Genomic DNA, 72,089 nt, shown 5'->3' on the forward strand with positions numbered 1-72,089 from the left:
TACTGGACAATCTGCATACCAACAAACCCAAGAGGACGACACTAAAGAGGAAGTCCAAGATGTCTTCCACATCACGATCCAAAAAGGTAAAGAAGACGAGACCTCTGAAGAAGATGTCACTGCTACACCACCACAACTTGAGGATGGGGGGCAAGTCACGGTTGACGATCTTAAGGAGCTCAACTTGGGCACAAAAGAAGAGCAAAAACCTATCTTTGTAAGTGCACTGCTAAGAGCAGACGAGATAGAGGAGTACTACCAACTACTATCAGAGTACAAAGACGTCTTTGCTTGGACTTACAAAGAAATGCCCGTCCTTGACCCTGTCATCACTGTGCATCATCTTGCAGTCAAGCCTAGAACGCGACCGATAAAGCAAACTCAAAGGCGCTATCGATCCGATCTCATTCCACAAATCGAAGCAGAGATTGACAAGCTAATCGAAGCAGGATTCATTAGAGAGGTGTAATATCCCAAGTAGATCTCCAACATCGTCATCGTCCTTAAGAAATCTGGACAAATACATGTTTGCGTAGACTTCCGGGACCTCAACAACGCTTGCCCGAAGGACGACTTCCCCTTGCCAATCATCGAAATTATGGTGGACGCAACCACTGGCCACGAGGCACTATCATTCATGGACGGCTCTTCTGGATACAATCAAATTCGTATGGCTCTCGAAGACGAGGAACTAACAACATTCCGCACTCCAAAAGGTATCTACTGTTACAAGGTGATGCCCTTTGGTCTAAAGAACGCTGGAGCTATATATCAACGCGCAATGCAGAAAATCTTCAATGACATGCTACACAAGAACGTAGAATGTTATGTGGACGATGTGGTGGTCAAAACAAAGAAAAGATCAGATCACTTGAAGGATTTGCAAGTAGTGTTCGAAAGGCTGCGAAAATACAACCTCAAGATGAACCCGTTAAAATGTGCGTTTGGCGTCACCTCCGGAAAGTTCCTCGGCTTCATTGTCAAGCACCGTGGTATTGAAGTAGACCAATAAAAAATCAAGGCCATTCAAAGCATGCCTGAGCCAAGAAACCTGCATGAGCTGAAAAGTCTACAAGGACGGCTAGCCTTCATCAGACGCTTCACCTCTAACCTTGCAGGGCGTTGTCAACCGTTCAGCCGACTCATGAAGAAGGATGTTTTGTTTGTATGGGACGAAGCATGCCACAATGCTTTTGAAAGCATAAAAAAATATTTGTCAAGTCCACCTGTCTTGGGGGCGCCTGTGCCCGGGAAACCACTCATATTGTACAGCGCCGCTCAGGAAAGTTCAGTTGGAGCACTCTTGGCGCAAGAGAATGAATCCCAGAAAGAAGGAGCGCTCTACTACCTCAGCCGAACCCTCACCGGTGCCGAGTTAAACTACTTCCTAATAGAAAAGATGTGCCTTGCCTTGGTGTTCGCCATCTAGAAACTCAGGCATTACATGCATGCTTACACCATCCACTTGGTTGCAAAAGCTGACCTGGTCAAATACGTCATGTCCAAACCAGTCTTGACAGGGCGACTCGCTAAATGGGCGCTGCTTCTTAACCAATATAAGATCATCTACGTCCCAGCTAAAGCCGTAAAGGGACAAGTGCTAACAGACTTTCTTGCCGATTACCCAATCCTAGTTGATTGGAAAATCTCAGACGACTTGCCTGACGAGGAAGTGTTCTACAATGACATCTTCCCGACATGGACGATGTTCTTCGACGGATCTGCACGAGCAGACGGAGCAGGGGTAGGAGTAGTATTCATGTCGCCGTAAAGGCAGATATTACCTTATTCCTTTCAACTAAGCGAATTATGCTCCAACAACGTCGCTGAGTACCAAGCACTGATCATTGGACTCCAAATGGCGATCAACATGGGAATCACAGCCCTTGAGGTATTTGGCAACTCCAAGCTCATAATCAATCAACTCTTAACTGAATATAAGGTGAGGAAAGATGATCTCATCCCATACTTCCGGCTGGTAACTCAACTGCTACAAGAGTTTGAGACTGTGACACTAGAGCATGTGCCAAGAAAAGAAAATCAAATGGCAGACGCTCTTGCCAACCTAGCCTCAAGCATGACATTAGGAGAAGACGAAGCTGCAGACGTGCCAGTCTACCAAAGATGGGTGATCCCCCTCGTCACTGAAATGCTACTGGATGATACAAATGTCATCTCAGTACTTCCAGTCGATGTTGAAGAGTGGAGACAACCGCTGATCGATTACTTAGAGCATGGAAAACTTCCAGATGATCCTAGACACCATTCCGAAATACGTTAACGAGCACCTCGCTTCCTCTATTACAAAGAACCACTCTACCGACGCTCTTTCGAATGAGTACTTCTGAGATGCCTAGGTGAGGAAGAAGTTAATCAAACCATGGAAGAAGCATACTCAGGCATATGCGGAGCGCATCAATCTAGACCAAAGCTACATTTCCAGCTCAAAAGAATGGGTTACTACTGGCCAAGCATAGTGAAGGACTGCCTGGAACATGCCAAATGGTGCCAAGCCTGCCAATTCCACGCCAACTTCATACATCAACCACCTGAGCCATTACACCCTACAGCTGCTTCATGGCCATTCGATGCATGGGGATTGGACGTCGTAGGACCAATTACTCTGAAATCATCTGCAGGAAAAGCTTACATCCTAGCTGCAATAGATTACTTCTCCAAGTGGGCTGAAGCCATACCCTTAAGGGAAGTAAAGAAGGAAACTGTCGTCCGTTTCATCAAGGAGCACATCATCCACCGATATGGGGTGCCTCGCTACATCATCACTGACAATGGAAAGCAATTCTCCAACCGACTCGTGGATGAGCTATGTGAGAAATACAAGTTCAAGCAGCACAAGTCTTCCATGTATCATGCCCCGGCCAACGGTCTTGTAGAAGCATTCAACAAAACATTGTGCAATCTCTTAAAGAAGGTGATCGGCCGAACAAAGAGAGACTGGCATGAAAGAATAAGCGAAGCACTTTGGGCATATCGGACGACACATATGACTCCTACCCAAGCTATGCCTTATTCTCTTGTATATGGCGTGGAAGTTGTTCTACCGCTCGAAAGTCAAATCCCCTCACTGAGAATGGCTATACAAGAAGGCTTGACTGATGAAGAGAATGCAAAGTTGCGCCTTCAAGAGTTGGAAGCACTCGACGAAAGAAGGCTCGAAGCTCAACAACACTTGGAATGCTACCAAGCATGGCTATCCAAGGCATTCAACAAGAAGGTCCGCCCAAGTTCTTTCCAAATTGGAGATCTCGTCCTCGTATTGCGTAGGCCTATCATAACAACTCACAAGACGAAAAGCAAGTTCACATCAAAGTGGGATGGACCATAGTAATACAAGAAGTCTACACCAACGGCGCCTACTTAATCATGGCAGAAGACGGCTTGAAGATTGGCCCTATCAATGGAAGATTCTTGAAGCGCTACTACTCCTAAAATACGACAACCAAAGCTCCTGGCCCGCAAGAGCATAAACCGTGTACGGCAAAATCATCATAAAAAAATGCATTTGAACAACATTATGACTTGATCTCTCCTCAACAGAGGGTACGTAGGCAACTTGAAACGTCAAAACTTCAAGTACAGTCACACCATCTAAAAAAAAAAACAATTTAAAGAATGAAGAGCAAATTCAAGAATGTAAATACTTTATTTCTTTGTAAGAAGGCGTCGTCTCCAAAAGGCATATTACAAAAAAAAAAAAAAAAAAGAAAAAACAGAAGATACTACTTGAAAACTATGTCCCCAAAACTACGAAGACGATCTTCAAGCAAGCTTTCCAAAGTCTTCAAAGTCTCTGCCTCGGTGGGAGACAAGATGGGCAACTCCATAGTCATGCATTTCTCTCGTTCTAGGCGTGAAATCTCCTCATGGTACTGAGAAAGTGTAGTTCTTTGCTCCGCGAGAACACTTTCAAGTTGCGATGCTTCGATTACCAACTGCTCTCTCTCTCTCTCGCCAATGCATCTAGACACACCTGGACATAAGATAAAAAAGTCTCTATAACTTGATAATCTCCCGAAGCAGCTTGCTGAGAAGACTGGACTTGAGCCAGTGACGAGTTTATTGTTGCTAGCTGATGAGCTCTAACATCTAGAATCATCTTCTCCAAGGAAATAGCACGCAAGGAAGAATACTCAGTCGAGGCGGCTATAAGTTCGGCAATCTTGATCTTTAAGGATGAAGAGTCAACGTTAAGGTTGTCAATCACAGAAACAAGCTTCGACAAATCCTCATTGAGCAACGTAAGGTCTTCCAACGGACACTTAGAAATCCTCTTCTCTATATGGCTCTTGATATCCATTGCCGCACTAAGACTGATGCGATGGATGACTTGCTCAGTACCGCTAAGGTTCGGCCCTCTAAAAAAGATCTCAAAGCTAGCTGGCAAAGGTGTTGGACACATGACGGGTTCTTGCATACCTTCTCCTACACATGGCAAACTTGGGAAGTTCGGCAGATTTGGAACAAGCTCTGCACCAGGCGGATCCTCGATCTCCCTGTCTGTAGGTAGTTCACCCGCAAATAGCATCTTCGTATAGGAATAAACATCTGCAGTTGCCAAATCAAAAGAACAAGAAAGCCCAACCTAAAAAAGACAAAGAAAGATGTTAGAAACGAAAGTCAAAATAATGAAAGCATAAGAAATCACGAGAGAGAATGAAGTACATACATCTCTCTCAAATGGCACACGGTCATCGAGTAAAGGAGGTCTAAACACTTCTTTCTTCTTATGACGAAAATTGACATCGCTGTCAACTTGAGCATCCTCAAGTGGTCGCTTGTTTGAAACTTGTTGACGCTGTTGTAAAATAAATCCATCTTCGTGTGAGTCAACTTCATCTTTCGCCTCTTCAGAAGCATCCCGATGTCGAGGAGACAAGCATGGGCGTTGAGGAGCTAAACCTAAAGGTCTATCTTGTAAGGGAGCCGCACTGGTGCAATCAAGAGCTACCGCTTGCATAGGAACCACATAACAGCCCTCTCTCGACATATCACTGCTCGAGTGAGAAGAATTGGTACCACTTGCCATCCCCAAGTTCTTATAATATACCTTTGACCACCAACGAGCATAAACACGGGTCACTGGATTACTCTTGAACTCGTCCTTGGCTGGCAGCGTAATAACAACATTTGTACATGCACGGGTACAAGACTCCCAATGCATATACATGGCTTGCAAGGATGCTGATTGGTTCTTTTCCTTCAGCTTGCCTGGCAAGTTTTGGACAAAACCAAATTGCCTGCTGAAACAGTGGGGACTATATGGCTGAACAATGCATCGGTCTTCTTGCCGCAAAGAAATAAACCCTGAACGAAGACTTATAAGATAAGACAAGTTTGACGAGCGGAGATGCGAATTGTCTACGATGCCTCGCCGCACCGAGCCAACTCTCGCTAAAGGGTCCATCCTCAAATCTTCACAACTTTTAAATAGCGCTCGTGCCTGCAAATCATCAAGGCTTTTCGCGGAGAGCACGCTAGAATACTTCGTCATCAAAGGCCCCATCTTGGCTGCAGTCGATGAAGAAGGCCTTGACTTGTCTAGAGTCGTCAAAGAAAAGTGAGTGCCAAAATATTCACCCAACCAACCATACACATAGTGGTAAGGAAGCACCGCAGCACGATCTTCAGTGCTTGCCGAGTTCGAAACAATGCTCAAGCCATTGTAAATGTTGGCTAAAATCGGAATAACAAGGCTAAAAGACTCACCTGTAGCCATCTTGCTAGCAATTTTGAAAACTCCAGGATGAACTAAGTTGACGTCGCCTGTCAGGAAAACAAACTTACAAAGCCAACAAGCTAAGAAAGCAGCTAGGTAAGACTCATCCACATGCTCTGATACTATGCCAAGATCCTCAAACGCTATCAACTTGTCAGAAGAGCGGCGCCTGGTTGAGCCAATAACACCGGATGGGTCTGAGTCTCCCTTTGGCCTAGTGGTCTTGTTACGACAACTTTTCTTCGAATACCTCTTATACCTCATGGCCTCCCAATACCAAAATTGGATCCATGAGGAAATCCTCACGCCTGATTTACCTTGAGCATCCTGGAAAAGCTTGTGATACGCCCAAAACAAATAGCAGTAACTCGCAGGCAATCCTCGGCTATTGCAAAGAGAAAGTTCCTCCGCGCTGGGAACGACCTCGTCATAAAACTTACCATGGATCGGCAAGCCTCCTATCCTATGAAGATCCCACAGTGAAATTGACATCTCCCCTTGCGCCATGTAAAGTGTGTTGGTCGTTGAACACCAATGCTCAAAGAACGCTCGAAGGACGGAAGGATGACGATCATAACTAAACAAAGATGCGTACACAGCTTGGTAAATCCCACTTTAGTAAGCACATCTTTAGATCGGCTTAAAACATCTTCAAGCCACTCTCAATAAAACTCATCAAAGACGGCTTCTCTAGTAGTCGACAGGGTACCATTCCAAGCCATGGCTCCGCTGCGAATGTGATCACCAAGAAGCTTAAACGAGGCCAGATGATGGTCACGAGCATGGTGCGAATGATTCAAAATAAGAACCCTCAATGTGCACGCATTTTTCTTCGTATTTGGTTGAACAGCGTCTACCACCTCCCAAGATACTTCAAAAGACCACGACTTAATATGCATGGAATTGTCTTTCACGAGAAAAGTAAGCGCCTTAGGACCAGTTAGTGGCGGGTAAAGCTTCAACGTTGTTCCCTCATCTTGTGAATCGCCTTCCTTTGCAAGAATGGTGATGGTGTTGTTCCTAAAACATTTGAAAAATACCATGATCGCAAATCAGCCACAAAACTTGAGCAGCACGACAAAGATGGCAGCTACAGGATGGTCCTTCAAGGCACGTTACAGTGGCAAAAGAAACCAAAATGCTACGCAATCGCACTACGCAAACCCGCAGTGATTACGCAAGCAGTTTCTTACACCGCACGTCGACGTCACCACCAAGAAAGAACTATGACTAAAAGGCATTACGCAGCAAAGCCCCGCTGCAGGCTCTTGCACAGCACCACACGGCAGCGCGCCACCAGCGGAAAAATGTGGTCAAAAGGCACTACGCAGTGAAACCTCGTTGCAGTCTCTTAACAAGCACACCCACAGCCTGCTACCACGACTCTAAAAGCTTCGCGAAGATCCTGGCGTCAAGCTCTGCCTTCTCAAGATTAAAAAAAATTCCTGACATTACAAACTAAGAAATCCATCAGTGGGGACACACACATTGTGCGTAAAAAAAAACATTATATTATGTTATATATATATATATATATAGACATATGTGTGCACGGTTTGGTGATGGGACAAGTGCACAAAATGGAGATGGTGACAAGACGATCAACCTCCACATATATATATAAGGACGCAAATGGTGATGGTGATGGGACAAATATATATATATATACATATATGCATGGCTCAAAAGATGGAAATGGTATGCACGGCTCAAAAGTCATATATATTGAAGGATTATTTTGTGAAAACATGTTCATTTGAATAACATCTATAGCATGCATTTAACAATTAAAAGGCGGAATCATGCTTGCATGCATTCAAAAACAAAACATTACCCATGAAATTCAAAGCCTAGTAGATTGGTGAACCATGAATCAACTCAAAACAAAGTGAGTTGAGATTTATACCTTTGTAGATTCCTCTTTGCATAAGCAAAGGCTAATCACCCAAGGAGAGGGCCTTCATTCCTTGCATCTAAAATCTATGGATTTGGATGGATGAAAAGGTTTCTCCAAGTTCCCAAAATTGAGAACCTCTAAGTCTCCACACCAAGGAGAGATTGGAGAAGGAACGAGTGACCTTGGAGTAGTGGGATTGCTAGATCCACCCTCCAAGGGGGCCGGCCTCCTAGAGAGAAAAGGAGAGACAAGTTCTCACCAATTTTCTCCAAAAGAACCCTTAATGAATTTTAGGCTATAAAGTTCTTTATATAGTCACTTCTATAAATGACCTAAAGAACCAAAAAACCCTAATTCAACACATATGGCCGGCCACATTAGGGATTTGGGCTTTTGGGCCTTTGTGAATCTTTATTCATTAAATTGTCATACAACTTAAGTCAATGGGCTTGACGTTCGAAGCCCATTGGGCCTTAAGGTCCAAAACTATCCCGAGGTCTTTAACGAACTTATTCCTTTGATTAATTAACATATTAATTAATCATTGCCATAAATAATTAAACCTTTTAATTATTCTTACTCATCTCCATTGTTTCTTCAATCTCCACCTTACATGGTGTACGATCCATTAGGTTCCTTTTAGTGAGGCAGTGGGCGATTAAAACTCTTTCAAATCGATTGTGAATTGAAACTTACTTTCAATTCTCCCTTTAGTGATTATACACGTTTAGGGCTTCCACAAACCATGAGTGACACGTAGCAGCATATCATGGTTACCCAAGCTAATCAGAAGAGGTGGAGAACCTATTCAGTTTAGGATTACAAATGCAATACGGTCTTTCTCTAATACAATACTCTTGACCACATTGTTTGGTTTGATAGTTTATTCATGTCTACTATCCAATGTGATTCGTGTGCTTATATGATTACCTTGAATGTGATTTGGAACGCCTTCCTAAATCTCATTCATACTTTGGCCAAAGATTCTTAATCATATCATAGAGTATTCTCCCTCAAACGGTTTGAAGGTTAGAGATCCCTTGTTGCGCATTCACTTGCCTCCATGGCTAAGTAGCTTAACCCCAACGATGCCGTGGACACCCGCGGATGGGGTGACTTTGACATAATCAAAGATCAAGGACTTAACCACAAGACAGCTGTGATGCCTCAGGTCAAAGGACTACTTTGCATTATCCCAACCATGAGTTCTCATGTGACATGAATATGAGAACTCTTCGTTGATCGTGTTCAGTGAACTCATTCTCTATTGAGCACCTACGTACTTGTCTTGATGTCACACACACCAATGACTCGAGACTAGTCACTCTCCCTGAGAGAAGACACATCACGTACTGATCTTAACGGACTGTCAATGCCCAATTGGCAATCCTATGATCAGGAACGTTTAGGATGTGTCTACGAAAGAATGGTCTCATGAATCTAACTTCTTTAGATCGTATTCTCCCAATCACATATTCCTTGGACTTATCATTTAAGCATATAACATTTATATGAGACGGCTTAAAACAATAATCTATGCCCTTGATATTAAAGTAGATTAGTTTAACATGTGAAATGTCCGTAAAGTATCATCATATGATTGGTTTTAGGGCACATTTCCAACAATCTCCCACTTGCACTAGAGCCAATCAGCTTGTTCATCAGTGATGATACCTCTTCTGTAGTCATTTCATAAATGGCTGAGTAGTAGGCCTAGACAATGGATATCTATATGTTATCCATAGAAGCAACCTTGAGAATAACGACGTCACCATTATACATGATTCTCAATCATGTGGTTCAGTCTCTCATTTGAGTTCGGACCTTGATGAGACCTTGATTCCCTGGCTTGAGCTATCGCCCCATTAGTGTCATAGTGTCAGTACACTAGATACACTTTCTGGTTGGAACTGAATAGAGAGTTCATAAATGAACTTTCCCATCCAAACAACATTGTTGTAAGCTTCTATATGGCAATATATTTTGCATTAATAATGGAACACACTAAATTCATTACTTTAATGTTTCCATCCAAATATCTCTTTAGTCATATTAGATTATGAATCTAATCCATCATTGGATGTTTCTTCATTATGAATGAAGAGATAAACAGATATCTCTTTAGTCATAATAAAGAGATATCTGTTTATCTCTTCATTCATAATGAAGAAACATCCAATGATGGATTAGATTCATAATCTAATACATTTACGCTTCCATTACGTTAATCTAATTCTTCCTCATTCTTTGAGGAATCTATCCTTTAGTATTTCTTAAATACTTAAGGACTCACTTGACAGTTGCCATGGTTCTGATCCTGGGCTTGCACTGATATCGTCTTGTACCGTTCTAGGTACAACTCATATCAATGTTTTTCATACAATATGAAATACATAAATCCCCTTTATGCGTATGCATAAAGGATTCTATTTACGCATTATTTCTTTGGGAGTCAAAGAGTACGTTCTCTTTGAGAAGAGCAACTTCTTAGTCTCACTAGAGTTGTCCTTCTAATTGAAGTTTATCATCATATGAGAAACTTCCTAGCATCTATTGTCTATTATTAGGGATTGATATAATCCAATTATATCATGAAATATATCATTATAGATTTCCATCCCATGTATATAGACTATATCTCCCATATACATTTTATCTTCATATAATGTTTTAAAGTCATAACTTTAACGAAGAAGTATTCTTTTCATTTCCAAAATTAATATATTATATATATTAAATTTTTAGGAACATGATTAACTCCCATATACATTCTATCGTTATAGAATGTTTAAAGTCATAACTTTAACGAAGAAGTATTCTTTTCATTTCCAAAATTAATATATCATATATATTTAAATTTTAGGAACATTGATAGACGCATATTTATGCGACTTGGTTAACTAGTTTTCTTGCATTTACGTTATTAGTTCTTAGTTATTTTAGTACTTTAAGCCATTTTCGTGTGTTTGTAGGTCCAAAGGGCTAAGGTAGCAAGAAAGTGCATTTTGGTGCATTTTGGAGCAGTTTTGAGCTTGGAATGGATTGCTTATGATATGAGCAAGATGGATGGACGAATTTGAAGAAAAAAAGAGGCTAGGAACATGCTAAAAATCTGGTGAAACAAATACAAGTTGCAAGAAGGGATAAATTTCTAGAAGGATTGGCCAAAACTTCACTCAAAACCATGCATACCCCATAAAATTCATCAATGTCGTGGCCTTCCCTTTGTTTTACTTCCACCAGATTTTTTAGTGATGATGCAATGCCTATCTCACTATGACATTTGAGTGGATGATGTAATGCTTAACTCACCATGACATTTGAGTGGATGATGCAATGCTTAACTCACCATGACATGTGAGTGGATGACTCAAAACCTACCCTCACCAACAATTCTCCACCTTGCCATGCCTTACCTACTTCATTCCACCAGATTTTTGCATTAAACATGTCCATCCTCTTCCTATAAATACCATGGCAGCAACCTCATTCAAATCATCCAGAAATTAACCATTCTCCAAGCCTTTCCTTGCCTCTCCTACATATCTAAACCCCTTCCCATCCATTCCTCCAAATAACCAACCCTTCAACATCATTCCAACCTTGTTGTGGCGGCAAGGAGAAGGAGAAAAGTCCTTGGACGCGCTTGCTATCCAACATGGATCGTTGGAACGTTTAGGTGCTTTCTTCCCTTTGTTTTTCAATGGTTAAATTTGTTTATCTTTGTTTTGTAATAATGAGGAACTAAACCCCCCTTGGCTAGGGGGGGATTCAAAACCATGTTTATGCTTGCTATATGATTTGATTACTTCCAATTGCGTTTCTTGAATTGTGAATTCAATTTACTTATCCGTTCGTATAAAAACTAATTTGTGTATGTTGGTTGAGAGTGCACGCTTAATTTTCATGCATGAATTTGACGCTAGAATATAAGGGAGTTTCACCTAATCGTTATGAACTTATATTCACAAGTAGTGAAGGTTGCTAGTCACAATCACGTTAAGTAAATTCTTGGCATAAGTTTCATGCAAATCATAGTAACGAGTGCCTCGTCAATGCTTATGTTTTTCATAGAACTTAATGATTCTTGCTTGTATCTCTATTATGCAATTCATGTAGGGAACTTGTAGGGAATGTTTTGGGTTGTCGTATGCAATCATCCAATCTAATAACTTGTTGAAAAACTGAGAGTTAATTAGTGCAATTCACGGTTAATTTGGGGCGTTGAGTATTCATAACTTATCGAAGAGCAATTGGAAATCATTTTGTATGCAAGCAAGACATGTGTGGAGAAGAACCCCTTAGCTAGCCTTCCATTATCCATTCAACCCAAATTTGTTTCAAATCTATTTAAGTTTTTAGTTTATTCGTTTTTACTTTCAACTTCACCAAACTCAAATCCCCCTTTTACTTTCTTGTTTTAAAATCTTTTGTTTACATTTTTAACTTTGTTTCTTTTTGTTTTTGAGTCAGTTTAGAGGTTTTAGCAAGCCCTCCTAATCCCCGGTTTAGAACGATACCCTACTTACATCTATACTACAATTGTCAAAAAGAGGGTTTAATTTGTGTGTCAAGTAATTTTCGCATCAAATTTTGGCGCCGTTGCCGGGGATTAGCAACTTTGCTAAATCCCCATTGTTTCTTTTTATTTCTTTTTTGTGTGTTTTAATTTTAGTTTTAATTTTATTTTGTTTATTTCAGGTACTAGTTTATGACTCGTAGTTCTCAACCAGTTCGTGCACATATATCGAAGTTTGACGACAATTTTGAACGAACTTTGAGAAGGAAAAGGAAAGTACCAGAACCTAATCCACCTAGTTCTAGTTCTGAATCCGAATTTGAAGAAAAGGAGGAGGCAGAAAAAGACATGGAGGTGGACAATCGAACAATCAAAGAACTTTCAGCTTCGGGATTGGACAATGCCGCACCTCTATGCATCCAATACCCCGCAGCAGCCCGAGGAAAGACAGAAGAATTTGAATTGAAGTCAAGCTTGTTACACCACATTCCGAAGTACCATGGGTTGTCCATGGAAGATCCTAACAAACACTTGAAAGAATTCGAGGTGGTGTGTTCGAGCATGACCCCTGTCAATGTCGATGGGAGTATTTTGAAGATGAAAGCCTTCCCTTTCTCTCTCTTGGAAAAGGCGAAGGATTGGTTGTACGAATTGGCGCCCGGAACCGTCACATCATGGGAAAGCATGAAACGGGCCTTCTTGGAGAAGTTTTTCCCAACTTCTCGAGTCATCCTCCTACGGAAAAGGATAAGTGGAATTCAACAAGAGGAAGGTGAATCTTTTCCTACTTATTATGAACGTTTTAAATCTCTTGTTGCTTCTTGTCCACAACATCAGATGAAGGAGGAACTTCTTTTGCAATACTTCTACGAGGGGCTACTACCTATCGAACGTCAAATGCTAGATGCCTCGGCAGGAGGAGCCTTGGTGGACAAGACCCCCACGGCAGCAAAGACTTTAATTTCCAACCGTGCGTTGAATGCTCAACAATACGAAGGCGTTGGACAAAGGAGTAACCCACGACCACATCAAGTCAATAAGGTAAGTGCCATAACCGAACTTCAAAATCAAATGGCTAACCTTACTACTTTGCTTTCTCAGGTAGTGGAAGGTCCAAAAGTGCAAAACGTGGCAGCTTGTGGCGTGTGTTCCATGCAAGGCCACCTTACGGACAAGTGCCCACAGTTGATAGAAAATGGAGGGTGGGAGACCCTCAATGCCGTGGGATTTGACAACCAATACCAACCAAGGAATGACCCCTTTTCCAATACTTACAATCCCGGTTGGCGTGATCATCCAAATTTCAAATGGCGAGAACCCCAACAAGGCCAACAACAAAGCGGATTGAGGCAACAACCCCCAGGTTTCTATAAAAAGCCGTTTGCACCAACTCAACCCCAAGCACAACCTGCCCAAAAATCAGGTTCGTCTATTGATAATGATCAAAATTTTAATTTACTAACTTCTATGGCGCAGGGAATGCAAAATAGGGACAAAAAGGTGGACGAGTTAGAGAAACAAGTAGGGCAAATTGCCGAGTTCATGGGGCAGTTTCGAGAGCAAGGCAAGTTGCCTAGCTCAACCATTGCAAATCCAAAAGGAGGCTTTGAAACCGTCAATGCAATCATGTTGAGAAGTGGTACACAGGTTGGAGCCAAACCAAAATCATCCAAATCAAGTCACGATGAGGATGAAAAGTTGCTACAAGAGGAAGCACAGGGACCAAAACTCACGGCCAAGGATGAACAATCCTTGCCACCACCATCTAGCCCTCCTAAGCCGTCCCAAACCACCAAGGTAAGTCCAAATTCGACTTTTTCTAGTTCCATTCCACTAAATGTGCCCTTTCCTGGCAGGTTTAGGCAATCAAAGAAGGAAGAAGCCGAGAAGGACATTCTAGAGACCTTTCGGAAAGTTCAAGTCAATATTCCGTTCCTTGATGCAATTAAGCAAGTCCCGAGGTATGCTCAGTTTTTAAAAGAACTTTGTACATCAAGGAGAAGGATTTCGAACAAAGAGGTGGTCCAAGTAAGTGAGAATGTTTCTGCCATGTTACAAAGGAAATTACCCCGTAAATGCAAAGATCCGGGTAGTTTTACAATTCCGTGCGTTATTGGCAAGACTAAGTTTGAACAATGCATGTTAGACTTAGGGGCTTCGATTAATATTATGCCATACTCTATTTATGCATCTATGAACTTAGGTGAGCTTAAAAACGATGGTGTGATTATTCAATTAGCCGATCGTTCTAATGCATATCCAAAGGGTGTTTTGGAAGATGTGTTGGTGCAGGTGGGCAATTTGATTTTTCCAGCGGACTTTTACGTGCTTGACATGGAGGATTCACCCTATTCTACCCCATTGCCGATACTATTAGGGCGACCCTTCATGAAGACAGCCCAAACCAAGATTGATGTGGCTAAGGGAGAGTTAACAATGGAGTTTGGTGATGAATTGATTAAATTCAAAGTTCCTGAATATGTTAAGAATCCTCATGATGTTCGTTCTTGTTTTGCAATAGATGTGATTAAACATGTGGGGAAGGAACATTCATGCGCACCAATCAAGAAGGATGTCCCTAGATGCATCATCGATGAGGGTATTGGAGTGGAGCATACAAAGCATGTCATGGAGGATGTACCCCTCCATGCCGTGGCACCTAGTCAAGCTTAAACGGAGGTACCGTCCGGCTGGAAGACGTTAAAGAAAGCGCTTCGTGGGAGGCAACCCATGCATTCGACAAAGGAAGGCCTAGAGAGCACTCCAATTCCAGATTTGCGTTCCTAAACCCTTCTCTTTGTTGTTTAATTAGTTTCTGCCATATTTAGTTTGTTAGTGTTTGTTTGTTTGTTTATGTGTTTTTGTGTTAGTTATGCTTTGAAACATTGAGGACAATGTTTGGTTTAAGTGTGGGGGGGTAACCAAAGTGTTTTGATGCAAATTCGTAGGGTTTTCTCACTCATACTTCCCAATGTTGTTTCTTGCTGTTTTTAGGTGTTTTTAGGCTGTTTTGGTGAGTTTTAGTGTGTGCTGACTCAAATTCGTAGGGTTTTCTCACTCATACTTCCCAATGTTGTTTCTTGCTGTTTTTAGGTGTTTTTAGGCTGTTTTGGTGAGTTTTAGTGTGTGCTGACTTATAACTCCGAAAATCACATAAAAATTTGAAAAATTGCTTTGCAAAACCCAAAAAGAGTTGTTTTTGTGTGTTTGTTTGTGTCTTAGGGTACCTTCCAACACAATGATGAGGATTTGGTTTGTAATTTCATGGCTGTTAAAGAGAGTGATTAACATGGATGAAAGTTTGATTTACTCTTTGTTTATGCTTGGTTGTGGTTATAACTTATGAATTTACATGCAATCTTAAAGGAAAAATCAGTTTTTGTAACATGCTTGAAGGAAAGAACTCAAACTAACGCTACAACCTTGTGAGACTTGAGCCTAAACGTTTATTTGGAGAGTTAATAATCTGTGATTTATTGTTTTCTAAGTCGTTGCATGATCTCATTATTCTTTGCTTGGTTACTACTTAGAAGGCGTTTCATCATTTAGTTCCAAATGCTAGAACTCATACCCATTTCATTCAAAGCATGTCATTGATTTGCATAACACATATTCAAGATAAAGTTGTGTAGTGACCACCACCATAACCAAAAAGCCGTGAATCCCCTATGTCATTATGTTTTGTACGTTTTAATCCCGTTGAGCTTTGTGAGCCTTTTCTTTGTAACCCACATTACTCTCACCTAGCTTAGATTAGGACCATCCATTAACCTTGTTCTTAAAGCGTAGTAAAGCATGATTCAAATTGAATTCCTTTGTGGCAGAAAACAAGTGTGGGGGAAGTGTTTTTCATAAGGAATTATGTGCCATAGGCACGGGTAAAAAGAAAGAAAAAAAAGAAAAGAAAAATGTGAAAAGAATGCGAAAAGAGTTGAAAAGAAGTGAAAAAGAGTTCTAAAGTGTTGTTTGATGAAGAAGGGGTCCAAAACAATGAATTCGACCCTAAGGAGTTGTTTAAATCTTCCCCTTGTGTTTTAAAGCTAATTTCTGCAATCTAAGTAAATTCTAAGTCTCAATTTCATTACTTTGCTTACTATCACTTTAAGAACGTTTGTTTTCCTTATCCTTTCTTTGTTAGCCAATACCCCAAGCCCCGTTACAACCCTTGACTTCTATCTTGAGTGTTATGTGTTTCAATTTGTGGAGATTGAACTTGGTATGAGCATATGGTCACTGGTTCTCGCATCTAAGTAGTAGCATTCCATTCATGAGATCATATCTCAACATGCTTATTAACTCTAGAAATTGTGTTCTTTGTTATACATATATGTGAGCATTCGTTTTTATATCTACATCAATTCTCTCACATATAACTAGTATAGGGTGTGTAGTTAGAAAATCTGAGTGAAAATAGAGTGCGTATCTTGTAAGGATTGAGGGAATTCTCTAAGGCATGTTACTACATTCAAAACATTGTTTTAATTGGTTAATTGTGAATTAGTAAGTAGTGACTATGATTAAGTATGTGCTTAAGTGTTAAATTGACTCAATTATGTGGGAATGATAATCTTTAACATGTCATGTGCATTGGAAATCCCTAAGGCAAATGTTGGAAGGTTAGGTTATGTTTTATTTTTTTTATTTTGCTCGAGGACTAGCAATAGCTAAGTGTGGGGGAATTTGATAGACGCATATTTATGCGACTTAGTTAACTAGTTTTCTTGCATTTACGTTATTAGTTCTTAGTTATTTTAGTACTTTAAGCCATTTTCGTGTGTTTGTAGGTCCAAAGGGCTAAGGTAGCAAGAAAGTGCATTTTGGTGCATTTTGGAGCAGTTTTGAGTTTGGAATGGATTACTTATGATATGAGCAAGATGGATGGACGAATTTGAAGAAAAAAAGAGGCTAGGAACATGCTAAAAATCTGGTGAAACAAATACAAGTTGCAAGAAGGGATAAATTTCTAGAAGGATTGGCCAAAACTTCACTCAAAACCATGCATACCCCATAAAATTCATCAATGTCGTGGCCTTCCCTTTGTTTTACTTCCACCAGATTTTTTAGTGATGATGCAATGCCTATCTCACTATGACATTTGAGTGGATGATGTAATGCTTAACTCACCATGACATTTGAGTGGATGATGCAATGCTTAACTCACCATGACATGTGAGTGGATGACTCAAAACCTACCCTCACCAACAATTCTCCACCTTGCCATGCCTTACCTACTTCATTCCACCAAATTTTTGCATTAAACATGTCCATCCTCTTCCTATAAATACCATGGCAGCAACCTCATTCAAATCATCCAGAAATTAACCATTCTCCAAGCCTTTCCTTGCCTCTCCTACATATCTAAACCCCTTCCCATCCATTCCTCCAAATAACCAACCCTTCAACATCATTCCAACCTTGTTGTGGCGGCAAGGAGAAGGAGAAAAGTCCTTGGACGCGCTTGCTATCCAACATGGATCGTTGGAACGTTTAGGTGCTTTCTTCCCTTTGTTTTTCAATGGTTAAATTTGTTTATCTTTGTTTTGTAATAATGAGGAACTAAACCCCCTTGGCTAGGGGGGGATTCAAAACCATGTTTATGCTTGCTATATGATTTGATTACTTCCAATTGCGTTTCTTGAATTGTGAATTCAATTTACTTATCCGTTCGTATAAAAACTAATTTGTGTATGTTGGTTGAGAGTGCACGCTTAATTTTCATGCATGAATTTGACGCTAGAATATAAGGGAGTTTCACCTAATCGTTATGAACTTATATTCACAAGTAGTGAAGGTTGCTAGTCACAATCACGTTAAGTAAATTCTTGGCATAAGTTTCATGCAAATCATAGTAACGAGTGCCTCGTCAATGCTTATGTTTTTCATAGAACTTAATGATTCTTGCTTGTATCTCTATTATGCAATTCATGTAGGGAACTTGTAGGGAATGTTTTGGGTTGTCGTATGCAATCATCCAATCTAATAACTTGTTGAAAAATTGAGAGTTAATTAGTGCAATTCACGGTTAATTTGGGGCGTTGAGTATTCATAACTTATCGAAGAGCAATTGGAAATCATTTTGTATGCAAGCAAGACATGTGTGGAGAAGAACCCCTTAGCTAGCCTTTCATTATCCATTCAACCCAAATTTGTTTCAAATCTATTTAAGTTTTTAGTTTATTCGTTTTTACTTTCAACTTCACCAAACTCAAATCCCCCTTTTACTTTCTTGTTTTAAAATCTTTTGTTTACATTTTTAACTTTGTTTCTTTTTGTTTTTGAGTCAGTTTAGAGGTTTTAGCAAGCCCTCCTAATCCCCGGTTTAGAACGATACCCTACTTACATCTATACTACAATTGTCAAAAAGAGGGTTTAATTTGTGTGTCAAGTAATTTTCGCATCAAACATGATTAACTCCCACTAATCTTTTGTAAACCTAGTAAACAAAAGATTCATTTACATCTTTATGAGAAATCAAACGATTTGATCCTTTTTCTCATAAGATGCTCATAGCTCCCACTAGCTTGCTAAGATTCATGATGGATGGATCTCTACAACTTACATGTCTTGTGATTTATAGTTTAGACATATATATTATCAAGACTATCTTAATAATGGTTTCGGAAACCCATATAATGTCCAAACATTGAATCACCATTTAGTTGTAGCTAGCTATCTTCGAATTAATTGAAACCAAGCCTACGTCAAAAATGGTTTCTTCAAAGTCAACCATCCTTTTGATTGTAGTTACCTTAAGCTACCAATTAGCTTATGAAGGTTTCTTTATTTCGGGTCAAATGGTACTTTACCATTTCCTTGAGTATATATCATATATATACACTCAATGTAGTCATAAGGATTTTCATTCTTATTTCTTTCGAATTAAGAGGTGCAACTCTATGACATAGTCATAAAGTTCAAACCATTCAACTGAGACGGTTTATAAATCCTTATCGACTACCTTGGAGCTTTTGGTATAGGAACTAGGTTGTTTATATTTGTTGATTACTTTCTTGTCTCTCAAAGAACCCATTCTTTGAGTTCTATCTCTAGTTCATTTGCTTTTAGGCAAATCACATTGTAGGATTACAATGAACTACCCAACAAAACAACATTTGTTAGTTGGTTTATAGAAGCGATATCCAAAAATTAATTTAAGGATATCCCACAAGATTGTTATCAAACAAATATTGCTTATTAGCTCACAACCCCAAATCTTAACATGCTTGAGATTTGTCTTTCTTTCCAACTACATCTTATGGAGTCATGAAAAATTTGAAAGATCTTCTAATTGACAATCATATTGTTTTTAGAAGTATATATCCTATATATGGGTAATAGATAACATCCAACGAACTAAATCTTATTCGAGTTCGTTCTTCTCCTCATGGAGAAATTCATTATCTTATGATGCTTCTTTCCTTGATATCTTTCAAGAAAACTATTCTAAAGTGTTACCATTCCTTGGATCAAATCTAAGGATGTAAATACTTTAGACGTCTTACTCATCAACTTACATTTCTTGAATTCTTTGAAACCTTTTGCAAAGTATTCGGACTTGTGTTTATTTAAAATAAACTATAGTCCAACCGAGGGTGATCTTCGGTGAATGTCATCCAACATGAGTAGTATTATGTTGTGGACAAGTGCCACTAACATCTAAGTGAATTAACCTCAACAACTTTGTGATTCTTTATTCTTTCCAAAAGAATAAAGATTCGAACATTTCGCCTCTTTACAATTTTAACAAGAAGGTATTGGATCCGGATCTAACGATCCAAAGCATCCATCTATGACCAACTCGTAATTTATGTTTTAGAGGTATCACAACTCAGTTGGGATTAGTCACTACCTTGCAACCTTTTGGGTTTTAAGCATCATTGTATTCTAAACAGTTAACACTACCATATCATCTCTACTATAGAGACAATCAATTAGATTACTATAATCTAATCATTGATTAATAAAGAACAATGTTTTGTCAAACAAAGCATTCATCCATCTCTACTATAGTGACGGAATTAAGTTCCTTAAAATTGGAATGTAAAGACTATCTTTGGTTTTTCCAATTTCTTTGGTAGTTCATATAAGGAAGTAAGTACTATCTGCTTTCGCAGAGATCTATATTTTATTCACGTTCCGAATGTGAAGCACCTTTTCTTCTCTCATATATCTTCTACTTCTTATTAGTCACACTTTTACAACGATTGTAAAACATAGTTACTAATACGGAATCAAGCATTCAAGTAGAAGAACCAACTGTTTTGAACTATTCAAGAACAATTTACAACACCTTCGAAAGGTGTGTTCTTGACACTTGCAAGACATTTCTTGCAAATACCCCTTCCAATGTCCATACTTTTATAAAGAAAGTTTGTTCCCTTGGAGTTAATTTTTATCTTCTTCATTTGACTTTCACCTTTGACTACAATAGTCATGGTCCCTAAACTCCCACTATCTCTCTTGAAACTTATTTCAATTGTGTTATACACATCAAACATTTTGGAGAGCATGTGGTTATTGTTCACTACATAGTTTACAATAAACTTAGTGAACCATTAGGATAAGGAAACAAAGGTGAAGTCCTTGCCTAGTTTCCATCTCATTAAGTGGTTTTAACACTTCAACACTCAATGATTCAAAATCATCATAAGTCCATGTTGATGGACTATTTTTGTCAACCAACCATTATGTTCTAAACATAATTACAAACTTTCAAGAGTTGTTCAAGGCAACTCTCATTTCTTCATACAACAATTTGTAAGTGAAGAATCATGGCACATAAAGTGTCCATGCCCTTGTGCTTACTTCTAAAGTTCCTTGTCCATGTAACAAAGAAACAAGCACTAATGTTTGCATTGATTAAGGGTTGTTCAAAGCAACTCTTATTTCTTCATACAACAATTTGTAATTGAAGAATTATGACATTAAAAGTGTTGTCCTCTTTATGATAGACATTTTCTAACATATTCTTCTACTGATACATTATCAATAGGAAGATTGTGAGGATGAGACTACTTAGGTACATTTACAAGCCATTAAAGACAATCTATGGTTTTGTAGTACCAAGTCCGGAAACTAAAACTTTCGGCTTTTATTTGTCAAGTGTTGGATAGCGTTTGCAAATATATTGGTAAACAAATACATAACGAATATAAATTGATTGATTTTAAGCCATTTGATTCGGGTCTTTAAATCAAATAGCACCACCCACTATTTTTGGCAAATTCCATATCCCTCATTGGAATTCGAGAGTTTTGGAGGAAACTCTTAGTAGGGTATGGGAGACTCACTACTACCAAGCCCACCTCAGAAGAAAATCATATTGGCTAGCGTTCATAATAATGAGAGAGTACGCTTACTCATTTGCATCTCTTGCAAGTACCCATCTAGTTTGGCCTCTAGAGAATGATGCCTCAGAAGAATATCATATTGGCACATTGCACTTAGTTAAGTCATTCCCACCATGCTAGTTCAAGTAGGGGTTCAAGAATGGCCTCAGAAGAATATCATATTGACCACACTCGTTGCCTACCTTTCACTTCATCATATGTGTATAGGCTTCTCCTAAATGTAAGCATATACTTTGCAACCCCAGAACTGGACGAATACGGTGTATGAGTCACAAACGATTGAAGCCCACCACGGTGGAAGGCCACGAAAGAGTGTTCAAAGCACTCTCACGCTTATCAACTTAATAATGGTTTGGTTGAGGGTTTTAGGTCTCATCACATATAAATATTCATTTTAATCTTTACTAAAACAATTTTGGTCTTATTACAACTATTGGTCCATATGATTGTTTTAGTTGTATATAATACTCCCAGTATGCTTATAAAACGGTTTTTAAAGCAAGAGTATATGATACTACTAACATAAACTTTGCATTCATTTGATGGACTATATAGTTACCTTAGGGCCTTAGGATGACTATGAACCTTTGTTTAGATTCAACACGAGCCTTGTGTTGAATCTCGGTCTAGGGATGGAGATTGATTTTAGTTACGCGTTTAATCACATTAAGGCGTGTTGTCTTAGGGGCGTTGGACCCAACTACTTCATTTTCATGCATATCAAATAAAGCAAGAAAGAAGAACTTCAAAGTAAAGGTGAGCTTATGCTCATTACAACATTTGCATAAAACAAATTACCTTAAAGTAAAGAAGGGCTTATGCCCTTTTACAACATTTGATCAAATCAAATTACAACCAAAATCTAATCTACACATTCCCATGGTTCAAACAAATTTGAAACGGCCTTTCACATAGCTCAATTATATTAGGCTTGGGTTCATAATCATCCTTTAATTAATTAACACTTTAACTAATTAAATTGAATGCAACATTTTCATTTGGTTTTTGTATCCATAAAAGTGATTTAAATGGAGTTAAATGAAATGAAAATCCAATTCTCATTTAAAGAGACAAAACAATTTTGTTCTCTACCTAATTTGGGCCAAAATGCAATTACCACAACCTTTGGGCAATATTGCAAAAACATAAACTTTTGGGGTCACTCTTTGTAAGAACACAAAAGTCCACTACTTCATGTAATTACACTAGAACCCAAAAATTAAACAATGTAAAAACTTCATTAAAGGAGCAAAACAATTTGTCCTTTAGCGTTTTTGGACCTAAACGTAAAAACATAAACTTTTGGGCCAAAGTGCAAATACACAAAAGTATCAAAACTTTATGTAATTGCATAAAAGGCCCCAAAAGTACCCCCACTAGGGGGTGGCCGGTTTTGGAAGAAGAAATGGAGTGATGTGTGTGTTGATTTGTGAGTTTTGACATAAAGCAATCAAGTGGTGCAAGTGGTGTGTGTGAAAGGAAATTAATCCTTACACACCCACCAATATCTCTTACACCATTTAAACAAATATCTAAAACATTTAAACATTTGAAAATCATAAAACATAAACTTTATGAAATAAATCAAAACTTTGAATCAAAACACAAAACTTTTTGTTCTTGGCTAAAATGTCAAGAACAATGAAGAACATTCATGAAAAACTCAAAAAATTTCCATGAACATTTTTCACCCAAAAACATTCCAAAACCATTCAAACTTTAGGGAAATAACATATAACCAAACTAGGGTACATAGGGGTTCCAAAAGTCACTTTAAAACACTTTTAACAAGTCAAACAAGAACCCAAAAAATCACCCTAGGTATTTGGCCGAATTTTCCCAAAATCATGGCACCAAATTTTAGCTCCAATATTCATGCTCATATGAACTACATCTACAACATTTGAGATGGCAAATTTTCTAACAAAATTTACATTCAAAGAAACAAGAATAAAGCTTGTAACATATTACAACTTTTAAATCAAAACTATGAACTACAAAACCCAAAAAGATTCACCAACTACTAGACCTAGGCTCTGATACCACTTGAAGGATTATTTTGTGAAAACATGTTCATTTGAATAACATCTATAGTATGCATTTAACAATTAAAAGGCGGAATCATGCTTGCATGCATTAAAAAACAAAACATTACCCATGAAATTCAAAGCCTAGTAGATTGGAAAACCATGAATCAACTCAAAACAAAGTGAGTTGAGATTTATACCTTTGTAGATTCCTCTTTGCATAAGCAAAGGCTAATCACCCAAGGAGAGGGCCTTCATTCCTTGCATCTAAAATCTATGGATTTGGATGGATGAAAAGGTTTCTCCAAGTTCCCAAAATTGAGAACCTCTAAGTCTCCACACCAAGGAGAGATTGGAGAAGGAACGAGTGACCTTGGAGTAGTGGGATTGCTAGATCCACCCTCCAAGGGGGCCGGCCTCCTAGAGAGAAAAGGAGAGACAAGTTCTCACCAATTTTCTCCAAAAGAACCCTTAATGAATTTTAGGCTATAAAGTTCTTTATATAGTCACTTCTATAAATGACCTAAAGAACCAAAAAACCCTAATTCAACACATATGGCCGGCCACATTAGGGATTTGGGCTTTTGGGCCTTTGTGAATCTTTATTCATTAAATTGTCATACAACTTAAGTCAATGGGCTTGACGTTCGAAGCCCATTGGGCCTTAAGGTCCAAAACTATCCCGAGGTCTTTAACGAACTTATTCGTTTGATTAATTAACATATTAATTCATCCTTGCCATAAATAATTAAACCTTTTAATTATTCTTACTCATCTCCATTGTTTCTTCAATCTCCACCTTACACGGTGTACGATCCATTAGGTTCCTTTTAGCGAGGCAGTGGGCGATTAAAACTCTTTCAAATCGATTGTGAATTGAAACTTACTTTCAATTCTCCCTTTAGTGATTATACATGTTTAGGGCTTCCACAAACCATGAGTGACACCTAGCAGCATATCATGGTTACCCAAGCTAATCAGAAGAGGTGGAGAACCTATTCAGTTTAGGATTACAAATGCAATACGGTCTTTCTCTAATACAATACTCTTGACAACATTGTTTGGTTTGATAGTTTATTCATGTCTACTATCCAATGTGATTCGTGTGCTTATATGATTACCTTGAATGTGATTTGGAACGCCTTCCTAAATCTCATTCATACTTTGGCCAAAGATTCTTAATCATATCATAGAATATTCTCCCTCAAACGGTTTGAAGGTTAGAGATCCCTTGTTGCGCATTCACTTGCATCCATGGCTAAGTAGCTTAACCCCAACGATGCCGTGGACACCCGCGGATGGGGTGACTTTGACATAATCAAAGATCAAGGACTTAACCACAAGACAGCTGTGATGCCTTAAGTCAAAGGACTACTTTGCATTATCCCAACCATGAGTTCTCATGTGACATGAATATGAGAACTCTTCGTTGATCGTGTTCAGTGAACTCATTCTCTATTGAGCACCTACGTACTTGTCTTAATGTCACACACACCAATGACTCGAGACTAGTCACTCTCCCTGAGAGAAGACACAGCACGTACTGATCTTAACGGACTGTCAATGCCCAATTGGCAATCCTATGATCAGGAACGTTTAGGATGTGTCTACGAAAGAATGGTCTCATGAATCTAACTTCTTTAGATCGTATTCTCCCAATCACATATTCCTTGGACTTATCGTTTAAGCATATAACATTTATATGAGACGGCTTAAAATAATAATCTATGCCCTTGATATTAAACTAGATTAGTTTAACATGTGAAATGTCCGTAAAGTATCATCATATGATTGGTTTTAGGGCACATTTCCAACATATATATATATATATATACACACACATGTGACTCACCAAGTAAAAGCAGCATGAAGGAATTGCAGAGGGCAAAGCACATTATATTACATGTATATATGTATGCACGGTGATAAAGCAAACTACAACAGCGATAAAGCGAACTACAACAACAGCTTTCCATGTATATATATATATATATATATATATATATATATACACACACATATATATACTCAAGTGACTCACCAAGTAAAAGCAGCAGCGCAGGATTGCTGGACAATGGTGCAGTGGCGATGCAAGGTAACAAGCAACGCAGTGGCTGAAGCTGTGTAATGAGTGTACAAGCAAAGGAGCAATCCCATGTATATATATATATATAAAGGCCCTCGGAGAAGCAAATGAAATGCGGTGGCTATTCAAAACGCAGGTCCGTGACTGTGCAAACGACCACCCGTGCCTGGAAAAGAAAAACCAAAATGAGAGGTGATGGGATGGTGCATTGGGAAAATATGATTGTGTACAAAAAGAAAGTGCCAACTAAAAGAAAGTGCTAGCTATTGTTAAGTAAAATGGTGCACTGGGAAAATATGATTATATACAAAAAGAAAGTGCCAACTAAAAGAAAGTGCCAGCTACAGCTACTGTTAAGTAAAATGGTGCATTGGGAAAATATGATTATGCACAAAAAGAAAGTGCCAACTAAAAGAAAGTGCCAGCTACCCTAAATGGTGCACTGGTAAAATATGATTATGTACAAAAAGAAAGTGCCAACTAAAAAAAAGTGCCAGCTACTGTTAAGTAAAAAAAAAAAAAAAAAAAAAAGGTGAAAGAATAGTGCATTAGTCACCATCTAAAAGGAAATGGGTGTGTCAGGCACCATCTAAAAAAAAAAAAAAAAAAAAAAAAAAAGAGAAAAAAAAGAAGGAAGTAACGCATTTTAGTCAGATATACGTTTTATTTGTATTTAGCACAACATACTAAATAAAATAAAGCATGTCCATTGATATCTAAAATGCATTAAGAGAAATAAAGTCCATTTTATTTATTTTTATGGAAATTTACATAAATTTGCATTATACATACCTTAAAAAAAAAGTCAAATCAAATTTACAGGAAGGGATCTTCAAGGATGATCAGGTGGCGCCTCATCACTCGGCGGAGCTCCAGAAAGACGAAGCACCAGAGATTGATTATCCGGAGTTTCAACACTTGGTGAAGCGCCAGAGGACGAAGGCAGAAGTTGCCGCTGGAGTAACGCCACAAACCTCTGATGATCACTCTGAATCTGAACTTCGGACTCCTACAGCTGGTCAAGCTTCCTCTTCATGCTTGTTGAGTAATTAGTTGCGAGCATGTGTAACTCTTTATTCTCGTGCCTAAGCACTCTGACCTTTTGCCGAAGACTGGCCACCTCAGCCATCAATGACTCAACATGACGAGATTGAGCAAGAAGGCGTTGGCCCATGTTTGAAACTGAGCCTGCACATCGGACGTTGTAGGCCAGAGAGTCCTGAACAGCCAGCTCGTCGAACCGTCTGGAAAGTATCCTAGTGTCTCTAGGAGTGAGAAGATTTCTGGCCACCACCGAAGCGGTTGTATCGTTCATCATCATAGAATCCCCAACTGTAAGAGGACCATTGGGAGATACGAATGACGGCTGCCAAATGTTGTTTGAAGAAGATATGTCACTATCTTCCCCGACATTCAAGTTAAGACAACGGTCAGAAAGGCAAGACATTTTTGAAGGTGTGAAGAAAAAGAAGAGGTCGGACAAATCAAGTTCTTAGAAGTGCAAGTAGGGAGCTTCTACAGGCGGAAAATTCAAGTGTGCTTTGGAATGTGATGCGTGCCTCTCTTTAAAAATCAGCACTCGACGGAGCTTCAGAAATTGAAGAGGCGAGTTCAAAAATCGAAGAGGCAAGCTCAGAGATCGAAGAGACGTCTGCTTTCTCAAAAACTGGGCTGCTCAGAAACCACGGGCCGATCTTAGAAATTGAAGAGGCACTTGTTTTTTTATTTTTTCAGACGTGTCATCACCTGTCACATGCACACTCAGCTTTGCGAAAATCACGGATAATTTTTTGAAGCGCCGATCTCAGATATCGAAGAGGCGCCAGTCTTTTTCAACCTCGTCAGCACCTGTCACATGCACACTCAGCTTTGCGAAAATCACGGATAATTTTTCGAAGCGCCAATCTCAGATATCGAAGAGGCCCCAGTCTTTTTCAGCCTCGTCAGCACCTGTCACATGCACACTCAGCTTTGCGGAAATTACGGGTAATTTGTCGAAGATTTCTAATGAAGAAGAAAGCACGTGAAGCCATACTGATCAATCACTCAATGGTTGGCGACACGAGTGAAAGAATAATACCTCTACAGGTATTAAAGAACTTCCTATAACTGTCCACCTTCACCGTCCATAGCAAGGCAGACCTGCAAAAATGCCCAACCCTTCCTCATTTCCGAGAGTACACTCTCAGCAGAGCCTCTCGAAATACCCAGTTTTCTTCCTCTCCTGGAATACCTCTGCAAACAAATGACACCAAAGCAAAAGTATCTCATATCACCAGGGTAGAAAGCAAGAGTATCTCATATCATGCTTTCTCCCTGTCCTTTCCTTTGTCCTTGTTCTTACCTGCAAAGATAAGGATAAAGAAAGCAATATGTCGAAACCTCCATTCAAACTCCGGGTAAGGAACCGACTACCTGGAACCTTTGCCTGGTTGTTTACCTGGCTTTGCTCTTCAGTACTCGTCTTCAGTTGCTGATGTACTTCCGAAGAAGATGCCATATTTGCCCGGAAAACAGATAAGGCAAGTGAAAATGATACCTTGAAGCATGTGGAGACAATGTGCTGATTTCATTCAAGATCAAGTTTCCCCTTCCTTGCACAATCAACCAACCCAGCAGAAGGAGTCTGAGTTGAATCCAAGAGCTCGAGAAGTTTCAACAAACATATTGATGGCACCATCGTCGAAGAGCAAAGCCTCGTTGTGCAACGCTATCAAATCGCCACCACTTCTTCGAAAGCAAGAGTATTTCATATCATGCTTTCTCCCTATTCTTTTCTTTGTCCTTGTTCTTACCTGCGGGACAAGGAGAAAAAAAGCAATCAGACAGCACTTGGTATCAATCTTCCGATCTGGAACCAACTGCTTGGAACCCTTCCCTAATTGCTTACCTAGCACTGCTCTCGAAGTACCCATTGTTTCAACATCTTATGCTTCTAGAGAAAATACCACATCTGCCTAAAGAACAGATAAGGCAAGGGAAAATGATACATTGAAGCATGTAGAAACAAGCACAACAAAGCAAGTGCCGATTCATCCGCTACTTCTTCGAAATCAAAAGTATCTTATATCATTAGGGTTGCAATCACTCTGGGTTTGGTGGACCTGTTTCGACCCTCAAATTCTTGGGTCGGCCCGCTAGGCGTTGTGAGGTGCACGTGCCGATTTACCACCCTTGAATCAAATCCTTAAAGATCAAGTCATCAACTGGAAGAAGCGCCCATCACTCTTGAAGATCATACTGTTGACCAAACTGCTCAGGTGTGAATTAGAAAGATTGAACAAAGAAATAGGCCATCACCTTCACCTTGTGCCTGCTTGCCATGTGTTTGAGTCAACCTTCAAGAATCAAGCCTCAACGACCCTTGAAGAAGCTTCCAGCCAAAGTCAAGATCAAACCTCGACGACCCTTAAAGAAATCACAAGTCCGATTCAAGATCAAGTGTCCACCACCCTTGAATCAAATCCAGTTCAAGATTAAGTTGGTGGAAAGTCCTTTGGAGGAAACCAGAAAATCTTCCAACCCAGTTCAAGAATAAGCCTGTGGAAAGTCAACAATTGGAGGAAACCAGAAAATCCTTCGAACCGGTTCAAGATCAAAACTGTGGAAAGTCAACAAGCGCAACAAAAGACATGCTGATTCACCCACTACCAAAGCAAAAGATCATCTACCACATGAAGCTCCTTGTGGTCCAATTTCAACCCTCAAGATCAAGCCTCAACGGCCTTTGAAGAAATTTCAAACAAAGTTCAAGATCAAGCTTCAACGGCCCTTGAAGAAATCTCCAGCCCAATTCAAGATCAAGCCTCGATGGCCTTTGGATCGACATCTACATTAAAGGACTTCAAAACACATCTCCTACATGTGACAAGCACATGTATACGGCGCGCCTTGAAGTGGGGGCATTTGTAGACATCGAAATTTTGGTGAAATAAATGTTGATCAATAATTAAAATTTCAATGTTCACGTGTCATATAAATTTTACACATAGCATGTGACTAAACGAAAAATCAAAATAAATCGGAAAAGTCATCAAACAGGACACGTGTCAACACCTGGCAGAAATGATTTATTTCATCTAATTATTTAAATCCAAAAAAAATCAAGTTTTGGAATTCTATAAATAGGAGGCCAAGGCATTCATTTTTTGAGACCAATTGATAACCAATTCACCTCACACCACAACCTTGAAGCTTTGAAACTCCAAAGCTCCCAAGCAAATCCCAAAGGATCAAGAAAGCTCCCTTCGTTCTTCAAAAAATCCTCATTCAAAAGCAAGCCCCAACGGTCCTTGAAGAACTTCCACTAATTCAAGATCAAGCCCCCCCCCACGGCCCTTGAAGAAAGTGTTCATCATTCATCATTCGTTCATTCCTAGATCAAGCCCCGACGGCCCTTTGGATCAACGACGTCAACAAATCCGCACAACTGTTTATCCCAAGATCAAGACCCGACGGCCCTTTGGATCAACAACATCAAATCCACCCATTACAAAGATAGAATCAGAGGCTAAATTTGTAGAAGAGATTGTAACCCCTAAATCATCAATACATGCTTTTCTCCAAATGAATTAAACATTAACGCAAGCGGGTCATTTCGTTTCATTTGGATGCTTCTCCTAATTAAATAATTACACTTCGACACATTTCACTAGAAAATTCTATTTGAAAAATTATCAAAATTATATAAAGATAAGAAATATAAAGGGGTTGTCATTTAGTGACATGTAAGAAATCAGAAAACTTATTCATTTAGCGATCCGTGACACTCAAAATTATATCCAGATAACTTTATTTTAATATAGTAGTTTAATTCAATTTACCAATAAAGTTAAAGAATAAATTCAAAAATAATAAATTAATGAGGGGGCTATGTTTGGCCTCTTCGGTTGGAGATGGTATATGACACACCCCGACCCGGAATGTCCACTAGGACTCCAAATCAAGCTGTGCTGGCCGACACTTGGAAGGTGATAAAGCCATAAAATGTGATGGTGTGGAAAATTGTGAATAGATTTAAACTTAAGAGTGCCTAAATACCAGAGTGCACTGGTGAGCGGGAATGAACCCACTTCACACGTGATGTTAGAGCATAAGCAAGTACAGAAAAATGATATAAGAATCGTGCCCTCGAAATAGTCTCCGATACTAAGAATCACCGCAAGTCTTTGGTGATAATAAAACTCAGCTAATAATACCTGGAGGGTGAAGACAAGACAAGAATGAGTGGCCATGTAAGTAAAATACTAATAGAAAATATATAACACATGTAATCCCTCATTACAACACCTGTATAATTTCTAGAGAAATCATAATGTACCACAACACCGCATCTCATCAATAATATCAAATAATCATGCGATTAATAACTCATAATAATACACAAGTCGGAGTCACCGCTAGTGACTTATACGACATATTCATATCTCATTACATATCTCATCAATCATGGCTAGCATATAAGTCGGAGTCACCTCTAGTGACCTATACGACATATTCTTATCTCATCACATATCTCATCAATCATGGCTAGCATATAAGTCGGAGTCACGTCTAGTGACCTATACGACCTACGACATATTCATATCTCATCAATCATGGCTAGCATGTAAGTCGGAGTCACCTCTAGTGACCTATACGACATATTCATATCTCATCAAATATCTCATCAAACATGGCTAGCATATAAGTCGGAGTCACCTCTAATGACCTATACGACATATTCATATCTCATCAATCATGGCTAGCATGTAAGTCGGAGTCACCTCTAGTAACCTATACTACATATTCATATTTCATCACATATCTCATCAATCATGGCTAGCATATAAGTCAGAGTCACCTCTAGTGACCTATACGACATATTCATATCTCATCACATATCTCATCAATCATGGCTAGCATATAAGTCGAAGTCACCTCTAGTGACCTAACATATAAGTCGGAGTCACCTCTAGTGACCTATACGACATATTCATATCTCATCACATATCTCATCAATCATGGCTAGCATATAAGTTGAAGTCACCTCTAGTGACCTAACATATAAGTCGGAGTCACCTCTAGTGACCTATACGACATATTCATATCTCATCAATCATGGCTAATACCGTATACTTACTTGAGTTTACCTAAACTTACCTGAACGTACCTGAACTTATCTGAGTGTCCTGCATTCACCTTTGCACTTCAGAGCATTCATAGCACCACAATTTGAAGGGAAATTGTGAGATTTCATGTGGGATTTCTAGTGACTAGCATGCATATACAATTCAAAATTTATATACGAAAGCAACGGAAGTATGTTATCAAATAATATCAAAGCTATAGTCATGCAAATCCCCTTCAAGATGCATAGGTTTATGTAAGATGCATCAAAAACAATTTATTGAAGAACAATGTGTAGGAGTAGTTTTATACCTCTTGATCTAGACTTTAGACCAAGGATGGACCACCTCCAAGCCCTTTGTTGTTGGAACTCCTTGAGCCTAGCCTTCCTCCTTACCTCCTCCACTTTGTTAGAATGAGTGCTCCTTGGTTCTCCTTAAGTCTCCAAAGTTGAAGACCTCTAAAGATCCTCACCCACAAGAGTAGTGAGAAGGATGAAGGAATAACCAAAAGGGTGAGAAGATGATTAGCTAAACCCCCCTTTGGTGGCCGGGCCTTTGAGTGTTGAGAGAGATATTTTCTTTTTCTCTTTTGTTGTTTTAACACTTCAAAAAACCCTAATAAAACTTTATGCTATAAAGTTCCTTTTATAACCAAAAAGAAACAAGTCAACATTTGACTCTCTCTCTCCCTCCTTTGGCCGGCCCCTTTAGTGTTGTTTGGGCTTTGAGCTTTTATTATTTCAAGTCATCCTATGCTTGAATAAAAGCCAATGGGTTTAGGCCCAATGGGCCCAATTAGACCCGAACTTTTCTTTAAGCCCAAAACGATCTTTTATCGCTTTTATGATTTCTTTAGACATTCTAATTAATCACAACACTTAATTAATCAAATTAATTATTTCCATAATCCATTAGTTACTCACTACAAGAGTGTATTGGTGAACAATCATTTTAGGTTCTAATTAGCAAGGCAGTGAGGTGATTGGCACCAATCCAATTGATTATTTTTAATCCAATCACTTAGTGAATTAAAACTTACTTTTAATTCACCTTCTTCTTTGACGACTACATTTAATCATCTAGAAGAACTCACAAGTCATGAGTGACATCTAACCATATATCATGGCTACCCAAGTTAATGTAGAATTTGTTCGGAGAACCTATTCAGTTGGAATTACAATGTAATTCGATCATTCTCTAAAACAATACTCTTAATCACATTACTAGGGTATGGATATATTATGTCAAACCCCTAATGTGATTATTCCTTCTTATATGATTCATTTGAGTCGTATAGGAACGCTTTTCTTTATTACGCTTGATACTTCGGCCGAAGATTCCCGAATCATATCTTAGAGTATTCATCCTCTCTTAACGAGGATTAGAGATTCCTTGTTGTGTATTCACTTGCCTCCATGACTAAGTGGCTTAACCCCAACTATGCCGTGGACACCCGCGGATGGAGTGACTTTGACATAATCAAAGATCAAGTACCTAACCACAAGACAACTATGATGCCTCAGGTCAAAGGACTACTTACATTATTCCAACCATTAGAGTTACTTGCTTGACATGTGAGTAGACCTCCATGCAAGTACTCTCGTTCGATTGTGTTCAGTGAACTCATTCCCTTAATGAACACCTACATACCTGTCTTAGTGTCACTACACGAATGGGACGAGACTTTCCATCCTTCCAATTGAAGCGGACATAGTATGTACCGGTCTATGCATTGTCAGTATCCCTCCGACAATCCTATGACCATGAACCTTTTGGACATAATGGTTATGTGAAGAAGGTCTCTATAGTCTAACATCATTAGATTACTTCTTCCATCAATCCATTGTCCATGGATTCACTAGTTAGGACATATATCGTGTGTTGAGATAGTCCTAATTAGTATATTTGCCATTTGATGTACAAGAATCATATATACATCCATTCATTGTCCTGAAAAGTTTCTTCCAAAGATTGACTTTCAGGGCATATTTCCAATACAATTATATATAATGCATCATATACCAATTCATATATGAATTATAGACTCATATGCATTGCATTCAAGGCATAATCTCATTTAAACATATTTCTGGGAAAAATATCAAGTTTATAAATATATACTGAAAACCAAAAGCCCACACACATTGCCCAATTCCTTAAACAAGGCTATGGTCTTGATTATTTAATCTCATTTCTTATATGGCTGCATTTAACGTCTCGTTAGACTGCCTACATACCCTCAACAGGGATCAAACCATTCGTAGTTCGCAATAATCATTTATAGTGATACGCATATGGATAGATCATTATGAAATCTAACTCAACCATCTCATAGTATTTTATAACATATAAATATATATATGTCATGACATAAATTTCTCAGTTTTATTTAAAAGCATTTATAGAATTATCAATCATGAAACATATGATGAGTAAGGAAAGATCCACTCACCTAGAGTCCGTGCTATAACTTCCTAGCACGAACATCAAGGTGTCACAAACGATCGGCGCCTGTGACCAAGGCCAATTTGGCATGGAAAGATTCCAATTTCATCAAAACACGTCGGAACCCTAGAAATGGGTGTTCTTGATTCGTCTTCAATTCAACTCCGATGTCCCAACTAATGAATGGGCTTTGTTCCAGACGTCAAGGAGATTCTAATGGTGGTATTAATTGGGTGGAATCGTTTCAGAATTGGGGAAATCGAAGGCACGGTTTCATCACACCCACCGGTGCATTTCTTGCGAATCCAAGGCCAAATTGCATGAATTTTGGGATGGAATTAGTAGAGGGAAGGCTAGGAAGTTGTTTCCAGGTGGTTATTTGGCTCAATTTGCCGTGAAATGCCATGAATAGCATAGGGAAGCATGGAGTGCCGCCGGTCGAGTCGAACCAAAACGGGTTGGGGATCCGATCCCGTGCGCCCTCTCTCCCTTCTTTCCCTGCTTTCTTTCTTCCCTGATTCGTCCTCCTGCTGTCTCTCTCCTCCCCTGATTCGTCCCAACTCCTCCAATTCTCCCTAGTTATATGTTCTTTCTTCCTTCCCATAGACTCCCTCTTCCTTTTTCCAAAACCCTTAATAATAAATATAATAATAATAATAATAATATGAAATGAATGAAATAATAAATAACAATCCTTATCAACATGCTTTTGGAATACAGTAAGGTAATAATTCACACGCGTTGTGAACTAACGACCAACAAAATCAATACCCTCGCCTCTAGGGTATTCTTGTAAATTTCACCTTCTAGGATTTATAAAATAATAAAATTTGGGATGGGTTGTCTTCCCAAAAACAAAACCGTGAGGGAATGGTAAGCCTAAAGCGGACAATATCGTGCTACGGTGGTGGAACGGACTCGGGATGTGGTGGACCGGGCCTCTCTCTCTCTCTCTTCCCAAAAACAAAACCGTGAGAGAATGGTAAGCCTAAAACGGACAATATCGTGCTACGGTGGTGGAACGGGCTCGGATGTGGTGGACCGGGCCTCTCTCATATATATATATATTTTCTTCTATCCATCTATCTAGGTTTTCATTTTAATTATTTTTGCCTTCTGCCTTTTGCAGCTTGATGAATCTTTATTTGTGAGCTTTGAGGTTGGGCAATCCGTGGCCATTGACGACCCTGATGGCCGCTTCACGGTTACGGCCTTGGACGCCAATCACTGTCCTGGTAGCTTTTCACTATTTCTTCACCTATATATTCCATTGGTTTCCAGATCAATTGTAGTTGCATATTACTCACGGTTGTTTAATTTTGTGTCCAAATTGTTTTGTTTCAAGTTTTAATTGTGACATTTAAGCTTCAGTTAAATGATCTCTTCAAAGTTCAAATTATTTGTCGCTCATTGTGCCAAGCAAGCGAATTGAAGTCGTTGAAATGTTCTGAACGAATATATCCTTTTAACCGATGATTTCTTGTGTGAATCGATCTGTTTATAGGATAAAATCTCGTGCCTTTGTTTGCATGTCATCTGTTTTGAATATGGGCGGGGATCGGATAGGGGTTTTTTCGGTGGTGGGGGTTGCTTCTAATTACCTCACACAATTTATAGTTGGCTTGAGGATAGCTTTATTGACAGACAATACCTTGTTTGACGTGGGTTGTGTGAACTTCAGGAGCCGTAATGTTCTTGTTCGAAGGCAATTTCAGTAATATTCTCCACACTGGGGATTGCAGACTCACACCTGAGTGTCTGCAAAGTCTACCACCCAAGTACCTTGGGGAGAAAGGACACAAGCCCAGGTGTCAACTTGATTATGTATTTCTAGACTGCACATTTGGAAAATTCACTTAAAAAATGCCCCAGCAAGGAGTCAGCAATTCAGCAGGTACTCTTGAATGCCAAAGATCAGTCTATCAAGATTCCAGCTTAGACATTTAATTACTTATTTTCGTGTTCATCTGATTTTGTTGCATAGGTCAAAACTATACCTGGAATGGTACATATGTGTAAGCATTTTTTGTGAAAAACTCTAGTTTCCGATGATACAATACCAACTTTGGCCTAGAGAGTGGGAGACTATGCTCTCATAAATCGTAGTTAATCAATTTAGCCTATGAAAAAAAAGATTAGTTAATCAATCAAAGTCACACAAGTTTTCTACAAACTTTGTCTAGAAATTAGAAAAGGCCAGTTGTGGCCGAGGTGATTGACAAAATCGACTCGACCCTTTAGAGGACTTCTGTACAGAGTTTACACAGTTCCATGTGAACCACGTCGACCATATAGGTGCATACACACATAAGCTTTTGAGTAGCTTAATCCACTTTAAAAATATCCCATTCAAAGTAAGGCAACACTGAGGAAAATAAAAGTAAAAGACTACAGTTAGACTTACATTCATTGTGTAAAGGACTACAATTTCATGCATGAGCTTAGTTTGAATCTTGAATAAACAACAACAAAAACAGCAACAACAAAGCCTTATCCCACTAAGTGGGATCTGCAGTATGAATCCTAGAACGCTATTGCACTCGGTTTTGTGCCACGTCTTCCGTTAGTTTGAATCTTTAATGTGATAAATAAACTCAACCAAGTGCCAAGCACTATATAATTTAGAGAATTTGTAACGACTCATCTAATTAATGAATTCACATGATTTTTAGGCCTATTATCTTAGAATCTTATATTCATTGTGTCTGAGTCTCTCCATGTCCATAATCAATGTGTTAGTTTCGTTTGTCATGAATTGTGTCTTTGAGAATTTCGAGAGAATCAACTTGGGTCCTATCCATAATCCTTATAAAAGTAACTACTTTGTATTATTGAACGTTAATCAAAAGATTCAAAACTGAAGGATACTAAAGACTAAACTTCTTTTGAGCTTCAGCTGGAGTGTGTAAGTGTGAGGTCAGCCAGAATGAGTCCAGGGCAGCCTGATGCTGATTTTTTCCTAATGAACTCTTGGTTGATTGTAAGAAACAATTGATGTGTGTTTGGATTTTCTCCCTTAACACTTTTTCACACCAACCACTCTTGAAAATTTCAGCGCATCCTCATTCCTACTCCACACTTTTTCTTGTTGATCCAAGACATGTGCTCCAACTCTTCTTGTTCATGGCACATATGCTTCAGGGATCATTTGGTTTTGTCGAACTATCTACAAGGCACAAGATTTGTCAAGTAGCTTGTCTTTTTCAGTCAATTCTTTTGGTATTGAAAAGGGTTCTAAATATCAAGTTTTAACATAAAGGCCGTGGTCATGAATGAAAAGCCTAAAAAATATTTAAAGGCAAAACAAGTTTCTCTTGAACCTCTCTTAAGGCTTTCTTCTTTTCTCACAAAGCATAGAACATCCTGCATGCTCACACACACACGCTCACAAAAGTTTTCTCAAAACTCCAAAGGCTTTAAGATAGGAATGAAAGCTGTTGAAATTGTAGGACACTGAAAAACCAAAAACTTAATATATATAAAATATTAATTAGAAAAGTAAAAATAATGTTTTAACTCATTAGACCAATCCAAATTTTGTTTGAGGGACAAGAAAAAGGAAACATTTCAGTAAAATTGGGTTCAAATGGAAATTTACGGCTGAAGCAAACCTTTCATAGTACTATCTTAAGCTATGTTGTCACAGCCCGTCCCAAATTACTACTGTCGAAGATGTAAAATGACGGTCTTATCTTTGGACGTTGAAATTGTAGTGTGTGTGTGACATGCTTTGGGGACTTAGATGTTAATTTTTGTGGTTTTGGATTGGTGACCCATGTGGACCACACACACACACACTATCCCTCTCTCTCTTCTCTCTCGTACTCTCTCACCCTCAGACTCACTCTCTCTCCTTCCCTCACATAAGGACGAACAACAAAACTCACACTCCAAGCACGGATCGACGTCAAGAAGGTAAGATTTGAACTCCCTGCTTGTCCCTGAGTTCATATATGCTATTTTTAGAACCTGAAAACCCCAAAAATCCCAAGAACTCTAACCTCCGATTTGAGGTACTATTCATGCAAATGTAAAATCTTATGAAACTTGAACCATTTTGGTTCTTCACTGCATTTGTGTCTTAAACTCCAAAACATTTCTTTCTTGCATGGTGAAGCAGTAGACTGCAACATGCTAGAATGTTAAATCTGTTTGGATATGGAATGTGCCAACACAAAAAACATGGAATCTATACTTTGGCCTACCAAAAACTCTCTGTGGCTGATTACCTCTGACTGTCTTTAGGACATTAAATTTTTCAAGCCATGCTCTATTGAAGTAACCTACCATATTTCCTATTTTTAAAGTGTCTTTAGATTGTGAAACATAGCCATCTCATCTCTTTTAACATTCATCTGATGATTACTAAGAGTTAAGAAAGCATTAGAAACTGCATATTACATCTTAGACTACAATTCTCATCTTTCTTTAGGCATGCATATGACTGCAAATTTGGTTGATTTCACTTTTATACGTAACCATTTATCCTACTTAATGAAGAATGATTCTGAGAATATTGATATTGACTCATTTTGTGATTTAATCGTATCTGATTGTTAAATTCTTATGCTGCTGTTTTCTTCTTTCTCTGTGTTTTCCTGTTATTTAATATTTTCTTAAATCTTTTAATAATTTTTATTTGCATGGGGTTGTGAGATATTGTTCATCTGTTTAATGAATATTTGCTGAATTTGAGAATTCTTCATATGGTGGCATATTAGTAGTGAGTATATGAAAACGAAAACATTTTTCTCCTATATTTGTTCCTGACGTAAATTAGTTTTTGCATTCCCTTTTTCTAGCAAACCTAAACCCAACCCCCCCCCCCCCCCCTCCTCCTCCTCCTCCTCCTCCTCCTCCTCCTACATTTTATTTTAATTACTTTATTTTTTGGGATTTCATGATAAAGTTACGAGTTTGTGATCTTAGCACGTAAAACCATTTCAGTTCTCTCTCTCTCTCTCATGTCGTTTTTTCCTCTTGTTCTTTTGACATAGGTAATTAATTGTATATGGAAGCATCCTAATGCAGTCGAGGTGTATTTAGCTTGTGATCTGCTCGGTCAGGAAGAGATACTGACTAGTGTGTTCCGCATGTTTGGATCGAAGATATATGTTGATAAAGTGATCAATCCCGAGTGTTTTGATGCTCTGGCAGTCATAGCTCCTGAAATTGTCTCTCAAGATCCATCTTCACGCTTCCAGCTGCTTGATGGATTTCCAAAACTCTATGAGAGGGCAAAGGCAAAGGTTGCAGAGGCTCAAGTTAACTTAAAGCCTGAACCTCTCATTATCTGTCCTTCTGCACAGTGGTATGCTTGCGAAGGAGAATTCCTAGGTAATGAAAGTCAAAGGAAGTTGAAATTTAACGAAGCAGTAAGGGACCAATTTGGTGTTTGGCATGTCTGTTATTCAATGCACTAATCAAGGGAAGAATTAGAGTGCTCTCTGCAGCTTCTACTGTCTAAATGGGTTGTTTCAACGACCCCCAATTGCAGGGGTATGGAGCTGCATTATGTTAAGAAGCACTGTTGTAGCTCTAAAATATCTTGGGATGATCCTGTTTGGAAACTTCTAGACATTAGTGTGGAACCTTCTTCAAGTACAGATTATCAATCAATTAAAGTTGTGGACTCTCAAGTGTCTGAAGAGCCTACTCAACGTCGTCCATATTCTCAAGCGCTACTGGTAAAGATATCCGCTTCCCAGAAAGAGTTGTTTGATTTCTCTCCTCCAAGAAAAAGATTGTCTGTCACGTTATTTGGTAAAGCTAGGTTCGGTTTTGAAGAATCGGGTATTCAGCAGGAAGAGAAGAAAACTATGTACATAAAAGATGAACGAAGACAAGATGTTGACAGTAGAGTAGGAGAAAAGTTGTCGGGCCAGAGGGAAGAAACCAGGGTAGAGAGTGGTATTAGTGAAGTACAATGCGAAAAGCAGGGTGAGGAGGAGTTAGAAGCTCAGAAAACCAATGTCATTGTCATTGGGTCATCACAGTACTTCAATGAAAGATTAAGAAGGTTATACAGGCCAGTGAAGGTGCCTGTGCCGCAGCCACTTCCTTCATTGGTTGACTTATGAATGCCCACAAGCGTGCTAAGAGGATATTTGAATACTCATCTTTCAATTAAGACATGTTCAGATTCATTCTCTGGCACTCGGCTTTGATGACCCGTTTGACAGCATAGAACGATCTATCTTTCCGGTCTGCTCTGTGGAAATAATTATTCTGGCGATCCTTGGGTACAATGCCGAGAAACATACTGTTGTTTGTGTGCATTTGATCGGTCGACTACAGCGATCTTTACAAAAAAAATACAGTAAGAGTTGTAGCAGAAGGTGATAAAGAAAATACAATAACGCTGCAGGTGAAGATCGATTAATGCATTTGGATCCTGTATCACAGCCTCTCATAATCGAGTTTGTCTGACTGCAAACATAACACAAAAGTCAATTACAAGATCAAGCTCAAAAGCGCCAAGCAGTGAGACGATATTTTAAACTAGTCTAATTTCCAACTTAGCAAGAAAGAAGCACGCAGGTACCCTGATAAGCATGTCTGTTGGAAGCCATGCTGGCGCAGTTGGGACCCCAACCCATGCTACCTATAACACAATTATTAATGTGATTTAGTCCTTTTTATTTTTACTTTTTTATATAATGAATTTGTTTAGTTAAGCAAAAATAATGAAAAAAAAAAAGTTTCCTTACAAGTGCATACTCTCCTGTCTCAAAAATACGCAAATCCAATATCTGAAAAATTAAGATTTCATTCAGTCGCTCAATAGACATGGAAATGCATGTACAGGAATCATTTTCACGAGTAATGTTAATTATGTTACTGTTCATTTTCTTAATCATCTTCCATTGATCATTTGACGGTTTTAGTAACTACCAGTGTTTAAAATTTATTTGATATGGTCAATATTTATGTGAAAATACCCAAAAAATCAGAGAAAGAGATGAAAATGGTTGGTGAAGTCTAGACTTCACCTTATATTGGAGAAACTCTTAAATTTAGGCTAAAATTGACAGATATCGTCGATATTTCTAACGCATATGTTAAATATAGGAGAAACTTTTATATTTCGTTCAAACCAATATTTGACAATTCCTAAAGTTTCATTTTAAATTTATATCATTTTCAACTAAAGTAACCGATTTCAATATCAATATTTGATATATCCATCGATATTTCCACTACTTTACATATTAATATTTTAACTAATACCGACATTTTAAACACTGGTAACTACTTTGATAAATTTTTACATTTATTCAACATACATATGAATGACTGGAAAACGATTCCGAATATAATATGTATATGATGAAAAATCATTTTTCAGATTTTATTGGACAAGAAAGTACATCCTTTAGGCAAGTATTGTGTTGGAATTAAAAGTTTGAAGAGGGTTATACCTCACCGCGGTCTTCATAAATATAGTCCAATCCTTTGTAATACGGTGGATGTCCAACCGAAAGATACTGAAATAAGTTGTGCAAACATCCATCTTATTAGTATATAAATCCAAAGAAAAAACTAAAGTAATATTCGGTTGATATCAATCGATAATTATTAATCATTGTGTAGTAGGAAAATAGAACATCACATGCATTTATTATACACCTTAGATTATGCACAATTATATATAAATCTTAACACTAGATTTTGGCAGCTTAATTTCTGGCTTCCACGATAGAAAAACTACATTTACATCTTATTATACATTTTTTAAATGTACAGTGATTTCTACTCTAATGAGAAAAATGTAAATTTGAAATCCTATTTACCTTTTCTCTTTTCACCTAGTGGACTCCATCCCCTAACGATGCAAAAAACATGTAATAATATTTATATTTACATTTTGTGCAATGATGGGTATTTTTACATCTTATCTATTATAAACTCTCCGACCACTAAAAAATATAAAATATCTATTCTTAAGCATTTTGAATCTCTTATTTATTTATTTCGGGGAAATTTGAATCTCTTAGTAATTAAATTTGTACTCACATTAACACTATTAAGATATTTGTCTTTCTCCACCCTCACAATCTGACCCTTCTTCACTGCCCAAAGAAAAGAAAAGTAATTTAATAAATAAACGAACAGACAAACAACTGTTGTATAGTTAGCTGCATAAAATTCAATTAGTTTAGAGAAATTAAATTTGAAGGACACAGTGCGCACTGGAGTAGACAGGCTTCTTCTTGGGAGGCGGCTTGGCGGTTGAAGGTTGAGCATTGGAAGACGAAGACGGCTTCTCGGTATTATTATTATTGGCTTCTGTTTCTGTAGCTTTTACAGCTTTAATGGACAAAAGACGAGTAGGGTTTCTTCCCAGGGTTCGTGGGAAAGGAGACAAGCATGAGAAAGGGTTCTTAGAGAGGGTACAAGTACAACTACTCGCAGAGAAAGCCATGACAATTGAATCTTGATGGAGAAACACACAGATAATTAAATCCTCAACAGAGAAAACAAGACGATAAGGAGTCCTTCTGTGGTACATATCACTACATCACGTTTTTAAGGGTATACAAGTCTTTTCGTTCCTTTTTACGAATTTTATGTGAAACAAGAAAGAAAAAAACTTAAGAGGAACAAAATAAGTCAAGTGGTGTTATGTTAAAACATAGTTCCAAGTTAGTTAATCAAACTTTTTCTTTGGTTAAATAATTAAAATTTTACATTTAACAAACTTTAAGAGGACATCTTGAATCTTGAATTAAATTCGAGGTGCTCTCAAACCAAAACAATTCCAAAGCAATAAATAATGTCAACATGGACAATCGAAAAGCCATTATTTTGACGGAGTGATAAAAATGACAGGAAACACTACAAAGCCAAAAGAACTTCAATCATAGCAACTAGAAGTTCAATCACTTCATAACTGACTACGAATAGAAATTCAAGAACTTTCAATCGTGTGACATGACAAATTCTGCACACATAATCATCAATAAACGTATAAGAGAAGTACGATGATGAGAAATTCGAAAACCACGATGAACAGAACTTGCTACATTCAAAGATCTGGATCAAATGATGGAGGACGCGACATAGCCCCACCATGACAATCCATGAGGCTCAACACGACGACAAGAGGACCGGCATTACCCACAGAGCACCACTGTCGCAGCCACCACGGTAGCAACCACTGTAGCAGCATATGGTGAACCCATTGCCCACTGTGTACAAGCCATCTTGCAATAGCAGACTCAGGGCCGTGCTACAAGGTAGCCAGCCCAGTGCGAGCCAGCCCACACCCAGCAGGCCCACGATCCTGCAATGGTAGTTGAGGCCCATGTAGTCGCAACAAGTGGAGCAGCCCAGCACTCGCGTGCCCAAGGCCAGCGCGAGCCCATCGCACTCCAAAACTAAGCCCAAGATCTGTAGGCCCAAGGCGCAACACAGGCCCGAGGCGCACCAAGGGGAGCGCAGCGCTCACACGCTCCAGTGGCCCAATCCTACGGTCCAACCCGCTCCCGTGGTACAACTATTTTCCAGCTTAAACTCGCTCTCGGAGTCCATTACACTTCCACTACTCAAGGAGACGCATACTGTCCAAACTCTTCCAACCTAAATGGTGAACAACACTTGTCCCGACATGTCATAGAGTTGACAAGCACCCTTACATGGTAAACGACCTTGGTGAATCAACTTTTGCAGCCCACTGAGATACAGCTTGCCCCATACAAGGTGTCCCGAAGCAAGATAAGGGCAGAGGACGATCTTCTCCAGCAGTGTCCTGGCAAGCAGCCCCTCGACCAGCCATGAACCGAACGTTCTTGTAGTGTGCATTCTTGATTGGGCCCCCAAGATAGTGTACACTTTCGCCTTAGCGCGCGAATGAGCGTGCTCTTTCAGTTATGCCTATGGACGAGTATACATTCACGGTTAGGGCCACATTCTGATAATCAACATGAACAACCTTCCAAGCGAAGTGTTCATCCTCCACCTTACATTAGAGTAGGCAGCACGACGGACATAGAAAATTAGCCACTTAATCTAGCTCAAGTTCAACCGGCATCCTACAAGTAATTTGCTCACCTGCTAGGAATGTACCACATGCACTGCAGCTGCGGTATAGACGAGCCGAGCACATGGAAGAGCAGTCTAGACCAGTAGGTCACAACCGGGGGCAGTAGAGAGCTCTGCTACCCCAACAAAGGTAAATCTAGGAATAAGTAGAGAGGCTCATGACCGAACGATTGCATGAATTTCAGAGCAACAAAGTCACTAACGAGGTGCTCTGATGAGATATGACCAACATAAGCAGGTCACCTTTCACGGACGAGATCGAGCAGGCCTCCACGTAAATTCAACATGCCACATTTCACAACCTTCAAAGGAGATGAAGACTTGGAAAGTGACCTAAAGCACTACCAAAATGCAATGATCCTCTATCAGAACAACGATGCTCACATGTGCAAGATATTCGCCACCACTCTACAAGGTGATGCATAAGATTGGTTTCACACCCTGTCACCATATCTGGAGTTTCAACGAGCTTTCTTTGGTTTTCACCAAAGAGTATTCATCCTATTGCTCAATCAAGAAGAAGTCCGACCACTTGTTCAACATCAAGAAGAACCCAAAGGAGTCGCTCCGCGACTATGTGAAAAGCTTCAAAGTAGAGAAGACAAAGATAGTCGATTGCAACGACTCGATAGCTACTGCAGCCTTCCAAAAAGGACACCCAGTAGACCACCCACTATTCAGAGAATTGATTATGAAAGAAAATCTAACTCTAGCAGACTCATTCACTCTGGCAGAGAAGCATGCACTTTGGGACGAGGCCCGGTGAGCAGACAAGGCACCCGAGTAGCCTCGAACAGAGTTGGCAGTAGCTCAAAAAAAGGAGGATGGGAAGTAGTATAACGACAAAAACAAGCAGCAGGCCAAGTACAGGGACCGATCGCTAACTAAAGGAGGCTCAACGCCCAAGAACTATTCTAAGTTCTCGATCTCGATCCACCAAATCCTTCTGTTAAGCAAAAATTGTACACTATATGTAAACAAATAATTCACTCGACACTATTTCACCCTCGTTCATTTTTCTGAAGAGGATTTTATTAATTTGAGTTAGACCCATTGTAAACTATGCATCTATTAATTACAATCCTTTGTTAAAAAGGAAAAAACCCTTTGATTCCAGTATGAATAAATCGTAATGATGTGAAATATATAAGCACACTCAAATTAAACCCTCTTTTGACAATTGTAGTATTTATGTAAGTAGGGATCGTTCTTAAACCGGGGATTAGGAGGGATTGCTAAACACTCTAAACTGACTCAAATAGATAAAACTAAGCTTTAAAATACTTAACTAGACTCAAAAGACTCAAAACAAGTTCACAACACTCAAAATAAGCTAAAAACACTCAAAACTGCCTAAAAACACAATCTGGGCAGTTTTGAACTCTCAACACAATTTTGGACGAATTTTAGGGTTTCCTTGACTCAAAACACTTAAAAACACAATCTAAAACATATTCTAACTAGTTAGACACTCTAAAGTAAAGGGGGATTTGGTTTTGGACGAAAATTAAATAAAACAAAGCAAGAACTAAAACTAGGTAGATTGCACAGATTTGGTGAAATATATGGATGATGGGCTAACTAGGAGGTTTTTCTCCACACATGACATACTTGCATACAAAACAATTTCCAGTTGCTTTTTCAATGAACCATGAACCTCAACACCCCAAGTTAATTAGGCACGCTTAAATTAACCCTCAGATTTCCTTAAGTCATTGAATTGAATGGAAATAGCGCATTGCAATCAAATTATTCCTTAAAAGTTCCCTTCATGAAAGCGCATAATAGAGAAACAATTAAAGATCATTAAGTTCTATGGAAATCATAAGTGTTGACAAGGCATTCGTAACTATGAAACCGCATATACTTATGCCATGAATTTACTTAACTTGATTGTGACTAACAACCTTTACTACTTTTGAATATAAGTTCATAACGATTAGGTGAAACTCCCTTATATCCTAGCATCATATTTATGCATACAAATTAAGTGTGCACTCTCAACTCACATACATAAACACGTTTTAATTCAAACAGATAAGTAAACTGAATTCACAATTCATGGAATCACAACTGGATGTAATCAAATCATATTGTAAGCATAGCCATGGTTTCGAAATTCCCCCTAGCTAATAGGGGTTTAGTTCCTCATACTCACAAAACAAAGATTATTGAATTTAAACATTGAAAACAAAAGAAAGATTACACCTAAAACGTTCCAGCAACTCGAACTCGAATGGCAAGCACGTCCAATGGCTCTCCTCCTTCTTCCTTGCTGCAGCACAAGAGATGGGTTTGGCCCAATTAATTTCAGAAAAGGATTTGTATAACCCAAATCCACAAGGACTAAGGCCTAATACATCAAAATCGACAAGGGAAAAAGTTTAGGGATGGCACGGCAAGGGACTATAGGGAAGGATTAGGAACTCCCAAGTCAAGAATAGAAACTTTCAAGAATGGAAACCTCCAAGAATAGAAACTTCCAACTTTAGAAACTTTGGTTTCCAATTCTGAACTCTTTGTTCTTCATTTTCACTTCTTCATTTCATTCCTAGCCTCCTTTGATCTTCAATTTCGTCCATCCATTTGGCTCCAAGCATGTGTCATCCATTCCAAGCCCAATTTTGCTCTAAAAAGGCTCCAAATGCACTTCTTTGCCACATTAGCCATATAAACCTGAACTTGCACGAAAATGACTTTAAACACTAAAATAACTAAAGAAAAACAACATAAATGCACAAGAACAAGCTAACTAAGTCACATGAATATGCTTCTATCAAATTCTCCCACACTGAGCTTTTGCTAGTCCTCGAGCAAAACAAAACAAACAAAACAAAACCTAGACCTTCCAACATTTGCCTCAGGGATTTTCAATGAAACATAACATGCCAAAGATCACCACTCACATAGATTTAAGCAATCCTTACCATCAAACATACTTAATCGTAGTCACCATTCACTAGCTCACATTTAATCAATTAAAACATGGTTTTGAATGTAGTAACATGCCTTAGATAATTCCCTCAATTCCTTACTAGATATTCACTCAATTTTCACTCAGACTTTCTGACTACACACCCTACACTAGGTATATGTGAGAAGATTGATTTAAACACGAAAACTAGTACTCACATGTTTTTCAACAAAGAAAGCAATTTCTGGAATTATTAATGCATGTATATATATGATCTCATGAATGGAATGCTACTATCCAAAACCAAATTCCCCTTTACTTTAGAGTGTCTAATTAGTTAGAATCTGTTTAGTTTGTGTTTTTAAGTGTTTTGAATCAACATAAAACCAAAATTCGTCCAGAAAGTGTGTTAGAGTCAGAAATTGCCTAATTATTGTTTTTAGGCAGTTTTGAGTGTTTTTAGCTTGTTTTGAGTCTTTTGAGTTTGTTTTGAATTCTCTGAGTCTAGTTAAGTGTTTTTAGCCTCTCTTTATATATTTGAGTCCGTTTACAGTGTTTTAGCAATCCCTCATAATCCCTGGTTTAAGAACGATCCCTACTTATCGATACTACAATTGTCAACAAGAGGGTTTAATTTGTGTGTTAAGTTAATTTTTGCATCAGCTGCTGTAGATGGAGTTGCCAAGATCGAAGCTACTGAAGATGAAGTGTCAAATGAGTGAATTGTTGAGTGCAAAGTTGTCACATCTCGACCTGAGCCCCCACCACATTCCAAGCTTGATTCCACCGTAGCACAATATTGTCTGCTTTGGGCCTCGACCATGCCCTCACGGTTTTGTTTCTAGGAACTCACATGAGAACTTCCCAGTGGGTCACCGATCATGGGACTGCTCTCGTGCGAGCTCGCTTAACTTCGGAGTAGGGGTGGGCACTTAGAACCGAAAATCGAAACCGAAACACGAACCAAATCGAACCGCACCGAATGGTTTGGTTTTGCGGTTTTGAAACGGTTTCGGTTTTGAAACCAAACTGCAACATAGAAAACAGTTTGGTTTCGGTTTTGGCTTTTGAAAACCACACCGAAACCGAACCGCACCGCAAATATTAATAAACATTTAATTAAATGTTCATATTATATTTCATGTTTTAATTGGTTGTTTGTTAGAATCCATATACTTAGTATAGGACTCAACCACACTAGAATATCATCATTCATCACTTTCTTTCGTTCATTAACTTGAAGGACCTTTGTTATTTTATACCATCACACACACATATACGTATAAGGGTGGATTGATCTTGTTATCAAGAGTCGAACAATGATCTAATGAAGTCCACTCATTTGAAGCATGATATCACATATTCTAGTATCAAAGTTTCGCTCACGTTTAATGAATTCAAATTTATTCAACTATTTTATGATAAACATTGTAAGGGACACCCTTTTGTTGCACAAACATGTTTTAACATCACAACTACATGTAACATGCTAATTGTTTACATAACAAATGTCTTTTTCCTATTGCTATTGAGAAATGCTTATTAATATGTTAAATTGCAAATTGTATATTTTTTCTTAAAAACCAAACCGAAACCGTTTGAAACCGCACCGAACTGAACCAAACGGTTTGGTTTCATTTCGGTTTTTGCTTCAAAACCGCACCGCACCGAACCGCAAAAAATTTTGGTTTCAGTTTCGGTTGCACTCAAAACCGCACCGAACCAAACCGTGCCCACCCCTACTTCGGAGTTCCTACGAAATCCTAAGCCAGTAAGCTCCCAAAAGGCCTTGTGCTAGGTAGAGATGGGAATATACGTATAAGGCTTCGAGGATCCACTCCCCTGGGCGATGTGGGATGTTACAATCCACCCCCCTTAGGGGCCTGACGTCCTCGTCAGCATACACCCGGCTAGGGATTGGCTCTGATACCAAATTGTCGCATCCCGACTCGAGCCCCCACCAGATCCTGGGCTCGATTACACCGTAGCACAATATTGTTTTTGGGAACTCACACGAGAACTTCCCAGTGGGTCACCCATCATGGGATTACTCTCGCACGAACTCGCTTAACTTGAGAGTTCCTACGAAATCTTAAGTCAGTGAGCTCCCAAAAGGCCTCGTGCTAGGTAGAGATGGGAATATACGTATAAGGCTTAGAGGATCTACTCCCTTGGGCGATGTGGGATGTTACAAAACTGGATGTTGCCCCCTTGACCATTCGATGCCTAGTTGGTCTTCAAGCATTCAATCTTTTGAGCTATATGGCCTTTTCGCACTGGAAAGCTTACCTAGATGGGTGTCGAGAAATTAGTTTAGGCTTTTGCACTGGAGAGCAATTAGTTTACCCTCTCGAACTAGAGATCAATTGGTTTACCCTATCGTATTGGAGAGTAATTAGTTTACCCTCTCACATTGGAGAGTAATTAGTTTACCCTCTCACATTGGAGAGCTTACCCATATGGGTGTCAGGGAATTGGTTTACCTTCTCACATTGGAGAGCAGACCTATATGGGTGTCTGGGAATTGGTTTACCCTCTCGTAATGGAGACTAATTTGTTTATCCTCTCACGCTGGAGAGCAGACATATTTGGGTGTCGGGGAATTGGTTTACCCTCTCGCATTAGAGAGCAATTAGTTTATCCTCTCGCACTGAAGAGCAGACCCAAATAGGGGTTTGAGCAGTTGTTGTAGACAACAGTTAAGCTAGGATTATGAATAACTTCTTGAATTGAGAATAAAGAAATGAATTAACTGTACTGGAAGATAGAAACTGCTTGAGACTTCAAACTTATTTGGAGAATACCTAATGGATTTTAAGGGGTGATAGAGACTTCCCCTGCTTGTGCAGGCCGTATCGTTGACCTGTCAAGGTACTTGTCACATCGACCCTCATTTGTTAGCTTCTCAAGGTAGTGTGCCCTGGTCATTGATGGAATGCGTAATACAATGTGATCCAGCCTGGTAAGATTGCTTTTCATGGGTGGCGACAGTTCGAACCAAGGTTTGTTCTTAAGCTTGCGAAGCATTTGGCCTATTGGAACTGTGAACTTGGTGAATGTTTCGGGTGCTAAGTCTTATCTGGTTGGGGAACGTTCCATACGCTTCTTTGGCCTATCGTTGACTCAGTTTTGTTAGACTACTTGGCCTTGTCCCATAGTGCGTGCTTTTTTGCCAAAGCATACAAAGCTGCTAGGGTCAGTTCTTTTCCTATGATCAGCTTTCCGAATAAAGGGTGTTCGATGGGAAGTCTATTTTTGAATGTTGTCGTTGCTATGTCCTTGTTGCAACCAACAATCTTGGCGTTCTCCGCTTTGAACCTCTTAACATATTCGCGAATTGTTTCCCAAGGGTCTTTTATGATGCTGAAGACATGGTCGGATATCCTTTTGATTGAGTGGTTAGACGAATACTCCTTAGTGAAAACTAAGGAAAGTTCATTGAAACTCCAAATCGACTGTGGCGGTAGGGTGTGAAACTAGTCTTGCCTCGCCTTGTAGAGCTGTGGCAAAAATTTTGCACATAAGAGCGTCATCGTTCCTGAAGAGGATCATGGTACTGTTGTAGTGCTTAAGATGTCGATCCTGATCTTCGTCTCCCTTGTATAGAGTAAAGTGAGGCATAGTGAATCCACAAGGTGGATATGTCCACTCGATCTCATCTATGAATGGTGACATGCTTATGTTGGTCATGTCTCATCGAAGCGCATTGTCAATAGCCTCGTTGCGTAGGAAATTACGCAATCGTTCAGTCAGGAGCCTGTCAACTTTCGGCTGCCCCCGGTCATGACCTATTAGTCTAGGCCACTCTTCCTTATGCTAGACTCGTCTATGCCATGGCTGTGGTGCATGTGGCATGTTTCTGGCAAGCGAGCGGGTTGTTTGCAAGCAGTCAGTTGAACTTGAATCGGATCGAGTGACTGGTTCTCTCCATCCGTATGTTGCCTACTCCGATGTGAGGTGAAGAATGCTCCTTGCGAGCCTAAATGTGAATGAACATTTTGCCTGGAAGGTTGTTTATGTTGATAATCAAAGTGTGGCGTCAACCGCGAACTTATGCTCGTCTATGCGCTTGATTGAGAGTGTACGTTCCTCCCCATGCTAAGACGAGAGTATATGTTATCCTTGAGGACCCAGGCAGGAGAGTAAGCTACTAAAACTCTCGGATTGTGGTTGCTTGAGCAGTTGCTTGCCGGGATGTTGCTGGAAAAGTTCTTTATCTGCCCTTGTCCTACTTCAGGACACCTCATCAGGGGCACGTTGCATCTCGGTGCCCTACAAGAGTTGATTTACCAAGGTCCTCTGCTATGCGAGGGCACTCATCAACTCTATAACTTGTCGAATAAATGTTGTTCTCCATTTAGGTGGGAAGAGCTTGGACGGAAGTATAGCGAACTCTGGGTGCGAGATTAGAGTTGGGAAATGTCAAATTCGTGGAGAAATGGGGTGAAAATGCCCTCAGTTCAATTGTCGGCCCAGAAATTTGAAGTCAGGACGGTTGAACTAATTTTGGATTGATTTGGGCTACTTGGAAGGCCACGGAAGCACGCTGGGCCACGGGAATGGGCTGCTCGGCGTGTGGCGCATGTGGGTGCGAAGCTAGGGCTCGGTTTGGCAACGTGTTGGGTTCGCATCGGGTTTTAGTGGCTCGGGCCATCTCACCTTGGGCTTGGGCCCATATGAGCTTGAATGGCACAGCTTGGGCCATGGTTGTAGCACCATGGGCCTTGCCGAGGGTTGTTAGATCCCACATTGCCTAGGGGAGTGGATCATCTATGCCTTATATGTACATGCCCACCTTTTCCTAACACAAGGTCTTTTGGGAGCTCATTGGCTTCAGATTCCTTTGGAACTCCAAAGTTAAGCGAGAGCAATCCTATGATGGGTGACCCACTGGGAAGTTACCATCTGAGTTCCAGAAATAAAATCGTGAAGAGGTCGCTGGGGCCTAAAGTGGACAATATCGTGCTACGGTGAAGTCGAGCCCGGGATGTGGTGGACCCCGGGTCAGGATGTGACAATTTGGTATCAGAGCTAATCCCTAGTCGGGCCCCTAAGGGGGGTGGATTGTTAGATCCTACATCATCTAGGGGAGTGGATCCTCTATGCCTTATATGTACATGCCCACCTCTTCCTAACACAAGGCCTTTTGGGAGCTAACTAGCTTCAGATTCCTTAGGAACTCTGAAGTTAAACGAGATTGTGCTAGACCAATCCCAGGATGGGTGATCCACTGGGAAGTTCTCGTCAGAGTTCATAAAAACAAAACAGTGAGGGCGTGGCTGGGGCCCAAAGTCGACAATATCGTGCTACGGTGGAGTCAAGCCCAGGATGTGGTAGACCCTGGGTCGGGATGTGACAAGGGTGGCCGCTGTGGTGGCCATCGTGGTGGTTGCCATGGTGGTGCCCCGTGGGGGTGGTGCCGCTACACTCATCTTTGTGATGAGCCTTGTAGATCAACGCGGTCTTAATCCTTGAACTTTGGAATTTCCGTTCGTCAAGGTTTCTTAATCTCTTGCCATTGTACTTTTCTTTTACATTTTATCGAAGAATTTTTAGAAATAAAAATTCCTAAATAAGAACGTACGAAAAATCTACAAATAAGCAAGGAAACAAAAACCTTAGATGCAAGAGTCTTCTATGAGTGTGTGACTCAACTCTTAATGAAAGCACCAATTTGTGGATGCAAATTTCTTCCTCCTTGTTCTTGGACAAAATTGCACCTGCAAAACAAATAACACCTTTGGTGAAGGCCAAGAGCCTTACACGCCCACGATGAATTGGGGACTTTGGCCAAAGAACCTCAGATGGCAAAGTTAAAATTTTGAGAGAAAATTGTTTGCAGAATTTAGATAACTTTGCCAGAGAGTTAGAATTGAGTTTTGGAGAGAATGAGGGTTTTTATATTGGGATGTGGCCAGCCACCTTGGGAGGAGATGGACCAGCCACTTGGATGGTTTTGTGGGTGAAGTTCATGATTTGTGTTTAATTAGCAAATTAATTGAATAATTAATCAATTAATTAGCTAATTAATATAATAAAAAATGAATGATTTAGGGGTTACCTTGTGGAGAAGATATGATGAAGGATCTTCTACAAATTCAAAGGCTCAATTGTTTTATGCCAATCAGGTTCTTTTAAAATAAATTAAGATATTTGAAACGACCATGAAGCATGAACCGCCTACATTTATATTTTCCTTCAGAGATATATATATATATATATATGGTATATGTTCATATAACTATCAATATATATATATATATATATGTTCATGCGCAATTATAAATCACTATGTGAAATTTGTGAGTCAAAGAATCTAAATGAAATAGAAGTATAATATTTTTTTTTGGGTTCGGAAAACCTTAAAAAAATAAATAAAAAACAAAGAGAAAAAAGGGTTTTTAGACCCTAGCCACGACCAGAAGTCGACAAGCCGCGCGAGCTAAGTCGATAAGAAGCCGAATTGCTTTTGCACCCAAAACCCAGAAATGACAACGTTTTCCGTTGTCTTTGTTTTAAAGCCGAACCTATGCCGTTGTTTTTTGCCGATTTTTTGTGACGCATGATAGTTGGATGTTGTATAGTCTCGATGAAATTGTGAAATCCCATTTTGAGCCATTGTTTTTTGCCGATTTTTTGTGATGCATGATAGTTGGATGTTGTATAGTCTCGATGAAATTGTGAAATCCCATTTCGAATCTCACTGGTTTTGGAACACCCTCGTCACCACCGACATAGAGAAGCTCCTCGATCGTGAAAAACCCTAGCTCGTCTCGCCATCTGTGACCACCACTATCAATGGTGGTGCCACTATCGTCTCTAACTTGCACACACCCAGCATCGCTGGGTTGTGTTTGGATCAACCCAATGAGGCCTTGGGCCTCTCGGTGCTCAACCCACGTGCAACCCCAACCCATTGTTTTGGCTTGGAATTGTTTTCCAGATTGACCTTCCAGTTTTGGGCTTGCCTTGGATCAACATATATGGTCCTGCAGCATCCCAATACCCCTACTCCAATCTGTGGTTGGTTTCTCTTTTATTTTAGCCTGTAGCCAACCTGATGTTGGGCTACTATCCCTGACAGCCCAAAAATTATTATTAGGTTATTTCTTTGCATGAGCCCGCAACCCAGCTTTATCTAGGTTTGTTATTCATTTAACCCGAGCCCAATTTGGGCCTTATTTTGCTTGTGTGGCCTGCAACCAACATTAAATAATGGGGTGTGCTATCCACACACCCTAAATTACTTATCACACACCCCTTGTTAATTTCTGTTAGTTGCTCTTCTTTAATTCATCCAATTCGACAATTGAAAATTAAAAGGGTGTGTGAGAAGTAAAAAGGGGTGTGTGGATATCACACCCCTAAATAATAAATGGCATAGACAAATAATATTTTTGCTTCTACGATCAACCCCGTATGGTCTGATCTATTGAATTCATTAAAACTGACCAATAGTCCATTAATCTAACATGACATCCAAAATTATTTGCTTGAAGTCCACTTTTGTACATTAACGATTTAATATTTTATTTCTTTTCTTTGAACTGCTGACTCCCTTTTGTAGTCCCGAAGCACTCACACTTGAGTTCCTGAGAGCAGTTCCACCGGAGGTGGAATAGCCCAGCACCTAGTCAAAAAACCAGGCTGGCACCCTGTCAATTCACTCCAGCCCGTGAAATCGACTGGCACCCAGCCCAGCCAGTCCATAGGCGGCCTAAAATCGACAGACCTTGGGACTGGCCTATTTGACGTCAGCGTGGCGTCGGAGGAGAATCCGAGCATCGAGACAACGAGCGGTGAATTGCTCTAGACCTCGTTCTGGAACTCGCGCTCGCGCTGGAGCGACTCGGAGTCCATGAGCTTGATGGCGACGTCTTGGCTGGTGTGTGAGATTGTGCCGAAGAACACGGACTCGGAGCCACCTTGGCCGAATCAGCGTGTCGAAGAGAACGAGTCGGTCGCTTAGCAGAGGACGGAGTAAGAGTACCGGTGGGGGGCTTGGAGTTAGATTCCGGGGCAGTCCGCTTCCGGGTGATTTTTCAGAAGCATACCAGGAGGAAGAGGAGGAGAGAGAAGGCAGTGGTGGTGGTGGTGGAGGCGGCGGCTGAGGACCAGTTGCGGGCGATGTTGATGGGGAGTGAAGGAATTGGCGCATCGTGGGGACCAAAAAGACAGTCAGAGGAGTTGAATGAGGAAGAAGAAGAAAGTGTTTATAATAAAAAATAATAATATTTTAATAAAATTGACTAGACTATTTTTTTAGGGGTGGAGATGCATTGGCCTATTACTGTTCATTGTGGTCTATCACTGTTTATTTGAGTGGATAAATGCGCTGGATGCTGGCGCAAAGTCTTTAGGGGTGGACTTGCTTTGAATCAACGTAAATCCACTATGCTTAGTTGTATATTATATTATGTGTTCTTGCATGTACCTCATGTTGTGAACCGGAAGTTCATAACTAAACTCAAAACTGTAGTTTCAAATTTAGTGCCTTTGAAACCCTAAGTTTTCATAAAACAATACACTCTAGAAAACCCGACGTTTTTCATATAAACTATGTCTTAGAACCCGTATGTTCTAACTTTGATGCATATGGAGATGTTATTTCATAAAGCACTAATCACATTCTTGTTTCCGCCATTCAGCAAATTGATGAACCATAACTAGTTTGATTTCACTGTTTTGGAAGTTTCGAATTGAAATCACTTTATGTGGATACAAGACGTGACACTCCACTTGGCTATAAGAAGCTGAGAAACTGTATAAGCCAACAATAGCATGGAATAGCTGAATAAGCCTCCACCATAATCTTCATGTGAAGACTTATGCCCGAAGCATTACAAATGGAAATACCTCCCGAATAAGGATTCCATGGTTCTTTGGCTTGGTCATATGGACCATTTAATCATAAAATACATTCCTTGAAGCATACCATGATTACGTCTATGAATAAGTACAATTCTAAAGTTTATAAATCCGATTGAATTTTGACTAAAAAATACTTTCTCCTCCTTCCATGTTTCTAACTCACTTTTGAAGCAGCAATGTAGAGAACGAAAGTTTATCAAATTCTTGGATTTGATTACTACCACAAATGTGATAGAACAATATAGACTTAGCTTTGGTTGGAGTCTACTGACTGGTGATACTAGTTTCGGCTGGGGCCCATCAAAATGTATACTCTGCTTTGATAGAGGCGTACCAAATAGACCTCTTCAAGCTTCGGCTGGAACCTTTCAAACACGTCTATCTTTCTCAACCACTTTAAGGTTTGTTTTCACAACATATGGTAGATCAAGGCGTGCTAAGGGGTGGAAAAGATCATTGGTTATGCACCTGTTCTTGCCCCTACTAATTTCGTTGAGGAGTACCATTCTTATAGTCAATATATGGGACTAATTTTCCTCCACCGAACACCGTTGTAAGAGCATAATTTTGACATGGATGACCCTATTGGCCGAAGCCCTTGGGTAAACCATTTAAGTTTGGTGAGCATTTTTCTATGTTCTTGGATTCAAGTTTGGTGTTTGTTTTAGTTATGGATAATCTTATTGATATTGCCCTTGAATTTAAGTTAATTGAATCATGTTTCTTGTATACATGTAACGGAATTCAATTAAACACGTGATTAGGTACGAATGTGGAAAAGTTAGTTGTCTGGATGAATGCGATACTACGCACACTAGCTTTATACCTAAATCACATCTCTAGCAATGACTTCAGGTCTATCCAACCTGATTAAGAGCATAGGCACGCTTATCGTTGTATGAGTGGTACTATATTACCATTTAAGAGACGAAATCACCCTCTTTTCATAGTGGATTCAAGGGAATATATGCGGACTAATCGAACCAAAATTTGGACCATATAAATACTTATGGTTTTGGTTGATGAATCGACAAAATGGTCACATGTTTGTCCACATATATTGCTGCTAAATCTCCTGGCCGATTTTAAGGGTTCACCACCCAAATTGTCCCATAAAGTTTAGAAGACTGGATAATGTTGGAGAGTTTATATTGAAGGTTTTCGATAAGTATTGCATTTCTTTTGGGCTAATTGGACATCGAATTCCCATGTTCAACCCAAAACAGACTTGCAGAGTCATCATAAAGCACAATTTAATTGATCACTCAAACCTTGGTGAACACACCAAGCCTTTGGTTTCTGCCTAGGGCTATGCAATTTTGGATGCTGTTATGTTGGCCCACCTTAAGGCCCATTGCCACCTAACATATTCAATGTTACAGCTTGTTACTAGGGCCAAACCTGACGTTTCGTACTTAAGCATTTGGGTATGCATTTTCTGTGCTAAGTTGCACTGCAACGTACCGATATGGGTCCTCAATTAAGGAAGTGAATCTTTGTCGATCGTAATTCTCCTTCACACTAGCTCTTTTAGAGCCCTTGCAAATGATCTCTTTACCATTTTTTGTGCGAATAATCACTTCAATGAGACAATCTTCTCGCTGTTAAGGGGAGATAAGAACGTCAACGTTCCTGTAAAACGGTGCGAATTTGCATGGACATTACCTACTATATCTCATATCTCATTCCTGTAGAATGGTGTGATAAGCAAGTGTGATGAATTCTAGCTTTTCGAATGTTGCTCCAGACACATTTCTTTGATCTAGTTAAAGTGATGAGATCATCTACCGATTGCAAACATGCCTGCAAGGATAGACGTACTTAACGGGCATCGAGTCAATATCCCTGAAAGGTGTGCCATCCCTAAAGGATGATTTGGCCACCCATGTTGGACGACTTGGTGCCCCGGCAGATAGCTAATCAATCTGTCTTGACCTGAAACAAGACAGGTTACTCAATTCATAGGATTCATTTTCTTAGAAGAAGAAAGTCACGACACAACAATGAATCCATACTCGATTGCTGTCTCAAATCATTTCTATCTCATGAGAATAATCCAGATTAGATAATGGAATTGGAATGAGATTATCATCGATAATGTTTTCACTTCTATGGTTGCTATCGACATAAATGAAAAGCGACGATACCAAATCGTGTTTCGTTGATTGGTGACAACATAAAAGTGATTGGAGAACCAAAATCACAATCCAGGTTAAATTCCTTACCAAAGTGTGTTTTGGACCTATCGTTCCTACACTACCCAAGGTAACCTTGTTGTGTTACAAGCGAGAAAAGAAGCGTAATGAGATGAATGAAATAGTGCAATATGATGCACACCTTACGGCGCAAGCTTTCTCTCAAACACTATGTGATTGATTGCAGCATTATGAAATGTGGTTAGTGTTTCTTCATGAGGATATTAATACGGAGTTTTACATGTAACTTTCCAAACCACGAAACATTATCTCAACTCATTTGAGGTGTTCACTTAAGGATTGAAGCAATCTAGTAGATGTGGTATACTTGTCTCAGTGATTATTTGATCAGTTAGGGATATGGACTATGCCCTTACGTGTTAAACTATGAAGTCATATTCTGAATTGCTAGAATTGTAGTTTATGTCATTGACATGAATCTCACTAAGACTCTAGAAGAGCTTTAGAAAATTGTCTCCCACCTGAAGTTCAAGTGTTGTTCTAACAGTACTTTGGTCAACCAATTGAACTACACCTATAAAGTGTTACCTTTGAGTATACCTATGATCTTCCTTACGCTATATGAAAATGAGACCCTTGAAGAGGTTATAGAATCCGAAGTTCCATATCTATGTTCAACTTTGTGCTTTGCTATACCTAGTCCATTGCTGTACTTAGTCCAATGCTTGTATTAACTCCTGAGATTTCAGATAATTCGTCTGAGCTTTGAGTACACGATCTAGCAAAATTGTCCTAATTTGAAAATTAGCAAGTAAAGCTCCCTGGTAATCTTCCCTTAATGTGACTCCAGTAGATCGCAATTCCGTCAAGAGTGGAACACTGCATGCATAAAGTGTGCTGAGTCGACCGTGGGATTTCCTACATAAAGCATCAGCTACAGAGTTTGCACGACCATGATGATACTCAATCGTGCAGTCATAATCACTGAGCAACTCAACCCATCTCTGCTGTCTGAGATTAAGATCTTTCTGAAAAAAAATATATTCAAGACTTTTATGGTTGGTGAAGATCTGACATGTTTACCCGTACAAATAATGCCTCCAAATTTTCAATGCAAAGATAATAGTTGCTAACTCGAGATCATGAGTGGGATAATTCATCTCATGGGGCTTCAACTGTCGCGAAGCATACGCGATCACCCTACCATGATGCATTAGTACACAACCCAAACCATTTAAAGAAGCATCATTATAAATCTCGAAATTCCCACAGTCATCCGGAAGTGCCAACACAGGTGCATGAGTGAGGCAATACTTCAGCTGCTGAAAACTTTGCTCACAATCATCACTCCACTTGAAATTAATAGCCGGCTAAACCAACAAAACTCCATACTTCTGTGACAGTACGAGGCTGTTCCCAATTCTCTACTGCAGCTACCTTTTGAGGGTCCATGAGAATACCTTGGGCAGATATCACGTGTCCCAAGAACGACACTTCATCCAACAAAAATTGGCATTTACTAAATTTAGCATACAGTTAATGTTCCCCCAACTTTTTCAGAACCAGAGTGAGATGTCTAGTATGCTCTGCCTTAGATTTAGAATATACCAAAATATCATCAATGAAGACATTAACGAACCTGTCGAGATACGGGTGAAATACCCGATTCATCAGGTTCATAAAGGCTGTTAGAGCATTCGTTAACCAAAAACTCGTAATGACCATAATGAGTTTGAAATGTTGTCTTCGGGACATCCTCACGCTTGATCTTTAGCTGATAGTATCATGATCTTAGATCAATCTTTGATAACGCAGAGGCACCACGAAGCTAGTAAAAAAGGTCATCAATATGAGGCAACGAATAACGGATTTTAATCGTCACTCAATTCAACTGTCGATGATCAATACACAGTCTCAGAGTTATGTCTTTCTTTTGCACAAATAAAACTGGAGCGCCCCATGACGAAGTACTCGGCTGGATAAAACCTTTACCAACAAGTTCTTATAATTGGGTTTTCAATTCTCTCAATTCATCATGAGCAATTCGATAAGGGGTTAAAGAAATAGGATATGTACCTAGAATTAAATCTATAGCGAATTTCATCTCACGATCTGGTGGTAGCCCAGGTAAATCATTAGGAAAAACATCAGGGAAGTGTTTGATTACCCGAACATCCCCCACACGAGTAGAAGTATCCTCATTTAGCACCACATGAGCTAGATAGCCTTAACATCCTTTCCTCAACAATCATTTCGCTCTCACGGTCGAGATAACGCCCTGTCTCAATCCACAACGCTCACCAACAAAAGTGACCACATGCAAGCCTGACCGATGGAAAGTTACAACCTTCTCATAACAATCCAACTTGGCACGATTGTAATGTAACCAATCCATGCCCATAATAACAGCAAAATTGACAATATCTAGAGGAACAAGATTAGCTGGCATGATGACATCCTCAACAAAAAAAGGACATCCTTGATACTCCTAGCTAACGTAACAAGTCTCGCCTCTAGGCATGGAAAACTCCAACTCATAATCTAAGAGAGTAGGGTGTGGTTAAGTCTTTTGAGCAAACATATGAGAAATAATGGAATGCGTTGCACCTGAATCAATTAATACTCTAGCAAAATGACCAAGAATATTCGAAGTACCCATAATCAAATCAGGGTTGCTCTGAGCGTCTTGCAGAGTGATGTGGTGAACACGGCCCTACGCCTGCTGCCGACCTCCACGACCTTTATTTCCTTGATCAGCTTCTCCTTGGATACCTCATCCCTGACTGGGCTGATTAGGCTACCTCATCAAACCAACATTGCTAGAAGTAACATCAAGGTTCTGGGGCTGTCCTCCAGTATACCACTATGGTCCACCGCCCGGATACGGCACATACGGTGTATAGCTTCCCTGGTACTGTGGATAATATAGATCAGCTGGATACTGGTATGCTCCCCCAGAATACGGAGTTACATCTCCCTGATAGTGGTAAGCACCACCATAACCTGTCGGAGTATAGCCACTAGGTCTCTGAATCTGCTGAAGAGGGACTATAGGTGGTAATGCAGGGGGCTGAGGTTTCTACTAATTCTATGAACACTAATTAGCCCTATGCCTTATCTGACCACAAGTGAAACATCTACCACTACCACCTTGTTTACACTGCCCAAAATGACGATTATTACACCTACGACAAAGTCGAGCACCAGAACTGTTAAGATTTCTCTGAAGGATTATTTTGTGAAAACATGTTCATTTAAGCAACATCAATAAGCATGCAATTAACAATTAAAGGCGGAATCATGCTAGCATGCACTTAAAAACAAAACATTAACCAAGAAATTCAAAGCCTAGTAGATTGGTGAACCAAGAATCAACTCAAAACATAGTGAGTTGAAATTTATACCTTTGTAGATTCCTCTTTGCATAAGCAAAGGCTAATCACCCAAAGAGAGGGCCTTCATTCCTTGTATCTTAAATCTATGGATTTGGATGGAAGAATAGGTTTCTCCAAGTTCCCAAAATTGAGAACCTCTAAGTCTCTTCACCAAGGAGAGATTGGAGAAGAAATGAGTGACCTTGGAGTAGTGGGATTGCAAGAAGCACCCCCCAAGGTGGCCGGCCTCTTTAGAGAGAAATGGAGAGACATGTTCTCTCCAATTTTCTCCAAAACAAACCCTTAATGAATTTTAGCTATAAAGTCATATTTATACCTTTATTCATTTGAGTGGCAAACTTGTAAATAAGTCCAAGTTCACTACCCTAAACATCATGGCCGGCCATTGGGATATTATTGGGCTATTATGCCCTTGTGAATCTTTATTCATTAAGTTGTCATACAACCTAAGTCAATGGGCTTGACGTTCGAAGCCCATTGGGCCTAAACGTCCAAAACTATCCCAAGGTCTTTTAACGAACTTATTTGTTTGATTAATTAACATATTAATTAATCCTTGCCATAAATAAATGATTAAACCATTTAATCATTCTTACTCATCTCCGTTTAATCTCCAATCTCCACCTCTTATGGTGTGCGATCCATTAGGTTCCTTTTAGCGAGGCAGTGGGCGATTAAAACCATTTCAAATCGATTGTGAATTGAAACTTACTTTCAATTCTCCCTTTAGTGATTACACACGTTTAGGGCTTCCACAAACCATGAGTGACACCTTGCAGCATATCATGGTTACCCAAGCTAATCAGAAGAGGTAGAGAAAACCTATTCAGTTTGGGATTACAAATGCAATACGGTCTTTCTCTAATACAATACTCTTGACCACATTGTTTAGTTTGATAGTTTATTTATTCATGTCTACTATCCAATGTGATTCGTGTGCTTATATGATTTCCTTGAATGTGATTTGGAACGCATTCCTAAATCTCATTCATACTCTGGCCAGAGATTCTAAATCATATCATAGAGTATTCTCCCTCAAACGGTTTGAAGGTTAGAGATCCCTTGTTGCGCATTCACTTGCCTCCATGACTAAGTGGCTTAACCCCAACGATGCCGTGGACACCCCGATAGGGTGACTTTGACATAATCAAAGATCAAGGACTTAACCACAAGACAACTATGATGCCTCAGGTCAAAGGACTAATTTGCATTATCCCAAACATGAGTTCTCATGTGACATGAGTATGAGAACTCTTCGTTGATCACGTTCAGTGAACTCATTCTCTACTGAGCACCTACGTACTTGTCTTGATGTCATACACACCAATGACTCGAGACTAGTCACTCTCCCTGAGAGAAGACATAGCACGTACCGATCTTGACGGACTGTCAATGCCCAATTGGCAATCCTATGATCAGGAACATTTAGGATGTGTCTACGAAAGAATGGTCTCATGAATCTAACTTCATTAGATTACATTCTTCCAATCACATATTCCTTGGACTTTATCGTTTAAGCATATAACATTTATATGAGACGGCTCAAACAATAATCTTTGCCCTTTATAGTTAAACTAGATTAGTTTAACATGTAAAATGTCCGTAAAGTATCATCATATGATTGGCTTTAGGGCACATTTCCAACAATCTCCCACTTGCACTAGAGCCAATCAGCTTAGTCATCAGTGATGATACCTCTTTTGTAGTCATTTCATAAATGGCTGAATAGTAGGCCTAGGCAATGGATATCTATATGTTATCCATAGAAGCAACCTTGAGAATAATGACGTCACCATTATACATGATTCTCAATCATGTGGTTCAGTCTCTCATATGAGTTCGGATCTTGATGAGACCTTGATTCCCAGGCTTGAGCTATCGCCCCATTAGTGTCATAGTGTCAGTACACTAGATACACTTTCTGGTTGGAACCGAATAGAGAGTTCACTAAATGAACTTTCCCATCCAAACAACATTGTTGCAAACTTCTATATGGCAATATATTTTGCATTCATAATGGAATACACTAAAGTCATTACTTTAATGTTTCCATCCAAATATCTCTTTAGTCATAATAAAGAGATATCTGTTTATCTCTTCATTCATAATGAAGAAACATCCAATGATGGATTAGATTCATAATCTAATACATTTACGCTTCCATTACGTTACTCTAATTCTTCCTCGATCTTTGAGGAATTTATCCTTTAGTATTTCTTAAATACTTAAGGACTCACTTGACAGTTGCCATGGTTCTGATCCTGGGCTTGCACTGATATCATCTTGTACCGTTCTAGGTACAACTCATATCAATGTTTTTCATACAATATGAAATACATAAATCACCTTTATGCTTATGCATAAAGGATTCTTATTTACGCATTATTTCTTTGGGAGTCAAAGGGGCACGTTCCCTTTGAGAAGGGCAACTTGCTAGTCACACTAGAGTCATCCTTCTAATTTATCATCATATGAGAAACTTCCTAGCAACTTTTGTCTATTATTAGGGATTGATATAATCAAATTATATCTTGAAATCTATCATTATAGATTTACTTCCCATGTTTATAGACTATGTCTCCCATATACATTCTATCTTCATATAATGTTTAAAGTCATAACTTTAACGAAGAAATATTCTTTTCATTTCCAAAATTAATATATCATATATACATTCATATATATCACATATATATTTATATATATATATATATATATATATATATATAAATTTAGGAATATGATTAACTCCCACTAATCTTTTGTAAACCTAGTAAACAAAAGATTCATTTACATCTTTATGAGAAATCAAACTATTTGACCTTTCTCTCATAAGACGCTTATAGCTCCCACTAGTTTGCTAAGATCCATGATGGATGGATCTCTACAACTTACATGTCTTGTGATTCATAGTTTTAGACATATATTATTAAGACTATCTTAATAATGGTTTCGGAAACCCATATTATGTCCAAACATTGAATCACCATTTAGTTGTAGCTAGCTATCTTCGAATTAATTGAAACCAAGACTACGTCAAAAATGGTTCCTTCAAAGTCAACCATTCTCTTTGATTGTAGTCACCTTAAGCTACCAATTAGCTTATGAAGGTTTCATTATTTCGGGTCAAATGGTACTTTACCATTTCCTTGAGTATATGTCATATATACACTCAATGTAGTCATAAGGATTTTCATTCTTATTTCTTTCGAATTAAGTGGTGCAACTCTATGACATAGTCATAAAGTTCAAACCATTCAACTGAGACGGTTTATAAATCCTTCTCGACTACCTTGGAGCTTTTGGTATAGGAACTAGGTTGTTTATATTTGTTGATTACTTTCTTGTCTCTCAAAGAACCCATTCTTTGAGTTCTATTTCTCGTTTATTTGCTTTTAGGCAAATCACATTGTATGATTACAATGAACTACCCAACAAAACAACATTTGTTAATTGGTTTATAGAAGCGATATCCAAAAGTTAATTTAAGGATATCCTACAAGATTGTTATCAAACAAATATTGCTTATAAGCACACAACCCCAAATCTTAACATGCTTAAGATTTGTCTTTCTTTCCAACTACATCTTATGGAGTCATGAAAAATTTGGAAGATCTTCTAATTGACAATCATATTGTCTTAGAAGCATATATATCCTATATATGGGTAATTGATAATATCCAACGAACTAAATCTTATTCAAGTTCGTTCTTCTCCTAATGGAGAAATCTATTATCTTATGATGCCTCTTTCCTTGATATATTTCAAGAAAACTATTCTAAAGTGTTACCATTCCTTGGATCAAATCTAAGGATGTAAATACTTTAGACGTCTTACTCATCAACTTACATTTCTTGAATTCTTTGAAACCTTTTGCAAAGTATTCGGACTTGTGTTTATTTAAAATAAACTATAGTCCAACCGAGGGTGATCTTCGGTGAATGTCATACAACATGAGTAGTATTATGTTGTGGACAAGTGCCACTAACATCTAAGTGAATTAACCTCAACAACTTTGTGATTCTTTATTCTTTCCAAAAGAATGAAGATTCAAACATTTTGCCTCTATACAATTTTAACAAGAAGGCATTGGATCCGGATCTAACGATCCTAAGTATCCATCTATGACTAACTTGTAATTTATGTTTTTAGAGGTATCACAACTTTAGTTGGGATTAGTCACTACCTTGCAACCTTTTGGGTTTTAAGCATCGTTGTATTCTAAACAGTTAACACTACCATATCATCTCTACTATAGAGACAATCAATTAGATTACTATAATCCAATCATTGATTAATAAAGAACAATGTTTTGTCAAACAAAACATTCATCCATCTCTACTATAGTGACGAAATTAAATTCCTTAAAATTGGAATGAAAAGACAATCTTTGGTTTTTCCAATTTCTTTGGTAGTTCATATGAGGAAGTAAGTACCATCTGCTTTCGCAGAAATCTATATTTTATTCACTTTCCGAATGTGAAGTACTTTCTCTTCTCTCATTAATCTTCTACTTCTTATTAGCCACACTTTTACAACGATTGTAAAACATAGTTACTAATATGGAATCAAACATTCAAGTAGAAGAACCAACTGTTTTGAACTATTCAAGAACAATTTACAACACCTTCGAAAGGTGTGTTCTTGACACTTGCAAGACATTTCTTGCAAATACCCCTTCCAATGTCCATCCTTTCATAAAGAAAGTTTGTTTCCTTGGAGTTAATTTTATCTTCTTCATTTGACTTCTCTTTTGACTACAATAGTCATGGTCCCTAAACTCCCACCATCTCTCTTGAAACTTATTTCAATTGTGTTATACACATCAAACATTTTGGAGAGCATGTGTTTATTGTACACTACATAGTTTACAATAAACTTAGTGAACGATTAGGATAGGGACACAAAGGTGAAGTCCTTGCCTAGTTCCCGTCTCTAGAAGTGTTCTAACACTTCAACACTCAATGATTCAAAATCATCATAAGTCCATGTTGATGCACTACTTTTGTCAACCAACCATTATGTTCTAAACATAATTACAAACTTTCAAGAGTTGTTCAAAGCAACTCTCATTTCTTCATACAACAATTTGTAAGTGAAGAATCATGGCACATTAAGTGTCCATGCCTTTGTGCTTTCTTCTTAAGTTCTTTGTTCATTTAACAAAGAAACAAGCACTAAGTGTTTGCATTGACTAAGGGTTGTTCAAAACAACTCATTATTTCTTCATACAACGATTTGTAAGTGAAGAACTAATAACACTAAAAGTGTCCTTGTCATTATGCTAATCTTCGTAAGTTCCTTTTTTCATTTAACAAAGGATTAAGCATTGGTTGTTTGTGTTGTCCTCTTCATGATAGATTTATCTAACATGTTCTTTCAATGATACATTACCAATAGAACGATTTTGAGGATGAGACTACTTAGGTACATATACAATCCATTTAAGACAATCTTTGGGATTGTGTTACCGAGTCCGGAAACTAAAGCATTCGGCTTTTCTTTGTCAAGTTTTGGATAGCGTTTGCAAATATATTGGTAAACAAATACATAACGAATATAAATAGATTGATTTTAAGCCATTTGATTCGGGTCTTTAAATCAAAATAGCACCACCCACTATTTTTGGCAAATTCCATATCCCTCATTGGAATTCGAGAGTTTTGGATGAAACTCCTAGTAGGTTATGGGAGGCTCACTATTACCAAGCCCACCTCACGATGATACGATGTTTGGCTAGCAACAATAATAATGAGAGAGTACACTTACTCATTTGCAACAAATGCAAGTACCCATCTTATTTGGCCTCTAGAGAATGTCACCTCACAATGATATGATGTTGGCTCCATTGCACTTAGTTAAGTCATTCCCACCATGCTTAGTTCGTGAAGGGGTTCAAGAATAGCCTCACGATGATACGATGTCGGCTATCCTCGTTGCCTACACTAACCTCATCATATGTTTATGGATTCCTCCTGAGTATAAGCATGCACTTTGTACTCCCCCATGATAGGGTGAAGCTGGTGTACAAGTCATAAACGATTGGAGCCACCACGGTGGAAGGCCTACGAAAGAGTGTTTTAAGCACTCTCACGCTTATCAACTTAATAATGGTTTGGTTGAGGGTTTTAGGTCTCATCACATATAAACATACATTTTAATCTCTATTAAAACAATTTTGGTCCTATTACAATTATTGGTCCATCTCATTGTTTTTAGTTGTATATAATACTCCCACTATGCTTATAAAACGGTTTTTAAAGCAAGAGTATATGATACTACTAACATAACCTTTGCATTCATTTGATGGACTATATAGTTGCCTTAGGGCCTTAGGATGATTATGAACCTTTGTTTAGATTCAACACGAGCCTTGTGTTGAATCTCGGTCTAGGGATGGTGATTGATTTTAGTTACGCGTTTAATCACATTAAGGCGTGTTGTCTTAGGGGCGTTGGACCCAACTACTTCATTTTCATGCATATCAAATAAAGCAAGAAAGAAGTACTTCAAAGTAAAGGTGAGCTTATGCTCTTTACAACATTTGCATATAACAAATTACTTTAAAGTAAAGAAGAGCTTATGCCCTTTTACAACATTTGATCAAATCAAATTACAACCAAAATCTAATCTACACATTCCCATGGTTCAAACAAATTTGAAACGGCCTATCACATAGCTCAATTATATTAGGCTTAGGTTCATAATCACCCTTTAATTAATTAACACTTTAACTAATTAAATTGAATGCAACATTTTCATTTGGTTTTTGTATCCATAAAATTGATTTAAATGGAGCTAAACAAAATGAAAATCCAATTCTCATTTAAAGAGACAAAACAATTTTGTTCTCTACTTAATTTGGGCCAATATGCAATAACCACAACTTTTGGGCCATAAAGCAATTAACCTCAACTTTTGGGCTATATTGCAAAACTTTTGGGGTCACTTTGTAAAGACACAAAAGTCCACTACTTCATGTAATTACAATAAACCCAAAATTTAATCAATGCAAAAACTTCATTAAAGGATCAAAACAATTTGTCCTTTAGCGGTTTTGGACCTTAACGTAAAAACGTAAACTTTTGGGCCAAAGTGCAAATACACAAAAGTATCAAAACTTTATGTAATTGCATAAAAGGCCCCAAAAGTACCCCCACTAGGGGGTGGCCGGTTTTGGAAGAGGATAGAGTGATGTGTGTGTTGATTTGTAGTTTGACATAAAGCATGCAAGTGCACAAGTGGTGTGTGTGAAAGGGTTTTAATCCTTTCACACCCACCATTATTTCTATTGCCATTTAAATAAATATCTAAAACATTTAAACATTTGAAAATGCATAAAACATAAACTTTATGAAATAAATCAAAACTTTGAATCAAAACACAAACCTTTTTGTTCTTGGCAAAAATGTCAAGAACAATGAAGAACATTCATGAAAAACACAAAAAATTTCCATGAACATTTTTCACCCAAAAACATTCCAAAACCATTCAAACTTAAGGGAAATAACATCTAACCAAACTAGGGTACATAGGGGTTCCAAAAGTCACTTGAAAACACTTTTAACAAGTCAAACAAGAACCCAAAAAATCACCCTTTGTATTTGGCCGAAAATTCCCAAAAGCATGGCACCAAATTTTAGCTCCAATATTCATGCTCATATGAACTACATCTACAACATTTGAGATGGCAAATTTTCTAGCAAAATTTACATTCAAAGAAACAAGAATAAAGCTTGTAACAATTACAACTTTTAAATCACAAACTATGAACTACAAAACCCAAAAGGATTCACCAACTACTAGACCTAGGCTCTGATACCACTTGAAGGATTATTTTGTGAAAACATGTTCATTTAAGCAACATCAATAAGCATGCAATTAACAATTAAAGGCGGAATCATGCTAGCATGCACTTAAAAACAAAACATTAACCAAGAAATTCAAAGCCTAGTAGATTGGTGAACCAAGAATCAACTCAAAACATAGTGAGTTGAAATTTATACCTTTGTAGATTCCTCTTTGCATAAGCAAAGGCTAATCACCCAAAGAGAGGGCCTTCATTCCTTGCATCTTAAATCTATGGATTTGGATGGAAGAATAGGTTTCTCCAAGTTCCCAAAATTGAGAACCTCTAAGTCTCTTCACCAAGGAGAGATTGGAGAAGAAATGAGTGACCTTGGAGTAGTGGGATTGCAAGAAGCACCCCCCAAGGTGGCCGGCCTCTTTAGAGAGAAATGGAGAGACATGTTCTCTCCAATTTTCTCCAAAACAAACCCTTAATGAATTTTAGCTATAAAGTCATATTTATACCTTTATTCATTTGAGTGGCAAACTTGTAAATAAGTCCAAGTTCACTACCCTAAACATCATGGCCGGCCATTGGGATATTATTGGGCTATTATGCCCTTGTGAATCTTTATTCATTAAGTTGTCATACAACCTAAGTCAATGGGCTTGACGTTCGAAGCCCATTGGGCCTAAACGTCCAAAACTATCCCGAGGTCTTTTAACGAACTTATTTGTTTGATTAATTAACATATTAATTAATCCTTGCCATAAATAAATGATTAAACCATTTAATCATTCTTACTCATCTCCGTTTAATCTCCAATCTCCACCTCTTATGGTGTGCGATCCATTAGGTTCCTTTTAGCGAGGCAGTGGGCGATTAAAACCATTTCAAATCGATTGTGAATTGAAACTTACTTTCAATTCTCCCTTTAGTGATTACACACGTTTAGGGCTTCCACAAACCATGAGTGACACCTTGCAGCATATCATGGTTACCCAAGCTAATCAGAAGAGGTAGAGAAAACCTATTCAGTTTGGGATTACAAATGCAATACGGTCTTTCTCTAATACAATACTCTTGACCACATTGTTTGGTTTGATAGTTTATTTATTCATGTCTACTATCCAATGTGATTCGTGTGCTTATATGATTTCCTTGAATGTGATTTGGAACGCATTCCTAAATCTCATTCATACTCTGGCCAGAGATTCTAAATCATATCATAGAGTATTCTCCCTCAAACGGTTTGAAGGTTAGAGATCCCTTGTTGCGCATTCACTTGCCTCCATGACTAAGTGGCTTAACCCCAACGATGCCGTGGACACCCCGATAGGGTGACTTTGACATAATCAAAGATCAAGGACTTAACCACAAGACAACTGTGATGCCTCAGGTCAAAGGACTAATTTGCATTATCCCAAACATGAGTTCTCATGTGACATGAGTATGAGAACTCTTCGTTGATCACGTTCAGTGAACTCATTCTCTACTGAGCACCTACGTACTTGTCTTGATGTCATACACACCAATGACTCGAGACTAGTCACTCTCCCTGAGAGAAGACATAGCACGTACCGATCTTGACGGACTGTCAATGCCCAATTGGCAATCCTATGATCAGGAACATTTAGGATGTGTCTACGAAAGAATGGTCTCATGAATCTAACTTCATTAGATTACATTCTTCCAATCACATATTCCTTGGACTTTATCGTTTAAGCATATAACATTTATATGAGACGGCTCAAACAATAATCTTTGCCCTTTATAGTTAAACTAGATTAGTTTAACATGTAAAATGTCCGTAAAGTATCATCATATGATTGGCTTTAGGGCACATTTCCAACATTCTCTACCTCTGAAATCGGGAACCACCTGTGAACCTGCCGCCCCTCCATGGCGTAGCAAAATTTGAACCACCACTTGATGAACCAGAACTATTGCCACTTTGCTTAAAATTATGTGCTTTACGAGGATCGTAGAAGGACTGTCCTTTATCTTTACTAGCATTATTTTTCTAAGCATTACCCTTTTCTTTATCCTTATCACTATCATCCAGAGCATTCTCGAAATCCTCAACCTGGAGTAAAACCTCAAAGAATTCTTGATATGTAGAATAGGGAGTCGAAGTCGTCATAGAACGCAACTTTTTGCGAGTACCCTTTTTAAAACGTCAGAGCATCTCAGCAGGATTTCTGGATAATATCGGGACAAATCAGTGAACTTTCAATGGTACTCAGTGGCTGACCTTTTCCCTTGCCTCAGTCCCAAGAATTCATCCCTTTTATGATCCAAATACTCCAGAGGTATAAATCTCTTCTGAAATAGATGCTTGAAAATCTCCCAATTTGTGGCACCTTCAGCTGATAATGGATAGGATTCCTATTTCCACCATGATGCAGCCTCCAAACGCAAGAACCAAGTGGTTGTTTCGACGTATCTGTTCTCTGAAAGATTTCCATGTCGTTGCATCACCTGAAAGGTTTTCTCAACATGGTCGAGCCAAAGCTCAGCTCCCCCTGACCCCTCATTGCCAAAGAAATCATTTAGCTTCAAGTTATATACAGTCTCCAAGGGGTCCCTTTGGGGAGGACAGAGTGATGACTGAATAACACTAGCAATAGCTTCACCAAGTTGTCCAATATCAGGAAAATCAGACTCAGAAGAAGTATGTGGCTCTCTACGAGGCGACATGGTTTTGACATAAGAGATAAAAAATGATTAAAATTTATAACATAAATGA

The 72,089-nt window shown here is 38.9% G+C and overlaps 3 protein-coding genes across 5 annotated transcripts; 2 read left to right on the top strand and 1 right to left on the bottom strand.

Moving 5' to 3' along the window:
- Positions 1 to 10,685: 10,685 nt before the first annotated feature.
- Positions 10,686 to 17,779, top strand: LOC126617982 (uncharacterized). Of its 2 annotated transcripts, none has more exons than XM_050286061.1 (2): positions 10,686 to 15,147; positions 15,247 to 17,779. In XM_050286061.1, the coding sequence occupies exon 1, from the start codon at positions 12,346 to 12,348 to the stop codon at positions 14,824 to 14,826; it is 2,481 nt and encodes an 826-aa protein (XP_050142018.1). In that variant the 5' UTR covers positions 10,686 to 12,345; the 3' UTR covers positions 14,827 to 15,147; positions 15,247 to 17,779. The 2 variants fall into 2 exon arrangements, with proteins under 2 accessions (XP_050142018.1, XP_050142022.1); XM_050286065.1 differs by having other exon boundaries at positions 15,257 to 17,779.
- A 17,482-nt stretch (positions 17,780 to 35,261) lies between these two features.
- On the top strand, positions 35,262 to 40,883 carry LOC126617998 (uncharacterized). The gene is given in 5 exon segments (XM_050286076.1): positions 35,262 to 35,406; positions 35,853 to 36,028; positions 36,030 to 36,065; positions 39,169 to 40,240; positions 40,243 to 40,883. Coding segments are annotated over 4 exon segments (1,335 nt in total). The 5' UTR covers positions 35,262 to 35,406; positions 35,853 to 35,860; the 3' UTR covers positions 40,302 to 40,883.
- Positions 40,420 to 42,666, bottom strand: LOC126618008 (NAD(P)H-quinone oxidoreductase subunit O, chloroplastic). Of its 2 annotated transcripts, XM_050286090.1 has the most exons (6): positions 42,365 to 42,665; positions 42,188 to 42,243; positions 41,593 to 41,658; positions 40,882 to 40,923; positions 40,716 to 40,775; positions 40,420 to 40,600 (listed from the first exon to the last, which is right to left on the bottom strand). In XM_050286090.1, the coding sequence occupies exons 1-6, from the start codon at positions 42,594 to 42,596 to the stop codon at positions 40,571 to 40,573; spliced, it is 486 nt and encodes a 161-aa protein (XP_050142047.1). In that variant the 5' UTR covers positions 42,597 to 42,665; the 3' UTR covers positions 40,420 to 40,570. The 2 variants fall into 2 exon arrangements, with proteins under 2 accessions (XP_050142047.1, XP_050142041.1); XM_050286084.1 differs by having other exon boundaries at positions 40,420 to 40,775; positions 42,365 to 42,666.
- Between the last annotated feature and the right edge of the window lie 29,423 nt (positions 42,667 to 72,089).

The sequence above is a fragment of the Malus sylvestris genome, chromosome 1, assembly GCF_916048215.2.
Source record: "Malus sylvestris chromosome 1, drMalSylv7.2, whole genome shotgun sequence".
NCBI lineage: Eukaryota > Viridiplantae > Streptophyta > Magnoliopsida > Rosales > Rosaceae > Malus > Malus sylvestris.

Excerpts from the sequence above, each read along its gene's own strand:
- LOC126618008 (XM_050286084.1), bottom strand. The coding sequence starts at position 42,596 with ATGGCTTTCTCTGCGAGTAGTTGTACTTGTACCCTCTCTAAGAACCCT. Across the intron at positions 40,924-41,592 it reads TTTATGAAGACCGCGGTGAG|ATATTGGATTTGCGTATTTT; the intron begins GTATAACCCTCT and ends TTAATTTTTCAG. Across the intron at positions 40,776-40,881 it reads AGACAGGAGAGTATGCACTT|GTAGCATGGGTTGGGGTCCC; the intron begins GTAAGGAAACTT and ends ATTGTGTTATAG.
- LOC126617982 (XM_050286061.1), top strand. The coding sequence starts at position 12,346 with ATGACTCGTAGTTCTCAACCAGTTCGTGCACATATATCGAAGTTTGAC.